Below are 72,089 nucleotides of genomic sequence, written 5' to 3'. Positions count from 1 at the left end.
CAACTGTATTAAAAAACGTCGTTCGATACACGTGCGGAAATGTCATTCTTCACTCGTCCCGAGTCTTGCCACTCGCCTACGGCTCGTAGCAAGATATCTCGGTACTCGTGAAGTAATGACATACGTTCCGCACTAGCATCGAAATGTACTATTAATAAATCAATTAAACTTCAATCTGTACTTTGTTTTCGTTGACCCTTTATCAACTCAATGATATCCTTAAAGGAGGAAGATAAGCATTTTCCATCTCATCTTTTAGGCATTCGCCAAATACTGAATGGGCGTTTTTAGGGTTCCGTACTCAAAGGGTAAAAACGGGACTCTATTACTAAGACTCCTTTGTCAGTCTGTCATCAGGCTGTATCTCATGAACCGTTATAAAGAATAAATTTTTACAGTTGCCGATATAACAACAAATACTAAAAATACGGAACCCTCGGTGGGCAAGTCCCACTCGCACTTGACCGGTTTTTTTATTTCTGTATCCAGAATGAGATATCTTAACATACTCGTAAATCGTTATTTTTACTAAGTAGCAACGGATTGCAGATTTCCTACTTTTTTTTATGAGGCATTCGAAAGATGATAATAATTCCTATTTTATTGCAGGAAGGTACATGTATCATACCATTTGGAATCTGCATAACATGCCATTGGGCTTGACGTTATTTGCTCATTACTTTTCTAGTTTTTTTTTTCACGACAGGTGGTCAAAATTGAAATTAATGTTTCGCTGTGAATTTAATTCAAGATTTAAAAAAGCACTTTTTTGCATTTTACAGTGTTTATCGATAAAATACTTTTTCTGTTATCTTAATTAACTATTCATGACGCCGTTCACGTAAAAAAACTAACTTCGAGACCTTTCCGAGTGCACTAAGAATGTTAGAAACGGTCAAAATTCATGAGAAACCTTAATTTAGCAATAACTTGAAAACCGTGCCACTTTTACTGGGATCATGTTAGGTTGGTTTGGATCCTCTTGGCCTGGTCTACCTCCAGTGTCACTGTGACGTGTCATTTATGGGACAGCCTGTATGTTATAATGTAATTTTTATACGTTTCTTTTGTTATATTGTGATTTCGTCTAAACTGTCATTGATAATATTAATACCTATTATAATATATTTTTTAAGTAGTATAATGACATCTTTTATAATGGATTTTGTTACATTATATTTTTGTATAACTTAATACTTTGTACAATTTTAACAAATATAAATTGTATAACATCTTTCGTCATTTTTAGTCATGTTTTATGCTATATTACGTTTTTGCTAGCTGTTTTATTCTAGGGAGGTCGCAGTTCTAACATAACCTAACCCATTTTTTCAAGGTTTTCCATTCTAGTTCGAGTTCTAACCATACCTAAAATTATTTTTTGCTAGGTGTTTTATTCTACGAGAGGTCGAAGTTCTAACCTAACCCATTTATCATATACAACTAATTATGGCACACAAATAATTATGTGATGTCACTTGTTAGAACAAATGTGCAATGTGTATGTAATAATTATGGCAATGTATATTAAGTAGACTAAGTGCAAATATACCTTTTGACCATTATACCAAGAATAACATTATTTATCCCGTTAATTAGGTATTACGGCAGTATGCCATTTATTACGTTATTCAAAATAACGATATATCAAACTATAATATATGAAAATTATAAAAAATATAGTGCACCCGGTAGGCAGCCCTATCACTTTTGCAGCGGGACCGCGTACATCAGCCCTCCTTTAATAAAACATCTCGATAATGAAAAGTCAGGCCATAGCGAGGGCGCGCCCCCGCCGTCGACCGAAACTCGCCTTTACGACCCCCGCCCAGCCGTTAAAATTAAACGGCGACTTGCATCGCCAATAAATATCTTAATGATATGGAATCAGAAAGTATCTCGGTGTTGTGGGGTCTAGAAAATGACGTATGTAGTGCGGTGCGGAGGGCAATGGGAAATGCGTTTTAGGGTTGTCACAGAAGGTCGCGAGTGAGCATGCGTTCGCGCGAGGTGGCGGGAGACGACATTTGACATTCATTGCGTTTTATTGGCGGCGACACGTGCGGGGCCACCTGTCGCGAGCCTCCGCTCGTGCGATTTAATGAACAAAATGCAAATAATTGCGACCTCCGAAGGAAATGTTAACGATGTTCAATTGTCAATGGATTAACAATTCATGACACTGAAACATGCGATCGACCCTGAGTTGTGGTCGTTTATTCTGATATATCCAGCTTGAAAGGCTTGTAAGCTCTTCGATATAACGTGTATCATTTTTCCAATTGCATTGTACCAATGAATAAACGTAATTGGTGTAGGTGATTCTGGTCGCGTTGTATGCAAATGCCGGCGCCGGATATCGGAACGGACCTCCCGTCAAGAGAGCCTTCGGCTTCGATTCAAAATGGCGCCTCGGGTTCTATTGACCACCACTGTTGCCATTGCGTTGCCCAATCAGTAAATGCTTCCCGTCACCTACGTGCGTACATTAGCATTGCTTTTAGGAGCGACTCGGGTTTATAGACCTAATGGTTCAATTGCGATAGGGGAAAAGACAGCGTTCAAGCCCAATGCCCAATCGACATGACATTTAACAGAATCTTGTATCTATCGAAAATCCAAAAACGCTTATCAGGTTGGCCTCTATCGGGCGGTGTGATTTATAGGCGCTCGCGAGTGAAAAGTATTATTTTTGATATCATAAATGAATTCGGCATACCCGATTTATACAAAAACGATACCTAACTTGGTCTAGTAGCTTAAATGATATAGTTATCAAGATAAAGTTTTTAACCCCTTTTTCACCACCTTGGGGGATGAATTTTAAAAACGTTGAAAGTAACTTTCTTGCTTTTTAATATAATACCTTATTGCAAAGTTTCAAGTTCCAAGCTTAAAATAAAATTTGCACCCCAAGACAAACTTTCATCCCCTTTTCAACCCCCTGAGGCGTTTAATTTCCAAAAACGAAATTACTTTTTTTGTAATCGTCTATTATACCTTCTTAGAAAGCACCTTTCTAAGAAGTTTCAAAGCATTTGTAATGGATTCAAACTTTCAACCCCCTTTTAACCCCGTTAGGGGACGAATTCTTGATAACGCTGAAATCACTTTTCTTGTATTATAATAATATGCCCATATACAAAGTTTCAAGTAACGCACTCGAAAAAAAATTTGATCTCCATACAAACTTTCAACCTCTTTTTCACCTCCTTAGGGGATGAATTTTCAAAAACGCTGAAATTAGTTTTCTTGTATTTCAATAATATATCTTTTTACGAAGTTTCAAATTGCTAGCTTAAAATAAATCTTGAACCCCATACAAACTTTCATCCCTTTTTTAACCCCCTGAGGGGTAAAATTTCTCAATTTTTTATAGCCTGGCCGTGGTTTTTTTCGACAGATTAATAAAGTTTGCATTAAAATCCGTTCAGCCGTTTTCATTTGATGCGTGGTCAAATAAACAGATAAACAGACAAAAATTCTTAAAACTATTGGAACGTGTTCTGTTATCGATTCTAAGTATCCCCAGCCAATTTTTTTTGAACATCTTCCATGTACAGACTTTCGACCCTCTTCCGCTTTATTATATGTATAGAATTATAGATTATCTACTACTGGCAGATGATAACATATATTTTCTGGCATCGATAATATCATAGTAATGAGCCAATTAAGTCCGTATACGATATATATGTAATGACAAGTGCTCAGATGGATCAACAAAATAATTGATGCGCTCTGACATCATGAGGCTTCTAGCAATAATGTCTGCGATACAGACGCCATGTGCCAATTAACGAGCCGGGTTAACGAATCGTCCAGCGTGACCGCGTCCGCACACCGACCTTCGCGATTTGGTGGTGATAAAACATTATTAGAATTCATTATTGCATGTGTTTATTGTTTATAATGTCAGCTATGCTTCCAAGAAAAGACCGTCTAATGCGGATTCCTAACTTGGTTACTAAATATAAACGAGATTAATTAACAAACAAGCCGATTATCAACAGATTTAAATTCATAATATTGTCTTCGGTTACCGCGATAGTTACTCATGAAATAAAACTATGAAAACGGATTATATCGCGTATATTGAATTTATAATACATCCCGACGTTTCGAACTCTTTACAGCGTTCGTGGTCAACGGGTGACTGAGGAAAAATTACAAAATGCAAAAATACCCACATACTAAAATAATGAACAATCATAGACTACAAACTTTAAGGCTGGTTGTACATGCAAAATCGGTTCATAAGGCTAGTTATACACTATAATTATTTTTCAAGTAAAGATATATATATATACGCGATAAAAATAAACTATGCCGGCTCCAACCCTACACCACGGACCCGAGAAGATTTAATTCCCTCCTAAATTGTAGGAGGGTATCCCAATATGGGACCGGCAACAAACTCGGCGGGACACATCTTTTCAAAACATCAGAATGTCCAGCATCATCCAACACTACGGTCTCACAGTCTATGTCTCGCTTGCTCCTTTATCAGGTGGACTACAGGATCCCAAGCTGGTGGTAGAGAAAAGCCATCTTCCCTATTAAAGTTTGGATATTTCTTAATCTCAATGGCCTCGCGCAGCATTCTGGGTATGTAACGCTTCTCCTTGGCAAGAACCAGAGGCTTATCAAACTTGATTGAGTGATTGGCTTTATCCATGACATGCTCACAGACAGCAGACCTAGGTCGACGGTGCTTGACATCAGCTATGTGTTCCTTCACCCGAGTGGAAATGCTCCGTTTCGTCTGCCCGACATATGATAGGCCACACTCACAGTCCAGCCTGTACACTCCTGCAGTCTGTAGAGGGGTATTGCATTTTACAGGCCTCAGGAATTGTGACATCTTCTTCATTGGCTTGAAATATGTTTTTATAGAAGCACGCTTCAAGATGTGGCTGATCCTGTCCGTGACCCCCCTGACAAAAGGCAGAATGGCAGGCCTGCGCTCGACTGTGGGGATCTTAATGTGGGACCTCTGGTTGACCCGCGGTATCCTGAGCTCGTTTGCCTGGAGCGCGCGCCTGGCATGCTGGAGCTCCGCGGCCAGATGCTGGTCATCACATATCCTCTGGGCTCTCTGAAACAAAGATTTGCCTACTGTAACAAGTTGACTGGGATGGTGATGCGATTTGCCATTTAAGTACCTATCAGTATGAGTAGGTTTCCTATACACAGTGCGACCTAGGGGGTAGGGTAGGGTAGGGAGATTTAAATTCATTTAGTTGATAAAATCCAAATCTATTCCCAAATAAATAGTGGATATATTAGGAAGTCCTGTCACAAAATCCGTGCAACAAAGGGCCATCAAGCCCCGTGTACTCCGCGCCACCGCGCCTCGGAATAGTCAATTAGATGAGTGGCGCACCTGTGTGGCCGACCGGGGAAAAAATGTGGGCGCACCCTGGACTAAACGAATTATAACCACTACCTGAGACGTCCTTACGTGAGTCAACGCGCCCCCGGCTAGTCCCTTCTCTTGTGCAACTTCCAATACACCTCTACCGCGGCATCCTCATGCCAATGCTCTTTCCTACTTGGCAATGTAGCCCGAACAAATGGGAATATTTGAAGGGTCGCGATTTGTAATAATCGACATATTAGTCAAGTGGTCCCGCCTTCATTCTCAGGTGCATTTTTATATTGAAGAAACGTCTGTTTTTTTGTTGTGTTTTAAAAGCATTCACAATGCTATGTAGTTAGTTTCCCAAGATTTGTTAATGAGGTGATTTTTGATTAGTCACTTGATGTCGTGTTAATTTTCTGGGTTGAGTCGGAATTTAAATTAACGTGAGATACAGTGGTCACATTTTTTCTTGGTCACGCTTGACTAGCTGTTAGTGCAGATGTAAAGATTTAGCTTTAGAACATTAGGCATTGTCTGTTTTCGGTTGGAGAAGGTCGAGATTCTTTAATAAACTCTGCTATATGCTGATGAGTGATGCCGAACATTTTTGTCCAAAAGTTTCAAAAGTCAATCTTAGATCCGATTTGTCATTTTTAAAGTCGTCACGAAATAACTAGAGACAAAACCGATTATAATTTACATCATCATGCCTTTTGTTCGTATATCTGACAAGCACGATTTTGTAACTAGAATCGAAAACATACAAAATGTTCGCGCAGCTGTGTAATTTACGCGGTGGCATAGAACAGTAAACATCTAAAATTACGGTGGGACCAGTATTACAGACGCTTATGTACTACCCACGATGATTCCTCCTACGTAACTGTTTAGAGCCACTTCTTAATTTAGGTATTATGTGGCAAGTTCTGGTTAGATTGGGAATGTGGTTGCAACTTGGAGTCTAATCATTTTCTTGGCAGTATATGTTTTCATTATCAAAAATTAGTAGGCGGCGACACTGTGCGGCGGTGGCGCCTGATGGGTTGGTAGACAATGGGTGCGGTATCAGAGGTTTGTCCCTCGCTGAGTAATGGTCGCAGTATGTGCGCCGGGAGCGCCGATAACGCGGCGCCCGATAACCTGCGCCACCGGGACCTCGTCTGAGAATGGGCTACATTCCGACACACGGACATTTGCCAATAAATAATGGAAATTAAGTTTAGGAGACGTGCACGTGTGCCGCAGGATGTGGTCGCGACCGCAGCCTCGGCTTATCTTGCGCAGTGAGATCTTACGAGTAAATAGATGAACAGCTAAACAATACAATGACGTAAAAACTGACACTCGGTATTGGTAGATGTGTATGCTTTTTATTTATACACGCAATAATTATCACGACTAAAATTACGGGTCCTAAGACTCCTAATTCAGTACTTACCAAAGACAAAAAGTTACTCTTACACACTACAAAAAGTTACCTTCAAATTGAAGCCAACCTACTTAGGTATAGAGAAAATCATTTACACACTTAGCGCCACTTGCGCCATTCCACTAACCCTGTTTCTCCAGGTTTAACCGGTTAACCCCGGGTTAGTGGAATGGTGCAAGTGGCGCTAATAATGATAAAACAATTAAGGGGCGTACTGATTACCAGTCCGCCGGACGATATCGGTCTGTCGGTCTGTCAGTTGTTCGGAACTGTCAAATTTTTGTTCTAATAGACAGGCTGATATCGCCCGGCGGACTGATAATCAGTGGGCCCCTTTAGAAAGAGTAGGTATAGACTGTTTAAGTTTGTACACCGATAGCTATGTTCAGTGTACCTTTTAATATAAAATAGTAATAAATGATGCTTTATTACTTATTTAAAATAAAAAATAAAAAAAATGTTAGGGGATATCTTACACAGATCAACCTAGCCACAAACTAAGCAAAGCTTGTACTATGGGTGCTAGGCGATGATAAGTATACATACTTATATAGATAAATACATAATTATATACATAGACAACACCCATGACTCAGGAACAAATATTCGTGTCCATCACACAAATAAATGCCCTTACCGAGATTCGAACCCAGGACCATCGGCTTCACAGGCAGGGTCACTACCCACTAGACCAGACCGGTCGTCGTATTTACACTAAGGTCGATGCTGCTGACTTTGCACGGTTGGCTTCATCAAAACAGGTTTAGTTTATGGATGGATATAACGTGGTACCTATATGAGATAAAAATTGCACTAATTGTAATCGAATACGTTCAAGGTATGTTAGTGGGAAAGACAGTGATTTCTTTCAATAACGAGATCGCCTGATAAGTGTAGACTTCGCTTGTTTAAGGCGAAGCAACTTTCCTTGCAGAGTTAGACACAAAAACTAAACGACGAGACTTGCAGCGAAGGAACTTCTTAAATGGACAACAGAATCGCATTAAGTTTAGTGATGTTGGGAAAATACTACCCGGCCATTTCTTGCTTGCAACACATACCGCAGTCCATACGGGGGGACAAGTTTTCCGGATGCCATTTGATATGCTGGATACCTAGTATGAAGTATCTAAATAAACTTAAATCTTATAGGAAAGATTTATTGATTGTAAAACTAATTCGCTTTGTATCGGTCTGACAAAAGTTGACGTTTGACTATTCAGTTACCACAAAACATACATGTGGCGCCTTACAGCACCTTATACTTCATCTGTCAAATTCGGGGGCACGATTGTTTTCTTATTCTTAAAACATGTCGTCTACGATCACACTCTCTTGACTATTTGCTTATATATTAGTAGTAGTAGTATCACAAAATTGAACGCAGAGCTCATTTACGGCAAAGCATATGGTCGCATCGTAAACAAGGATGAATCATTTAAGTTAATACACATATACATAAGTACCTATTTAATTTGTTGAACCTTCTTTAGTCTTTGTATATGCATTTACATGATGTTCCTAATGGCTTCGTTATGTTTGAGTTGCCAATATTAGTCGACAAGAGTCTTTGAAAACAAGCGAGTTCTTATTGCGTCCGTAATTCTTAAGACTCATTATGGTTAAAATAAGGTAAATGTCCCAGTGTTCCACATGCTAATGCCCAATATAATGCCTCAAATTTAAAGATGACATTACTGGGGCAGTGGCGTGCACTCGGATGTCTATAGACATCCGAGTGCTCGTATACCTTAGTGAAATTAAAAAATTGTATGATCCTCCAAACTATAGGTATACTTAGTGTGGCAAGAAAGTGTCTGCACTTATAAAATAAAGTACTCAACACCGATAACAGCGTCTAAATGTATAATGAAGTGGAACATTGATTATGTATATAGTAAGTAAGCGTTAGATATATCCGCCATGCGCCGGCGCCGCGTCGCGCCGTACAAGGCACGCGGAGGCATTGCTCGCTGGTGGTGACGTCACGAGCTAGGCCGCAGCCTCTGCTCTGCACCACTGGGGAAATGAAAACTTATGAATACGTCCAATATGCGGCAATGTTATGAGATTTCTCAAGGGTATTGTCCTATTAGCTATTTTTTTAAACTAGGTTTTGAGTTAGTACTAGAGTTCGTAGAGTAGAGTAGAGTTAGGTGCTAGGCTAGGTTTCATGGTTTGTGCGTATTCTTTACTAGCTGTGCCCGCGGCTTCGCCTGCGTGGAAATCGGTCTGTGTCAGTAAGCGGCTAATTCACCCCTATTTTATCTCCCTCTCCCCTGGAGGCGGAACTTGAAGTAAAGTTGACAGATGGATACGCTAGAGGACTGTAGTCCAGATAAAATATTTTACAATTAGGTAAAATATTATAAATAAAACTACACTAAATCTAAAACCAATATTTTTTTGCCCTTATTCAAATTTTTGACGTGATTTAAACGACATAGGTGTATATCGAACTTAGTAGGTGTATATCGAACGATACAGTACCATTTTTGTATTTTTACGTCCTTGACTTGACTGTACCTATCCAAATCATGTCCATGGCAAATATCATCCAAATCGGTCCTCCAGTCAAATCAGTCTAAGCATAACGCCGGCGGCGCGCAGCGTCTGCCCCTACGACTTGTTGATGGTCATGGCGAAGCAGACGCTCACGGGAACCTGTAGGCGCTTGAAGCGGAACGGGAAGTTGCTCGGGATGAGGGGGATGCGCGGGATTAACACGGCTTCTCCGGCGCCACACTCCGTCAGAATCTGCGCCTATGTATTGCGTACGATGTCTTTGGGATCACAATCGAGACTCGCGCTGGCTTGCAGTTTCAGCCGAAAGCGAAGCGACCTGCCTGGCTAGAGCGCCACTGAGTCTCTCACCGTGGTCTTTTTTCAGACTCCTGAGACCGTGCCCCTTGTAGCCTGAATGCGTTGCAAGACTTTCGCGAAAGATAAGATTTTTTTCGGGAAGGCATGGTAACGCGTATAAGTCTCAAATCGTTTGACAATTACTCCGCAAATGACATAGAAAAATGATTTTTTTTAAAGTAGTACCTTCGTGGCCATTATTGAGAGGAAAGGGCACGGCCGCTTCTCCATACAAACGCAGTCTCCATTTTCCTCTATCATTATGAAAATATTTTTAGGTACATAATTTGAAGCTCAATGCTACGTTTTCTACGTTTGACTTTTTTAGATGTTTTGATTATTGTAAAAATTAGGAGCGAAAAACTGATTTCAGGCAATTTTTTTAATGCTTCTAACTTTTATAATAAGTAATTAAAAATTCCAAAACACAAACGTACACGGGACATAGCTGTGGTTGATACACATTTAATTGTGTCGAAATATTTTGAATAATGTTAATAATGTTAATAATGTGAATAATGTTAATATCAAGAGAGGAAAATGAGGAAAAGGAAAAGGTGATTTCGCGCGGGTCCTTCCTCCGCCTCATTTGTAATGGATTCAAACTTTCAACCCCCTTTTAACCCCGTTAGGGGACGAATTCTTGATAACGCTGAAATCACTTTTCCTGTATTATAATAATATGCCCATATACAAAGTTTCAAGTAACGCACTGGAAAAAAAATTTGATCTCCACACAAACTTTCAACCTCTTTTTCACGACGACGCCACGTCGACGTTGAGTTTTTCCTTTTTAGGGTTCCGTACCCAAAGGGTAAAAACGGGACCCTATTACTAAGACTCCGTTGTCCGTCCGTGTGTCTGTCTGTCTGTCTGTCCGTCTGTCACCAGGCTGTATGCTGTATCTCATGAACCGCGATAGCTAGACTGTAGATTTTTTAGAAAAACAGAATAAAATAAATATTTGTGGCGTTCTCAATCAAAAGGTACCACTTTGCCAGCAACCGCTCGGTGTAAGGTGTAAGTGTCAAAAGGGACTCTACATGTTGGCTTCGGCTCCACGCAAGCCTCCTAAGTGTCCAGCCAGAGCCATTGTTCCGCGATGGGTGAAAGCATAATTTTAATTACGGTTATCCTGAAAAAAAAAAACTGTTACAGCGGAATAGAAGTGACGTTTTTAGACGAGAAGTTTTTTAATTACCTACGCTGATTTATGTATTACAAGACTTGAATCTCGCAAGATTCCATCTACCAACGTTGGTCGTGAGGTCGTGACCCGTCGCTGCGCCCGCGCCGCCGACACGACACCTGCGCGAGTCGACGCTCTAGTCTAGTGGCCACGTGTGTGGCTGAGATTAACTCGACGACGACGCATTGTATTACTTCGACTTCGGATTCGTCATCATTACAACTGACGGATACGAGTTTTTATATTTTGGTATATAAGTACATAATTATGATATAATTAATAAAAAAAAGTGTAAAACCGACTTCAAAAAGGATGAAATAAAATATTATCTCATTTTATATGCGCTAGTTTGAAGTCGGTGCCAAGCCAAATCTTAAAAGCGCCAAGGCCGTCGAACCGAATGCAAACCCTGGTATAGTTCGATAAGAACAAAAGAAACAGTATTGTAAATATTTGGCTTGGCACCGACTTCAAACCTATAATCTTTAGTGCTCCGCATACAAAACTTTGTTCACGGAACAGTTCTTTTATTTATATTATCGAGTCATAATAAAACAATGTAAGTAGTTTAGCACCTTTATTTACACAATAAAATATCTTTGTCTTTATCTTTATTGTATAGGTAAGCAATAGGTAAAAGTTGTTGTGCAGGTACTTGAATGAACAAAGAAATTATGCACGTTTTGTTTCAGTTTGAATTTTGAATAGTTTAATAGAACAGGTAGATCCCTGTCTACTCAAACTTTGTGACACCATCTACAACTCAAGCTCAAGCCTTTGTTTAAAATGAATTGCATTGTTTGCGCTCGGATTTAGGGATAAAATAGTTTTATTTGTTTAGTAACTTAAGATAGCTCTACAAATAAGATTTTTAATTCATGCAGAATATTTGATATTGACTTGATTTAAAGTCCTATGTCCCCTAGGTGGGGCAGAAAGCGTCTACAGTGCGCCGCCATCTCGTTCTGTCTTGGGCTGCGTGCTTCGCCTCAGGCCATGATAGCCCGATTGCCGTCAACTCGGATGCCACTGAGCGCCGCCAGGATTGTATGGGACGGCCTGCTCCTCTCTTGCCTTGCGGGGTCCATTCTAGGGCTTGCCTAGGTATGTGGTCGCTTGGTCGGGATCCCTTCTAAGTGTGACCGATCAACATTTGATATTATTACGGGATTTACTATGTGAGTGGAAAAAGGGTGACATCGACAAGACAGCGTTGCCAAGACGGGCCAATCAAACCAAAAAGTAACCTATTCAGAAGAATTTATGATGCGTCGACCTGATCAGAGGCAAACTGATCGTGATATTAAATCCGTCTTGGCCAGGCTCGTAAAATCGTCCAATAGGGGATATTACTGCAATGTTCTGCCACCAGAGTGCAGGACTAGCTTTTTTAGTAAACCACAGAGTAACTATACATACTGCACCTTTAACAGGTGTTTGACAAGTTTTCAGAGATAATAAAATATGACATTGATGCATCAAGGCGGTTTGCTTACAGAGGATCTACCGGGAAATGCGAATCCGAAAATTCGCTGTCTGCCTCTTTATAGCCCTGCGCTCGAATATGCAAGAGTGACAGAGATGTTAGATAAATAAATTTTCTTGTTTCTCGATAGACCCTCAGATACGCCCTGGCGCCCCCTACGCAGTTTCGCGTAATATTCCCTATTCTTGGGGGTAGTTGGCATAAAAATGTATAACAGCCTGAGCCGTGAAATTAATAAAAGAGGCGGTTAGCTTCTGTATTTTCATTGCATTTTTCATTATTTTCCGCACAGCACTTCTAACTACCGTTCACTTCGACGACACGACACGAATACAACATAAGTTAAGCGCGTATCCTCAACAGCTTCGTGGATTTTGGTATAGCGTACTCTTATCGGATGCGTGCTCTTAGACCAGCTTACCCTATGGGTAAGGTACCGTAAAACCTTCCAACTATAGTCCAATACTGCAACTATGGTGACTATGGTCCACAAGTTCAAAAGGAAATTAAGTATCAATACCAATGTTCCTTTAGGTTTAATCTGAAGTTTTTCTTCTATTTATAAACATACCTTGCCTTAGAACTACAAAAAATACAGTAAAGGACACACCTGAACGAAAAAAATACTGTTAATTTTGGACTATAGTTGGGAGTTTTGTACTATATTTGGGAGGTTTTACAGTACCGTACAGTTTTAGTACATGTTTTCCGAATATTCAGCCGCCGAATGTTAGGCGCTTCTGTCGACAGTGTGGCCGAATATTCGGTATTCGACCAAAACCACTGTTCGTATTCATCTCTAGTATAGATAAAGATTGACTATATATTTGCTTTATATAAAAGTCTTTAGGTTTTATGCTTAGGGTTGGTACAGAGGAACTGCAACTTGTATAGGAACTACACGCCGACGTTGTAGTTGGCGTGCAGTCGGCGTGCAGTTCCCATACAAATTGCAGTCGGGTAGCAGTGCCGGACTGACTGGTCTATCGGCCCTTACGCTTGTAGGTGAAAAAGCAAATTAAATTTATCTTGATACTAACTAAGATTAAAACGACAGTCTCAGAAGACTGATAAGTGATAACCAACCATAATTATTAAAAGAAAACGATGCTTTGAAACACAATATTACCGGTTTTCTTGTAAATATCAAACGTTGCATAAGAACGTAATTAGACTAAAAGCAATTAGGCGTGATGAATAGTAGAGCGATTTCATTGTGACAATGAGGAATAGATGGATCAGATAATGGTATTTATCTCGTGGTTACGGTACCGTCGTCGTGAGCCATGAGAGCCGGCGGCGGCGGCGGGCACAGCGCAGCGGTAACGCAACAAACGGTCTGATTGATGGCGTTTGCTGTGGTTTGCCAATGAAGTTTATCAACCCCATATTCTTCTCATCATTCTTTTTTATTCTTGTCATGTATTCTATGTCATGTAGTCCACAGTGGCTCACACCGACGACGGTGTAAAAATATTGGCCAATTGTGTAATTTTCGCGCCATCTCTTATTATGAATTTACTTGTTCGCAATTAAAATCTAAACATAATTTGTTATATACTATATATATAATATATAGTCGTGTACCTATAGAACAAACGAAATAATCTCTCGCAAGAAACCATAGACTAGGTACAAAAAGTATAATCAATAAAATTAATGGGCAAAATTAATTCAAGTCTGCTTTTATGAACGATATGTGCTGTGCATCCCAGAAGTAGTTGGTATGCGTAGTAAGTATTTGAATAGACACAACGTTAGAATAGTGGCGTCGCCTATGTCGGGTGGGCTGAATAGTGAATCGGCCGTCGGCTGCGCCGGCGCGGCCTTATGGCCCATTGTCTGCGAACAAACGCAGGAAACTGTAAAGTCGAAAGTCCGCTTGTTAGACGTTTCGCGGTACGGACAGGTAGGCCGCAGGTGTCACTTTTGTTATTGTGCTGTAGAGAGCTCCACTGGAGTTGCAAATACGAATATAAACAATGTCAAGCATCCATAAAGAACCTACAAAAGTGCTGTGCGGTTTCTGTTGAATGATAGTTATGAAAGGAGAGGAAGTTGTTTATTGAGAGTGCAGGGATTTGTAGAAGTGTTCTGTGGAGATGTGTCAATTGGTTCGGGGATTGTGGTATTGTTCCGCACACAGTGTGACGGTGTTGGCACAACATCTGAATCTATTGTTTGAACAATGCAAAATATTTTGTTGCTCACAACATTATCATCATTGAACATTTGGGAACTATCACCAGATTAAAATGAACTAGAAATCATTATTCAGAAAGCATAAATTTCTATACCAAGTATGTTCTACAGATAAGAACTACTTGAATATATTAACTAAGTATATCGCAATAACTTATTTTATAAAAGAAAATTTTCATTTTGCATGAATGAAGAGGGCGGAGGGTCCTTGCAAATATAGCGCGAGGCAGCCGTCGGCGATCGATAGGCGCCGCCATGTTGGATTTCCCGGCCAATGCGCGTCGCCATGGAAAGCCGTCGCCATAGCAACGCGTCTGAAGGGGAAAGTGACGGGGAGGCTTTATGAACTTGTAGTTCTCTGTCTGGCAGGCTATGTAGGCGACTGTACATACATGTTAGGTAGGTATATTGTGCGTACCTTACGCATCGCGTGCAACTAATAAACATTCAACTAAGTAAGGCTTTGAAATAAACTGACATTTAGTAATAGGGTAGTGTTTAAGTACTTTTTTATTTAATTATTACAGTTAAACAAGTAGGTACCTAGAAAGTAGGTAGATAAAAATGGATTCCGCAAAAACTGTAGTCAGGTGCATTTTAATAATTTTCTGCATTCTATTCAGTGTAAGTCCGTAATTTTGATTTTGTGAGCATATTACTAGCTACAGATTGAATAAGTACTTTTTTTATACCACGTCACTGGCAAACAAGCATACGGCCCGCCTGATACTCACCTTACATATATACAGGGTGTATATAAGTAGGTAGAATGGGACATTCACTGAAACAGCATAGTACTGACATTTTTAGCAGATTAATAGTTATTGTTTGTCTAGGAAAACTGCAAGTGGTGCAAAATAAATTTGTTGAAGATTGAAATTGAAAATATGATGTCCAGAAATTATACCGTTATTACAAGGTAAACTATAACCCTATGTAGGCACGCCACCATTGTCGGATGCCTTCAACCTTTTATTTTAGGCATCAGTGGTGACTTTCCTATACAGAAAACTAAGTGGTTGGTCTGTGTTTTCCTATAGAAGGTGCCAATGCCAAGTATTTTTCAGTGCCATTTGCCAATTATCACTTCATTACCATTAGGTACAGTTTATTCTAGTAGGTTTTTTGTTTTAAATTTGAAACGTAAGATGCAGCTCGCAGGTGTGCTCAAGTATTTCAGGCATGCGTAGCGGCGCCGGCGTCGCGACGGTAAGCTGTCTGAAGAGAGTGAAGAGTGACGGAGTGACGCGCAATAATACCGAATTACCGACGTCGCTATAGACAGCATAGCGTGCGTGGCGTTGCTTGCGATAGGAACGACTGTCATATTAGTATATGTAACCTTTAACAAATAATAAAAAGACTAATAATAAAATAAAATAAAATTAGTCGCTAGTTCTTAGAAACCAAAGTATCTTAGCTTTTTTGTTGAGGTTTAAAGTTGCATCAGGGTACCGTTAAGTTCATGGATATTTAAAGTTTGTTACTTAGTACTTAGCTATACCCCGCCACGATTAAAGAATCTCAACATTTAAAAAAACTTTGGTTTCTAAAAGACTTCGACTTCTAAAAGATAATTATTTTTTTTACTTTTAATAAAAAAAATACTAATAATAAAAACAACCCTTAGTTTTTATTATTAGTATTTTTTGTTTGCGTAGAGGCTTTTTAATTTAATAGTTATATCAAGTATTTTAAACTAATCTATGGCACTTACCTAATTGGCATGGGTATGTATCTATTTTAGGCCAAAAATGCCTTACATAATTTTGGAAAAGAGCTGATACTCTTCAAACTGCTAAATCCATTATTATCACAAATAGCTGAAAACTACCGCAAGGAAACTCGCTTTCACGTAAGAAAACCTGCACCCAAATCGGTCCATCCGTTTGAGAGCTACGATGGCACAGACAGACAGACCGCTCTTTTTGCGTCGGGGGTTCAAAATATGTAGTCTATAATGTCATTACTTTAGGGTCTACATCAGCAGTTTCATTTCATCAAATGTCGCTTTCTGCGAGAAACTGCAACAGCGAGATATTTGTAGTGTCCACGATTTCTCAAGGTTCCCATAAAAAAGAGCTCCCATCGACATCTACAAATATTTCGTGGTCATGTTACTTTCTTAGGGTTCCGTACCCAAAAGGTAAAAACGGGACCCTCTATCACTAAGACTCCTCTGTCCGTCTGTCTGTCTGTCACTAGGCTGTATCTCATGAACCGTGATAGCTAGACAGTTGAAATTTTCACATATGATGTATTTCTGTTGCCGCTATAACAACAAATACTAAAAAACCGGACAAGTGCGAGTCGGACTCGCCCACCGAGGGTTCCGTACTTTTTCCGGTCTTGGTCTTGTTTTACTTATTTAGTTGAAATCCCAGTGTTATTCAAACTATTTCAATCTTTTATAGCATTTTCAGGAGCTGTATGTACTATATATATATATATATACACATTAAAATACTGTTATATGAATTCCGTTTGCAGCACACGACGAGGAAGCGTTAGGAGGGAATGTATCAAACCGGAAGTTTTTCGCGGCGGAAGTCCCCTCGATTGTCTTTTTGTATCTTTTTTTAGCGAGGGGCATTTAGTTGTATCTCACTGTAGTATATGAATAAAAATAAGAACATGCATAGAATGACTTTTTCAAAGGTTGTTTATCGTTTTTGGCATGGCCACTAACGAAGTAAGTTAAACATTCTATCTTTTGCACAGTTTTGCCGAACAGCCACAGTTACAAAAGCGAATATCACCAATAAAGATTTTTTGTGTGCAATAACAATCAGTTTAACATATTTGAAAAGACAAAAGAAAAATACGATGCTAATAAAATCGTGCATATTTTAGGTGTAACAAGTACTGTTGGCTCGGATCCTCGTAGCGGTGCTACGAGGTGGTTACGAAATAAACGAACGGATTTTAGTATCGGCAGATCATCTGATGTGGTGTTTTATCTGGCGGGGGGCGTGGCTGCGAGACAATGATCTATTTTTACGTGGTCGCGTAAAGAGGGCCACGTGGCGGCCAGCTGCGCGAGCGCACGTGCCGCGTATTTATACGACGCCGACGCCGACGCCGCAACAACCCGCTACCTACCTATAACAGGAGTATAAGAGCATACTTCTAGCAGCGTCAAGTACTTAGACTGCACCGACGAGGTATCTATAGATTTATATTGTCACCGCCTTGCCTATTCTACATTGTATAAGGCCCTACTCATCATGCAAAATTGCAATGCAACGACTTCATGCAAGTAAATAGCAAAAAAATAGTAAGCAGACACCTGCACAGTCATCCACCGGAAAAAGAGAAAGCGTTACTGTGCAGATTTCAATCAGAATTATGAGGAAAACCTGTAATTTTGCAGTTTTGAAGAAAGACACGTCAAGAGCTCACAAATTTAGGTATTACAGGTCACACCAATGATACCATATATATCTACTGTAGTCAGATCAGAAATCGCGCTGTGGTCTTTCCAGTGCAATTTATGTATATTGTATAGTCAGTTATTTGCCCTTGCTATTTATTATTTTAGCTTGGAATAAATTTTAGGCGAAATTGTTTGATTTGAATCGGTTTGGTTGAAATAATAATTCGAACCGCCAACACTGACTAAGACGGTTTCGGAGAGTTTCTTGGATGATAATTATCTTTTCCCAGGAGCCGAATTTTCTTGTAGACGAGTGGGTGTGGGTGTGACAGGAGGAAGGAGGCGACAGGCGGACGGCGCGAAATATGAATACCCCAGAGGGTTATTAATCTGGTCAATTATTATGAAACCGGCGCGCAGTCGCACACGCAGCGCGGAGTGTCTTGTTTGTCACATCCGCGCTAGAAAGGGTTGTCACTAGCAGGTGACTAACTATTGGGATCTATGTATGTACTAGTACATTACGTAGATATAGTATTATCTATGTAGTACTCTTGTACGCTTTTAGTTTAATGAAATTACTCTTTTTTAATTTAAAATTTTGAACGGAAAAGGACACAAAAGATGAATACGAATCAGTATACGAGTATCTACTGATTCGATTCCGGTGTCTTATTTGCTCTTTTTTTTTATGATGAATAGGAAGGCGTTTGACCACGATCCCACCTGATGGTAAGTGATGATGCGGTCTACGGTAGACTACGCACGCTTACCTATGAGATACCTATTAACTCTTGTCTTGAAGAGCCCCAGATTGTACTCATGCGGAAACACAGACTCGGGCAGGGCGTTCCACTCCTTGGCTGTTCGCATAAGAAATGTGGAAGCAAAACGCTTCGTGCGTATTTTTGGAGTTCCTACCATGAAGCGATGCCGGAGTGCCGTTTGTCTTGTAGTCCGATGGTAAAAATGGGACGGAGGAATAAGGTTGTGCAGTTCCTCGGCACACTCTCCGAAATGCTCTATCTCTATAATTAGAAAAAAAAAATCATTTATTTCGAGTATCTGTGACTCATAAGTACATAATACATAATACAAACATTAAACAAAACACAAACATTAACACGATAACATTAAACAAAAGAAAAACTACAAAAATTACATTACATTAACACCCTTCATCTATTTCTCAATGTGTTTACCACAGTGCTGCCGGGCGTATGAAGTCCGGAGCAAAATGTGATATACGGACAAAACTTGTCCGCAATCATTTCTAGGACGCCGTTGAAGCTGGCGCGGACGCGTCGCACCATGACGCGGCTCGCAGGCGTATAGTAGCTTTAAAACACGCTACATGCGCCTCCGCAAACATCCCTGACGCGCTGCAATATCGCGGCAGCCCCATCAGCGCCCTAAACGCGTTATTATATTGTACTTGTAGGGCCTTATAATAATATAACACATGGACTTTAGGAAAACATGTTCAATGTTCAATTGAACCTCGACATCTGCATCGTCGGCAGAATGGAGGAGCGAAGGCCTCCTCTGTTATAGCTAAGTTAAGAAACCAATTATATATTACTTCCACAGTTAAATGTTTTTTAACCGGGTTAAAAATTCAGGAGGTTCTCCATTAATCGGAATCTTCTATTTAAAATTTGATAATAGGTAAATGGTGTTTATAATAACTGCATACTTATTGATCATGATGACTTGGAAACAGTATATCCTGCAGGCGATTGTGGAGTGTGGGTATATGAAGTTTGACAACCCTGCTGCTGCCGGCGTCCGCTCCAATGAGCGCGGACAGGTGTGGCCGGCTGCCGAGCTTTTCATACAAAACCAACGTTTCACATATAAAAGGCACCTCCTTTCATCCCACAACCTACCATTTCGAATGCCCATTAATTTGCCAACACAATATTTTTAGTGCGCGGCTGCGTGTAATATATCGTGCCCACGTGTCGCCGTATGTCGCTCCTCGAGCGGCTGCGTCAAATTATTTTCGTTCATGTCACAAGATACGGCGCTCATCTGGACGTTTTTCCTTTAAAAATCACGCCATTTGGTAGCTATATGTAGCCATTGTGGCGCTTCCGCTGAAAAGCGCGCGCGGGCGAGGAAAACGGACTCGCCGCGATACGCGCGCGCGCGCTTCTCTCTCGTGAAATAAACGAGTGCTGTATTCTGCCTAATTATATATAATGTGACGGTAAGCTCGGGTTCTCATTTGCACTACGTAGCTCTTTATTACATCCGTAGCTCGTGGTAATTATGACATTAAGGGCAGAAATGAATAATGATAAGAAGGTACATGATAATGAATAGGTTACTTACCTAATTTATTTAGTGTATTTCTATGGTTTTTTGCTAACTTAGAAAGCCATTGCGCGGAATACAAAGTTTCCCATGGTAAACAAATATGTATTGTTTAAACCTAGTAATTCATATTATAAAAATATACAATGGAATTAATCAGCCGAGTATTTTAGCTAGAGCTAGTGACGCCTCTTAACGCATTACCGCCGTTTCCGCCGACTTTTTAATGTTTTTCGCGCCAATGCTATTCATCATAACAATATAACATTTACACACACACAACACACACATATATACACACACATACATACACACACATACATACATTTAACATTTTTTTCTTTAATATATGACATCTATTATATACAGTTTACAATATAACATTTCTTTATATATAGCAACTTTATAATGTTTCATCAGTAGTTTATTTTAGGTACCTACCTTGTTAGTTCGCGGTCTAGATATACAATGCGCAATAAATCTTGAGATTGCGTCTGTTATTCTTGAAGACGAGCGAATAAAATATAAATAAACATAATCCCACCAAAAACATTTTCATGTAAAATGTTGCCAAGACGAAACCATAAGGCTCGCACTGTCAATAAGTTATCAGATCTCTTGTAGAGCCAAGCTTCTAACTCTACAAGTCCTAACTTCACAAACTCTACACCTTAGTCAAAATATGAGGCTTGGCCGTTTCGCTACCGTCACATATGGGAGTATATAAGGTGACAAATTTATTCAATATTTTTTTATTTTTTTTATTATACGATATAAGTACAATAGGTCTTGTAGTAACGAAACAGCTTGACTAAGGTGTACAGTTTGTGAAGTTAGGGCTTGTAGAGTTAGAAGCTTGGCTCTACAAGAGATCTAATAACTTTTTGACAGTGCGAGCCTTATGGTTTCGTCTTGGCAACATTTTACATGAAAATGTTTTTGGAATTTCAATTCTCTTTGTAAGTTGCTTATGACAATCGTCCATCTCCTAATTTTAGGGGTTGGGGGTAATTTACTATAAAAAAATCCTGAAATACGCATCTGGGGGTCATCTTTTATACAATCTGCTTTTTACTGATTCCACATACAAACTTCAACGCCTTTTCCACCCCCTTTCATGCTTACGGGGTGATTTTGGGGTTGAAAACTATTCTATATCCTTCCCCATAACAAAAACTATCTAGATACCAAATTTCAACTAAATCCGTTCAGCGGTTATCGATTCCCCATATAAAATTCCACCCCCCCTTTTCACCCCCTTAGGGGCTAAAAATTTGATTTTTTTTGTTGTTTGTGTACTAAGACTATCTTACATACCAAATTTCAGCTTCCTAGGACTTCAGGAAGTACCCTAAAGGTTTTGATGATCATCAGTGAGTGAGTGAGTGAGTGAGTGAGTCAGTGACGAAATCGTTTTTTTTTAAATATGAATAAAATCTAAAGTATAAGAGCTATACAATTTAATTTTTTTATGCTTAAGTAGTCCACTAGGTATTGACATCATATCCCGAGAATTTTGTTTATCTGGTAGGTATAATCCAAACCCAAGTTATGAGGGTTCAAAAGCCGCGAGAACAGGTAAGTGCCCTTGCGCTTCGCTTTGCTCGTCTTGGCGGGGGCACTAACGTGCCCCCAAATATTTTTATGGTTGACGTGAGTTTTTAATGGGTGATATCTCAACAGGAGATTATGATCAAAGGAGGCTTTAACAAGGTATCTTTAATTTTAAAGTATTAGTTATTGTTGATGTTAAATGAATGTCGAAGAGGTATATTTACGCGGGCGCATCAGCACTAAAAGAAAAGAGCGATTTTAATGGCCGGCAACGCACTTCCAACCCCTCCGGTGTTGCAGGTGTCCATGGGCGACGGCAGTTGCTTACCATCAGGCGATTCGTCTGCTCGTCTACTTACCTCCTATGTCATAAATTGCTACTATTGTTATTATTTGAATCTGCTGTTGGTGGTCGTTCTTAATAAAACAAAGGCGAGCGAGGATCGCAGGGGACGCTTGACCGCGCAGAGCGGCCGCCGCGCCGCGCAGGCGCCGCCACAGGACAGGACGAACTATTTGTGGAGTTCTAGCGTGGAGATAAATCCTGAGGCCGTCATGCTACAATAACACGAGCAAAATGATTACAACCAGCATAAACAATTATACGTGACAACTGGCAATGCGTGCCGTCAAAACAAGATAGACTCTTGTAATTATTGCATGTCATAAAATAATGTTCTGAATAGAAGTATCGCGGACCTGTCATGGCTGAGTGTTCCACGTGACTAACGCTCCGGACACTCCCGCCACGTCCATTCTATCTCACTCGATTTTCTGATTCTGTCCAATAGGTACCTAACACTAGAGAATGATTAACATATATTTCAATCCATCCGATAGTAACATATCCAGCACTCTTGTTGACGCCGCCGCTTGCCACGCCTCAGTGACAGTATCCGCCGCAGCTGCCGGACACTCCCGCGCGTCCATCAAGTGTGATGCCTGATTGCCTGGATATGACTAATGAACTGATCGACTAATTACTTTTTGACAAAACGATGTCTAACCCAGAATATATTACTTATATTAACGCGTGTCAATCATTTAAAGTACGTAGAGAATTTGCTAACTTTGGTAGGTGGGTAGGTTTCCATGGGTGACCTCTGCAGTTACGAAAAGCTTTTTAAGTGTGTATTTGTTCTAGTCTCGCTGCATACTTTCACGTTAAATGTGAATAATTACACGACGGTTGTTCTACTAACAAGAAAAAAACTATTCAATTAATCTGTGCGCGGTTCGATAGCAGCGCGTACGCAAGACAAACGCCGGCGACAACTGTTGTCTGCTCGTCGCGACAGCTGCGCTCCACTTGCCCAGGCAACCTCACGTTTCCACCAGTAAACACACTCTTCCAGCGAAAACCAATCTTATCTCCGCACCATACTTAATTTCTAACGCCCCTCGACACCGAGCCTATCTTTGTCAAGCTGTAATTGAAAGTCGCTGTCAAGAAACTGCTGTTCGATATTAGTCAGGAAAATTGCATAGCTTTGTGTGTTACGTCAAATTAATAGTCGTTGATAAATTGATTATCAATATATTTTTCTAAGATTACCTATGTCTTGCAAAAGGACGATTGCTTTAATGATCAGATAATAAGAAGATAGAGAGTATGCATTAGTTAGCTTGACAACACAGTATTAATTTAGGTACGGGGTTGGCGACCGGTCGTTTTTTTTGAAAAACTGAAAATTACAGCTAATGCTATACGTAAACAGGAGAAATGTGGTACTAAAATTATTATTATGACAAGCGTATCATAACGCCAAGGCTAGTTTGATAAGAGCCGCGGTATACGAGAGCCGACGTCGCTGGACATTCGCCGTTGATTTATGTTGTCGCGGCTGGGTTTTTATTCCCTTAGATTACCAAGCAGTCACCTCAGCGAGCCAACAATAAACATAAACTTACGAATAAGGCTTATGGATATCATGTCGATGGTTACCAATATAGTAAACGATAAACTGGAGTGGCAATCTTCTTCTGCTTAGAAATCGACAACCGTTTGAGTAAACCAGTTCAGAAATTAACTTGGAGACGGACTTCAAACAAGGGTGGGAAACCCTCGGGCTGACCTATTGGACGACCTTAGCAGACATAACTTCTTCTAAGATCATCCGTCAAGTCTGGCTTGACATGGAGTATTATTATAGCGCAACATAAAACTACGGCTACTTTCAGCAGTGAACGAATTGTCTGTTAATTGATTCATTATGAATCTCGTTTCGAAGTGACACTTGAGCTGTTATGTGGAGTCAAGTGTTCGGTAAGCATTCGTATTACACCTGAGGTGAGAGAGAGTGAGTGAGTCATTAGCCGGCCGTGCGTCTGTCAGCGGCGCGCACGCATCGCGGCGACGCCGCGCGACGCCTGCCCGTGATTTATCGACGCCAGCTTACCAGTACGGTTATACGGTAGCACATGCGCGCCGTTTTTTGATGTCAGACTTAAATGCTAACCGCAGCTGTAACTGTCCTCCATTTCATTTCAGTAGGTATTACCATACGAGTTATTTTCTACAAAAGATATATTAATCCTGAAAAACCTTTCCATGAAACGAGCACTGTAAGTGTTCGTAGGTGAAAGCTTTTGAATCCCTGAACTTCAAATAGACAAGTCAGACGACATGTGGCTTACTAGTGATCCATGCAACGCATGTGTAGCGTGTTCCGTGTAATGTGCGCGTGCGCTAGCGCGCATTAATCATGCACGATCATAATCTTGCGCGGCGTCGGCGCCGCCTCCTCTGTTTGTATAACCGCGTGGTACAAGATCCAAGTCACAACTACTGGAACATGATGTAACTAGTTAACTAAAATTTATAGTAAGATATCAATGTTACAATAAAATGAGTTCAAAACTACGATTTTTTTACAGATTTTACAACTAAGTACAAACTCAATATGTTTTAAATATGAAATACGAATTTGAATTAGGATAATGTTGCAAACTTAAATCGGAGGCTCTTTAGTTTCTTGGGATTAAATTAAAAGAATCTAAAAGCTATCTCTTGTTACTGAAATCGGTAAAAGTAATAGGGATTAATATTACAAACTGTACTTACTGTAAAAAATAATCTTGTACCAAACGTCCAAAGTGTGTATTTTCATCATGTCGAATTATTCGCCTCGTTTGCTACTAGTGAAGAGTTAATGTATATACTCTACGATGACGGGTTAAAAAGTTCCCGATGTTTATGTTACGATGGGAAGTGAGTAAAGCGGCGGATTGATGGCCTTTAGTTTAGCTCACGGGAAGTATCAAATATTTACGGCGGCAATCATCGCCGGCGCTTTTAGCACTTGACCTTATTCCTTAGAACTTCATCAATGCGAGTAGATATTCTTGTTTATGCAAGTTTGAAATATAAACGAGAGTAACGAGCATTTCATGCGCTTTCAATTTATGTCGAACAAACACGCCATGTTTTCTAATAAAAACATACACTATTTAATTACGAGGCTCTAATGCAATTGTCGTGATGGATCGCAGGGTGCGCCGCGGGGAGGAGTCTTTGATACAAATTGGCGGGCGCATGTCCGTAACTCAATCAGGGTAGCAGGGAGCGCGCCCGATAGCGCCCTTGGCTAGACTGGGGTTGAAGAAGCCTGCTATATTTTCTAAAAGTCAAAAGTCAAGTGACTTTTGCATATCGACCTGGACACGAAGCCTTCATGTCGAAAAGCTTCAGTAGGTATGGCATCCCGGAAAAGCGACAATGGGACGTAATTCGACGACGCCATTTAGTTTACATTAGTATCTCAACTATTATGTACCATTTTTTATCACTATCCAAAAAGAACTGGTTGGTATTGTGAATTTCTCAATGTCACCATATCATGTTATGTTACTTTGTGTTAGTTGTGTTAATTACTTACTTTAAATGTAATCATGTCGCAGCTTCGTACTGATTTGAGCTAAAGCTATACTGATTGCAGCAAACGTGCACGTGCGAGGGGAAGACGCTCAGGGTTCGACGAAACCTAGCGCGCTCTAATCTCTATGGGAAACCTTTTTATTAAATTGCACGGGGGCGACCAGCTGCCGACTTGTACGGGCTCGCTAGCCGCGTCAGTGGAATACAATAACATTCATTAACTAATAGATATTGATTCGTCGGGCGTTGAGCCACTACTATAAAACATGACATAGGTACAGTACCTGCAATAATATGTTACTCTTCGAAGGCCGCAAAAATATGTGACGCTCTTATGGCTCTACAAATAAAATCGTGTCAGATATTTTTGAGGCCTTCGTTGTGTAACATATTATTGCAGTTGACTTCATTGATGGTTTAATATCATAGCGGCCATAGCGCATAGCTTGTTACGCGAGCAAGCGATGCGGATGAATAAAAGTCATGTCACAAGACGGGTGTCTTGTGTGACGGGTGGCGAGTCTTGGAAAACTCCAAACGTCTGGGAAAAGCCACACGGCTCGCATTGCTAAACAAAGGGCTCCAAGTTCTTGCATGAAAATGAAACTTCTAGCCCTCGTTTAGTAGTACTGGAGGACCGAGCAATCAAAGTTCTACATATAGACTCGTCTGAAAAGGCATTCAAACTATGACGTTCAGTGTATTTAAAATGACTTTGGTTCAAGCTACGAAAAACCTCGGAAACCTTTTTCCGTCGCTTAGCGAATTCAATCCAACGCAGCCCTTCTGAATACTGAATGGCGAGTTCTAAATAAACGTTCAACATATATCTATGCTACAGCTCAAACAGGCTATAAATGTATTTGGTCGGTTTTGGGGGAAGGGAGCGGATATTTGTGCATGGCGAGCACGTTCCGAGTAATTTAGCCGCTGTCGGCGGAGTGCAGAACGCTGTAAGCTTCGCGGCTGCACTTAGCGATGCCAGCAAAATGTAACAATCTTTGCTTATCTGACGCTCAACACTATATTTTGTAGCCTAAAGGGTTTTCCGATACATTTTATTATATATTAGCAATGTTCAAAAAGTGATCGCTTTAGGGTAAATATCAATACATTGCCGTATACACATTCAGGGTAGTATGTAATCATTCTTAAGATTTATCTTTAAATTGCTTTTAGGAATTTAAAGTAGGAAGTAAATACCAAAAAACCGGCCAAGTGCTAGTCGGACTCGCGCACGAAGGGTTCCGTACCATTACGGAAGAAAACAGCAAAAAATCACGTTAGTTGTATGGGAGACCCATTTAAATATTTATATTATTCTGTTTTTAGTATTTGTTGTTATAGCAGCAATAGGAATACATCATCTGTGAAAATTTCAACTGTCTAGCTATCACGGTTCATGAGATACAGCCTGGTGACAGACAGACAGACGGACAGACGGACAGACGGACAGACGGACAGACAGACAGATGGACAGACGGACAGACGGTCAGACGGACAGACGGACAGACAGACGGACAGCGGAGTCTTAGTAATAGGGTCCTGTTTTTACCCTTTGGGTACGGAACCCTAAAAACGAATAATGTTTTTCTTAATAGCTTAGATAAGTAGGACATATCATATATTGTATTCGGTCGTGTTGTCGTGTACCTATTAGAGTTTGTGCAAAATGATGTAATACGGCCGGCGCGCCGTTGGCAAAAAGCGTCCAAGCAAAAAGATTTCCTATAGTTAAGAAAAATAAAGCTAAACACATAGGTATAGAGCATTATTATATATTGCATTGCATCGTAAGTATGAGAGTAGATATCCATACACGTTATCATGCCCAATAGATTGTGTGCAACCCTTAGGTTAGGGCCTCCCCAGGGGCCGCCCTCGCCATCGCAAGCACCATTGACTGCCATCAGATAGACAACTGCTCGACGAATTTAGACATCCACCTCATATGGCAGTATACATACAGGGCTCCGTACTTGGGGCGCCTAATGACGACGCCTTGCTGATGCCCATAAAAGAGTACACCAACTCCATAAACTACCGACAGATGCTCTGTCTTTGGTCTTAGGCATTTTAATTAAATAATTAAAATAATCTTGGACATGGAAAAAAATACATAGTAGGGGAAGTTAGTTACATAATTAGAATTAGTACCTACATACTTAATGATGAGTATGGATATTTATTTATCTATATGGTGGAGTAATTTTTTTTTACCACACCAACTGGTAAAGGCTCTCTTGATTGTTCAAAAACTGATCAGAAAGTTGCATTTTATTCACAGGTGAGGCAAAGTAATCAAATGCAAATTTTGAGTTGTTTTCTTTTGTTTGCTGGTAGAATTGACTTTTATATGATGATTTTGAATGATACATATTTTATAACATTAATTTTGAATCGATTTGCTTTGATTTTGTTTGATATTTTACAGTTATTATTTTTCATGTGTTGGTCTGGTGAAAAATTTTGTGTTTCACTCGGTGGCAAAATTTGTTTAACCCTCGTGCCTTGAAATCCTCGCAACGCTCAAGATTCAATTTTTCGAACCATTTCGGATTCTTTCGCTGGATCGGCTATCTAGCTAGCACGAGAGGTTAAACAACAACTTTGCCCCCTTGTAAAACAAATAACAGTTTCCCTCCACTACCTTAAAATGTTTAAATAGTTCAATATATTTAGGGAAACATTCCTATATTTCTCTTAAGAAAGCTAACTGCTGATTTTTTCATTACTTTTTGTTGTTTTAGTTTATAACTTTATACGCATAAAAAAAAGTCACATTTTTAGTCCCCCAAAATATGAAAGGAAAAATCAATGCTATTTTCCCACAGACTGGAGCAACGACAAGGAACGTTCCATTTCCGCTATAAGCGACCGGAAGCGCGACCACGCGCCGCGCCGGAAGTGCGTGTGAATTTCCGCTGAATTGTTATATAAGGAAATGGATTTGTACAATCAGCATTTTATATAACTAGAACAATGAATATGTAAATTATGCAAATATGAAACAAAACTATATACTTACTCATGAAATAAAACTATGAAAACGGATTATACTTATATTATTTTCAAGTAAAGATATATATATATACGCGATAAATAATTGTAGTGTATAACTAGCCTTATGAACCGATTTTGCATGTACAACCAGCCTTAAAGTTTATAGTCTATGATTGTTCATTATTTTAGTATGTGGGTACTTTTCCTCCGTCACCCGTTGACCACGAACGCTGTAAAGGGTTCGAAACGTCGGGATGTATTATAAATTCAATATACGCGATATAATCCGTTTTCATAGTTTTATTTCATGAGTAACTATCGCGGTAACCGAAGACAATATTATAATTATATACTTACTGTTTAAAATTGGTCTTTACAATTTTACATACCAAACTAATATGTAGTTAAGGCGCGTATTTATTTATTTTTAACAGATTAATTTCAAGATTTCAAAAAGAGGAGGTTCTTCACTCGGTTGTGTTTTTTTGTTTTTTGTTTTATTAACCGACTTTTTTTTGTTTCAGCGTCATTTCTCAACCGACTATTATTTTGTTTTGTTTGAAAGTATATATAGAGTTATTGTCATAGTAAATTTTGTAGTCACAATAAATTTACTGCCATCTTTCGACACAGGATTAAAACTAAAAATGAGAATTTAAATTTAAATTCTTAGTATCACTGTATATATATCTTTTATGTAAATAAAGCGTATTATATCAATGAAAAAAAAAAATGAATAAAAAAATATGATTTTGTATTATAAATTCAATATACGCGATATTATTCGTTTTCATAGTTTTATTTCACGAGTAACTATCGCGGTAACCGAAGACAATATTTATTTTTTATTTTTTATTTATTTAAACTACATTGCACGATATAAAATTGTACAAAAGGCGGACTTAATGCCTTAAGGCATTCTCTACCAGTCAACCATTGGGTCAAACAGAAACGTGTTAGTGCCGGATTGTAGAAAGCGAGAGGAAATATGAAACACAAATCAAATTATTCTAAACAATATATATTTTGTTTATACACTTACACATATAAGAATAATAACTATGTATTATGGATAATTGATTTTTTATTTTTTCATTTTATTTTTTATTATTTTTAGAACGCCATATGACTGGCGCCATCTATTAGAGCATATTTTTTTCTTGATTTGCCGAGGCACGTTTTTTACTTAGACTTATCTTCTCTTACTTAATCCGTATGGAGTTACATATAATTAACTTTGACACTGTAGAGGCTGTTAGTACTATAGTAATTCTGTTTTGCTAGGCAAGTACATTACAAATATACTATTATATCTTTAGTATCTTTATTTGCGTGATCGCTTCACAGTACATTTGTATAATGTATTTTCCCAAAGACACGATGGGCACGTGTCAGATACGGCGCCACGCGCCACTAATGGCTGGGCCGGGGGTGTTTACACGACTCTATCTAACGACACGACACACGACATACATTCTACATATATAATATTTATGACATGAATGCGTTATTGGTTTGCTTCACACCGACCACAGGTACCTGAGTTGATGGTTTGTATTTCAACAGGCCTGTTATCTGTGTTTTTCGTGCAGAGAGTTCCTATTGCGAGGTCACTTTTTTGTATTAGTTTTCGATATGTCCGCGAAAATGCGACCAGAATTCGATAAAAATCTATATCTTGATATACAGATACCTAGATCAAAGATAGATATAACTCCGTAATAGATGGATACAGTCGTAATAGAAGGAAAGAACGTGCCTCGAAAATCACGAAGATTTGATTTCAGATGGCGCCACTAGCTTGGGCCTACTTTCGTATAGAGGGTGTTGACGGTTTTGTTTGTTATTTATAATTTTAACGCATATCATTGAAAGAACATGGGTCAAAATCATATAAAAATAAAAAGTGCAAATAAAAAAATCATTTATCCATATTTAAATACATTTTAACGTATTATAAATTTTCATTTTTAGTTTTAAAGTAGATGGCAGTGAATTTACAGTGCTTACAAAATTTCTTATGACAGTCCCCTCTATCTTATATCCTCTTTGCCTAGATCTAGGATGGGTGTTTTCTTGAGTCGTGATATTCAATGTAACAGGAAATTGAAGACACTTAATGAAGTTCATCATAACTTATTTTGTAAGTACAGTTAGCAGCAAAGATCCTCTCTGCAAATAAATTTCTATGCAGGGGGCATTAGTTATCTCTGCAGCCTACTGTACCTACACTCTAAACGATCCTTGTCATATGACGACTTAAAGTGATGAGTGTAACCAAAGATAGATATAACTCCGTAATAGATGTTTACAGTCTAAGGAAAAAACGTGCCTCGAAAATCAAGAAAATTTGATTCTCGTTCAGAGGGCGCCACTAATTTTGGCCCACTGTCGTATAGATGGCGTTGACTGTTTCGTTTGTTATTTAACAATTTTAATGCATATCAGTGAAAGAACATGGGTCAAAATCATAAAAATAATTAATGCATATAAAAAAAATCATTTATCTATATTTAAATACAATTTATCGTATTTTTATAAATCTTAATTTTTAGTTTTAAAGTGTGTCGACAGATGGCAGTGAATTTACTGGGGTTACAAAATTTACTATGACAGTACCGCTCTAGTATAAGTATAAGTTACTCTATGGTGTAACGGATTTCTCGAACGGTCAAAAGTTAGAATGCATATTTTTATTCAAACTAAATTTATAAAAATGTACCTAAAATATAACATTAGTACAGTTAGCATCAAAAGATTATTCCCAGATTCCCCAGGATCAGACTACGTGTCAACAGTCTCTACCATTCTCTAAGAAGAAATATATCTCTCCATATATAAGTATGTAGAGCAATTAGTCTGTTACAACTAGGTTTTAACGCGAACCGCAGAGATATGATATCTCTAACTCTTATTTCGAAAAGTATTCCAGAGGGTGGCAGATACTTTTGGTGCGTTGTTTCATTCGCTAACTATTGATGCTGCAGCTGTAACTGACTGACTGATAGGACGATTTTTGTTTGAATTCAAGTGAAAGTCAATCTCTGAAGTAGAACTAATCTAATTTGGAATAGAAAATAGCTGTATAATGTGTTTGACACAACCCTGGTTTCAATTAAAATGGACTAAATTTATAGCTCGCAAGTAGGTTCGTGACCTACCTACCTTAACTCGGAATGCAATGCAATTTTAACCTACGGCAGTTCACGACTCATATTGTTCGACGATGTCTTACGCCTAGCCTGTACGTACTTAACTTAATGTATTGGCATTTTCTTATGATTGTAACAGTGAATGGCGTCCGATTCCGATTCAATCTCAGAATGAGGCACGGTCGTAAAACCAGTCACTGTAAAGATATTCGAATTTATGTACCGAGTTTTCACGGTTTTAGGCAGCACTGGCCATAATATGGAGACCCGTGTGTTCTAATATAGTGGTCATAAGTTGTGTATAATAATGTGCACAGAGGGAGCTCTTTTTAGGGCGGAGATGGGGTTTCATCCCTCGGCCGGCGAGCTTGATTGGGCGGGGAGAGCGAGGCTCAATCGTAATGAATAATAAAAGTATGGGGCTTTTAATGAAAAAGAAAATATGTATTTAGAGAAAAAATGCACTGAAATCTTTCATACCATTATTAGGTACACTAGGTACAGTCCAACATTTAGAAATCAGAAATATTTATTTTGTAAACTGTGTAGGTACAAGAAGTATAACTAGGTACATTTTTTGATGAGTATACCCAGCAACAACAGTTTTACCCTTTTCGGGCATACAATTTATTTTATCTCAAACTAAGTTTTAATATTTAATCTTGTGTTCGAATATATTGGGTGGACCAGCACTTTGGCCGTCACTGTCTACTTGATGCTGACTGTACCTAATTAAAATATAATAATGAGAAACAGTGGCAGAAGGTGATGTGACTAGCTATTATTGTGATGAGAGCGAAGTCACAGGAAAACCGTCATGCAGTTTAAAATGGCACGTCCCTAAATTTGACAGATCGGCCGTAGCCGTACGGTAACTTCGTCTCCTGTCACATTGATTACTTATCATTTTTGTAACATGACTTTTTTATTTAGCAACTTGCAGAACAACCGTGGGGTGAAGTGTAAATGAATGGTAATCGAATAGCGCACGCTTCGCAGCACTTGAAAGCGAAGCCCGTGGCTGCGCACACGGCGCGCGGCGATGTAGCACAATAATAAGGCATTTTAGGCGCTTAGCGATCGTTCGCCTAATGTTAACCTGTATTATGGCAACTCTGATTACGTATGGTGGTCAGGGATTTAATTTTATACCCAAGTACCTATAGAGTTAAACAATCGCGTGCACTTTGTAAGAAATTGGAATACAGCCCATTGCACGATTGACGTGATTATCTCTTTTACGTATCTATGTAAGTACTTACAAGTATTTGTGCTCCGACTCACGTTGAATTGAAGAGTTTCTTTTGAGGAGCTTAACTTTAAAGGTTAAGTATCGCGATCTTTCATTAACTCTCTCTGCTCGCGAGTACTATCTAATGTCAAGTAAATGGATGACATTGATAGGGGCTTTGCTCATGAGAACTTGTTGCTGTAATCAGGTAAGTACCTACTTTTACATTGAATCTTAATGTACACATAACAATAAATATCTAGTTGATATATTTTCGTGTAACCTCGAAATCATCATTTAATCATAAAAAGAAAATTATTCTCAGTCATCGTGTAATAACACATAAGCAGAGAACGGAATTATTGTGGCATTTTTGAACTGTCATAGACTTCCGATACACATATATCGATACAGTGTAGAACTAAAAATATTAAAAAGTTACAATAGGTAATGGATATTTGATTAGTGTACAATATTGTATAAGTATTGTATCGATAAAGTCGATAAATGAGAAGTCCCTAATGACAATTCAAACTGCCACGAGAATTCCGGCCACTGCATCAGAATACGCTAAAAACCCGAGGGGCCTTGTGGTGTGGGTATCATGTGACTATAACTGTTGAATGGTAGAACTCTTAAATTTTGCTACACGATATAGCATAAGGTTACATCAGTTACATGTTACTTCATTTGTATAATTTGACACAAATAGGCTCCCATTTTATCCTTGAAGATTGATTATGATTACGCTTAGAGAAGACATGTTTCTTTGGTAACGGTGATGGTGTTTAGGTACAAGGATTTTAATAAGGATTTTTTCTAAGTTGAATAGCATCGTTCGCAGATATTTCTGCTTGTTAAAAATTAAAGTTTAAGAAATATATTTCAAACTGTTGTAAGACACTAACATTAAATAATTTCACGGTTTAGACTCACTTGCGTACCCAATACACGGTCGTCGTTAACGCTGCTCGCACTATTAGTGCATGAGAAAGGAGACCTAGGCTCTCCGAAACATGTCGCGCGAATGACTAAAACAAGAGAGTCAAAACCGTGAAATTATTTAAAGTTTAAGAAATTGCTGTTTAGACTGCTTAAAAAAATTAGTATGTATTCCCTAGAAAAAACCATTAAAAGTATAATTCGACTGTTTCATGATTGTATTTAATGGTGGTGGTGTGTGAGATGAGGTGATGTGATTGTAAGCCGCGTTTAGCGCTCCTCCGCGATGTCCGGCGGCGCAGGCGCACATCGCATACGGCCAATATTTGACCAGACGGGATGTTTGCGAAGCGGATAACACAAATATTCACATCCACATCATCTTAAGGTAAACTCGCTGTAAAAACGCGTGACGGATTTATAAAATTAGGTACCTTTTCAAACAATTAAAGGAAACATATTTGTGTGATGGTACCTTATATTTAATATAGACGAAAAAGGACACATAACCCACCTTTGAGACCTCTGAGAGCCTATGAATGAATGAATGAATGAATTTTTATTTGTATCAAACAAGCGTACTTATACCTATATATACAGGTGTTGCATTTATGTTTTTGGACGATCCTTGTTTTGCCATGACTGGCGTACAAATATTGTTTTCCCCTCACTAGCTCGGAAAGTTGTCTTTTATCCTTCAATACAAGCGGGGAAAAACGCGTTTTATCCACTAGTGGGGAAAGTAATTTGACCTTGGATGGAGCGTGTTTAAGTAGCTTGACAGATAACAAAACGTAAATCGTTTATGATAATGATTCGTTCGATATTAATTATCATTAAATAAATGGTTTGAGAATCTAATGAAAAATACCAAATTTAGCTTTATTTAATGATTTTAAGTTATGACCTTAAAATTCCATAAGAAACGTTTGTTTTTTTATAATGATGTTAAATATAATTCTGAACGCACAAGTTGAGTCGATGCAATTTCAAAACGCATCGTTGACATTTCATACGTCAGAAATGTCAACATTGTCAACAATTTTTTTACTAAAAAACTTTTCTCACCGACTCGCGTAAAAATACACAACTTCCAGAGTTTTCTGTTATAATATCGTAAAGAAATGAGTGATTCCAGTGATGAAGATGATCTAACGCCTGTGGATGTTGAATTTTCCTCGCTATAGTGAGGTGAAAAGTTTTGTGTTATACACGGGCGCAAATGTATTTTACTTCTCGTGTGTTGAAACACTCGCTACGCCCAGGATTCTATTTTAGAACCACTCGCTTCGCTCGTGGTTCACCTATAGAATCCTTTCGCTTCCTTGTGTTTCAATTCTACACTCGCGGGTAAAATACAACTTTGCACCCTTGTATAACAAATAACTATTTTTATATTAACTAAATTGACTATGTGCAAGATACTAAACCTAAACTTACAGATTACGATTTCAATTTATAATTTCATGCAATTATATACATAATTTTCCAATTCGATTTTATATAACGTGGAGACCAAACATCGAAATTTCTTGTTATCGCTCGAATATGCAGATCACGAAATTCTGACAGAGACCCTCCACCAAGAGCCCTGAAATCGGTCTCCATTTTTAAACTACCTTACCTCTGCTTTAGATTGGCCAAGTGACGTGGCGTCTACCAAAAGCATACTCGACTGACCTTTTTACCTCCTGTGCCAATCAAAACGAGTTTTTAGGTAGGTATGTTAGGATATAGGAACACGGCGTCTACATAGTTTGTATCTTCGACTTTCATTAGTTTAGAACACATTCCAGTTAAAAAATATATTTTATTATCTTAGTATTCTAGACCCATTCTCCCGTTATCTTTACTGTCTTTACACAATTAGCATTTATCTTCACTTTGTTACGTGTGCTAACATTACTAACCTACTAAGTTCGCACGAACATTCCACAGACAGAGACGTGAGGACTTGTTTATCATGTCAGTAAACATTAACACAAAAACTCATTTATGGTCGCGATAAGGCGGTTTTTGTCGCGGTGCCGTAAATAACGCGGGATGTGGATGCTGCGCCCGCGATTTGGGCGATAACCGAGCGATAACGATATCGGCGGAAGGCGCGCTCTTGACCTGCGATAGCGGCTATAAATAGGACAGGATAACGTGGGTCACGTCCGGCAAGTCCACAATTTGGTATCATGGAGCTCATTTACGGCATTTTAGACTCCCACTGTATGTACGTTATGTTTTGTATAATATGGAGCATTACATGAATTAAAAAAAAAATATGTTTACCTATTGCGCATATTGCACATTGCGTTCCTAAGGTAGTTTTGACATATAAGATCTCATGGATGGATGGTATCTAGTTCCCAGATAGGTAATGCATAGGTTTCAGAAGAATCAAAGATATTCAGAATATTCTGGATCCTGATACGGTTGAATATTAATACTCATTAATTACATAAATATTTGGTGGTTGTTGTTTTTCAAGTACCTATAAGCTATTTATCTCAAAACGATAAACAAGCATGAAACATATGTGTGTGACATATTTTTTACCTCTTACAAAAAACAAGCCATCTCGTATCTGCAAGCGCTACTCCATCGTCCTGATAGAAGGATTCCCTAAATGTTTTGACACTTCACTTGAACCGATAAACTGTGTGACCGTAGTTTTTGTCGCTTTGGCAGCCTCTTAACAGTTTCTGCAGTGTTATATGTCATCGGTTACAAATATTTAAAAGAGCGTGAGATTGTTCGAGAGGTAGGTTGAAAGTGAACACTGAACAGTTCATTGTTTTTTATGACTTTCGTTAGCTAATAACACAATAATAAGAGTTAAGCTATAGTCGACGTAGACATAACACTAGCAAGGAGGAAACCATTACTATTCCAAGTATTGGTACATTCGGTTCTGAGTATTTTCACAAAAAACTCATTTGAATTTAATATGTAAAGTTGCTTTGCTAACTTATATCGATGTATTGTATACAATTTATATCTCCCTCTTATACTACTCTAGCACTCCAAAAGGGATGAGTGTATGTTGGGAATTTAAAGCTAATTTTGTTTGTAATTGTTTTTAACGAATAAGATTGGCTGACCGTGCTAAAAACTATTAAAGTAGAACTTGTCATTAATTGAATTGATTAAGTTGTCAACCGAGTCACGGTTGTCGATAAGTGTAATTGTAATAAGTCGTAAGAAAGCCAGCTGCAGTGATTAAAGAGAGCAAATGTGGAGTGTTGGGTGTTGGGTGTGGGCGTCGCGTCGGGTCGTCGCTCGAGCCTCTGCGATCAATAAGTCAGGCCTCGTGTATTTCAACAGCTTACAAAACACAGGCGGGTGGAATACACACATAGACTAGTATAATTGTAACCTTGAATCCGTAACAACTACATGCTTAACCGGATATCGTGCTAGAACTGGGTAACCTGAATGTTGCCGGGGCTCGGTCAGCAATGACACCCCGTTGTGTTGTGCCTACCTGTGTGCCTATTTTACTACCTATTCATATAATTTAAGTATTTATTTTATTCGTTTCATACATCACTTGGTTTGGTTCTGTTTGGCCCTATGGTTGACTGGTAGAGAATGCCATTTGGCATTAAGTCCGCCATTTGTACATTGTTGTATATATTTTGTGCAATAAAATTTAAATAAATAAATAAAATCACTTGTTGGCTTACGGGCGTATTTTATGATTAGAAGTGAATCTAACTTTTTTAATCCGTATATCGCATCGTTCGGGAAATTCTAGACTAAAAACTTTTATTTATCTTGGTTTCAAATAGCTTTGCGAGGCGTTAATTTAAACTGAATTTGATACGGTGTACTACCTAATTTAAGATCGCATTTAAACAAGTTGTTTATAGGAAATAAAATAATAAAATCCTTTGTAATAAGCGTAATAACTTAAATTAGTGCCAATAAAAGCGTAGTGAAAAGCATATTACACAGGCCAGGTGAAATTAATTGCCATAAAATACTATAATTGAAAGCTGATAGCTAATTTAAAAGGTTCGTTTTTATATTTTATATGAAGATAGGTATAGTGAAAATATACGAGCGTCGATGCAGTGGAGTTCGTCTAGCGTTATACACAAATATTTTGTTTATTCTAATAAATTTTACACATGTCGATAAAACGCTTCTGTAATGGGAATCATAATAGTAATATTTAATCTAGTTTATTTTGATCGTATAATAAAATTGCGTGAGACTAATTGTTGAAAAAATTAAACTGTAAAAAAAGTTGTCTTTGGACCACTTGCACCATTCACTAACCCTAAAAATTACCATGGTTACCAGTAAAATTTGACACTGGGTTACCGGATTAGTATGATGGTGCAACTGGCGCATAGATAATCATGTTATCATCTACATACAGCACACTTCTGCGGGCATGGGCTTGAAGCAAAATTGTCAGTACGTTGGCAGAGCCTTGTTGAGAGTTCTTGCTTTCTTTGGTAAAGTAGCCAGTACACCTTTTTTTAATTAAAAAAAATGATATTTTTTCTTTCAGTACAAATGGTGTTTCTTGTATTTGGATTTAGTTATCGTATATTTTCTTATAAAATTACATTAGTATTAGAATTAAACATTAGTGATTATTTATTTTACTAGTAATAAATACAAAAAAACAAAAAGTTTAATGTGCGACCCTGCCAGGATTCGAACCTGGAATCTTCTGATCCGTAGTCAGACGCGTTATCCGTTGCGCCACAGGGCCAATCGAGAAACGTGTCGAAATTATAGATTGGGTGCTGTATACACCTCCTTCCGAAGAAAAAAATTGTTTATGATGATCTGATATTTTATTATGATCAAAATAAATATATGTAATGTGCTGGTTACTAAAGTTTATATAAAAAATATTTTTAGTTAATTATAAATGCCTTCCAGTTCCAGTACACTATTTACCAACCTACACTTTGTTTATTGCTAATTATTATACAGTGTGTAAATTTAATTTATTAATCCAGATATATACACATTTTTAATCATAAATTACGAAGATTCTTTTAAGTTGCACTTATGACCCCGTTATTAATTTTTGAAAAATTACCGAGCAGCAATGTACTGTACTGCAAACATTACGAGACATGACATAAAATATTCGACTTCGTTTTGACATAAAATGACATGATATTACGAGATACAAGCTTTTTATACCTAGTATGTAACTGCCAACAAGCGTTGACACTTGACGTTACTTTAAAAAGCTCGTAAGTACCTCGTAACTTCTGTGTTGCTTTAGAGTTTAGATTGCGGGCCGAATTATTTTGTATTTGTATGGTTAATATTTGTATTTCTAAACAAAATTTATCTTAATATAGGTACTTGCTATGCTAACCACCGTTTAAATATTCGCCCGTATCAAGTTTACAGTTTACACACGTAGTGTAGATTAAGCAAGTAAGCTATGTATAGGTATTTTTAATTTTGACAATATTCAGTTCCATTAGTGTATCACGCTTTGAATAGTATCCTTAATGAAGATGTAAGATGTAAGTATCAATAGTTCCATGTAGGCGTGCATGTGGATACAAAAGGGTTGATTAGCGCCACGTGAGCGCGGTGCTAATTAGTGAACACAGAGGTCGCGTGCAGGCGCGTGGCCTCGTTAGTGCGCGTGCCGCCCGCCAACCGAGTGGCGCCACTGGACTTCGTATTTGTAATCGTAGAAGTTTTTGATCGTTACGAAGAATTCAATTCAGTTTGTGAGGAAAGCGAGATTGTTGTTGTGATATTACCTGGCTTTCTTTGATCTCGATCTACCAAAAATCGAAAATCTCTGTTATTCCATTACCTATTAGTCCTATTACCAATTTGATAGACATATTAGAGTAAACGTTCTTTGAATATCGATATTTGCCCCTTGAAAGAAAATGGAATTTAATAAGCAGGAATAATTATAATATAAGACTACAACCAGAGACGAGATAATAGTAAAGACTGTAAAATTAATAACGTTTTAAACTAACATGGTTATTTTATTATTTAACTTTGAAACTACAAATAAACGGATAGTTATAATCTTTCGTGTTGTGATTGTTGTGAATCTCTGCGTCGTCTGTTTTACTATCTAGTACTATCTACTATCTAAGGAAATTCTTCCTTTCGAAGCAAATGATATAACTTAGTAGGTATGACAACAATTTATTGTCATTAAAAATTAATAACTAACATACGTACTTTTTGGTTGTACATTACCTATTTTTAGTAGGCTGTTTCTTATCTATGATCAGATAAAATGAAGTTGGTAATAGGTAGTACAGTCGCCATCAGATATATCGGAGCTGCATAGGTGCTCAAAAATATCTGAACACACACTCTAACGCCTTGAAAATAGAGGCGTGTTCAGATATTTGTGAGCACCTTGGCCGCTCCGATCTGATGGTGACTGTAGGTATTCAAGTCTATTTTCATGACATAATATTACATAACTTTTGTTCCAGTCAAAAAATCATCCGAAATAAACTTTTCATAGTATTTCCACTTACAACAATATTTCATTTTTTACGATTTCCCTTGTCATATTAGCGGGATAGCGGCGGCGAGCTATTTTTCATACTATAAAACTTTTCACGCAGGTCATTAGCGGCATAAACGAGTGTGACAAGGTCCTAGGCCATCAACGCGTCGTCGCTTGCGCAGCGCCGGTGTCCGCTGGTCGTACTTCCTTCGTAAAAATATCATTTTATGATTCTTAATCAAGAATAACCCGCCACTTATGAGATGCTGACAGGAGGAATTTTCGCTGTCTGTTGCTTCAGAAGTGTTACGTTTTTTGTTTATTTTTTATAATTATGAGAAATTCTCAAGTTAGTTGTCAAGTTGTCAACAAGGTAACAGACATAACACGCTTACTCTAGGAATAAGCGAAGTGCGAACAGCTCCGACCACTTGGACGTGACGACGACGAGCGAGCGCTCGAGTGTTCACAGTAGGTACTTACTGTACCTTACCTACTCAGTGTTGGATGGGTTTCTATCGAAGGGGCTCAAACACCACTAATAATGACTGGGCTACTTGTAAAGTAAATTATCATTAATATTTAAGTACACTTCTTAAGGGCTTAGGTATATGTTATTCAGTTTTTTTTAAGTTACCGAATACGCCAGATTTGATTTTATAATGTTTCAAAAACAGAGTAGATATTATAATGGCAGGAGTCCATTTCTCGAATGGTATGTACTAGACTAGACTAATATTAAGTGTGTTGTTATATAAACCCATATCTAACACCGACTGAGAAATGGACCCCAAGTATTGGAGTAATTGTAATTAGTTACATCTACCGGTTGACTTTGATACCGAAATAGATTAGGTACATCGCCTACTTACCTATTCAACATCAACAATATACCCGACTCGTCCTATGTCAGTTTCGTAAATTACCCGTAAGTTAGAGGTAAAAATAAAATAAAAAACTGGCCAAGTACGAGTCGGACTCGCGCACGAAGGGTTGCGTACCATTACGTAAAAAACGGCAAAAAAATCACGTTTGTTGTATGGGAGCCCCACTTAAATATTTATTTTATTCTGTTTTTAGTATTTGTTAGCGGCATCAGCAACAGAAATACATCATCTGTGTAATTTCAACTGTCCAGCTGTCACGGTTTATGAGATACAGCCTGGTGACAGACACAGACAGACGGACAGAGGGAGTCTTAGTAATAGGGTCCCGTTTTTACCCTTTGGGTACGGAACCCTAAAAAGAAGTTCAAGCTACAGTTTTTTAGAAGAGGCAAATAGGTGCGAGATGCGTGGGCCGCCTGCCTGTGGGAACCACAAACATGACTCAAACCAAACAACCTTTATGAGAATACTAGTTCTAGTTCTCTTCTACAGTACTACAACCTATGGGTAAATATAGTGTGGAAAAAATTAATGGGCCCTGGAGGAAAAGTGCCTTAAAAGCTTAAGTAAAATGAGCTAACTTGAGGTACTTTCCCTCCAAGGACCATAAATATTTTCCACACTGTAAGTATATCTATGTACAATGACAAAAATTATTTGACTGAGTAAAAAGAATATACTAGAATAAATATAAATACGGCGGTCAATCTTGGGCAAAAGTTCAATGTTAACTAAATTAATAGGGATCCTTATTATGTTCCATATCTTTGTAATATATAAGTAATCCAAGCAAGATTCTATTTCCTTTCAGCTAGAGTTAACAGTATTTTTTTTTCATGTAAAGGTAGGTAACATTTTAAAATGCGTCTTGTCTTTCCCCGAATCCTAGTTATTATTTTAACCCAAAATTCATTGAAATAAGTAATTAAAAACTTAACAGTAAACCTGATTCGTGTGTTTATAGGATTCATCAAAAATAATAATTTTACCTACGTACGTCATTGCGTCATACTTATACCTACACGTTATTGCTTGAGAATCTAGTTCCGTTTATTGGTGTAATGTAACGGTATTGAGGTAAATACCTGGTATATATCAGGCTCGCATCGACTCGCAATAAGGAAGCATATTATATTATATTGTAGGTGGCCTGCTCGAGGCTCGAGCAGGTCATACTCGTACGTAAAGCCTCGCATTACCGCGGCGGTGTCAACTCACTGGCGCCGGAATGGCGGAATTCTTACAACATGATACTCGTCATACGAGAAATTTGTTGACATGGAAAGATCGTGTTTGTTATTCGACCGCTGTATAATTTAAGACTGATTAGCATTAGATATGATACCGTGTTAAATAAATGGAGCGTTCTAATTTAGCGCCCGTATTTATTAAGCTGGTGATGTCGGACTCATCATCCCTAATGCATGCATATGCCGTTGCTTCAGTGTTTCCGCCCTTAGTACTATGAATATTAATCCATTATATTTAGACATTCCTCCCCTCCCTTTTGTAAACTTTGAGGAGAGCTTGGCGAGGGGCGTCGGAGCATTGCGGAGTTCATATGTAAATGGTTATGTAGCTTGCACAATGTGTAGCGCCATATGGAGTATTAGATTGGGACACTAGGGACATGATGCGGGATTGGTTCCAACCGGCACAACTGGCTACATTTGCGTGCAAACGTTGTTTTAGCCATTTAGGAACAACTGTTTTTACTTTGAGCTTATGGCAGCTGAACAAATGTTGTGTTTGAATGCAGTGTAACGCTGACCAGTGAGTTTATCTCAAGCTTGACATAATTTGTATGTCCAACGAGGTTTGTGCAGCGTGCTTCTAACTTAGCGTCTATCTTTATTATTCTTTTACTTTAACTTTACTGGACATACCAATCTAACGAACAGTCGAAGAAACCAAAGATTGTAGTCATTATCTTACATTAAATATTTTATTTGAATATTTTCTCAAAGTACAACAGACCTGTGGTATTCCGATTGTACATTGCAATAACACAACATATGAATACATAGGCGTAGCGATGGTGTAGCTAGAGAATATAGGTAAATATTCAGATTATCTGCTCAACTCCCTACCCTGGCTATATTTTAAAATGCTCTATGCTCAAGGTCATCTGCATACTGTACGATATTTAGATATCATAAAACATGTAAAATATACAGATAATTCAACAACAGACTACATTGGCAATAAAAAGAAAGTATGTACCAACATGAAAGTAATCCCGCAAGAAAATCCCATAAAAACATAGTTTCATCACCGAACACTCTTCTTCCATTACGTCGTCCATCCATTCATATCGGGTGACTTAATCAAAACGTGCACTTGTCGAGCTGAGGGGCGAATATATTCATTTCGTCCGCAATATTTGTACATTAGAGGTCTCGGCTCGCTTCGCTCCCTCCGCCTGCTCCCCTCGCTTGACTCCGAAGCCTAAACTATTCAGATTCACGATGTATTGTCGCGACTGGCAACTCATCCCTCTAGCATAACTATACCTTCAGATTTTAAACAATTATGCGTAATCAAAGGTCAGATGTATACTGGTCTGTCTATGGCGAAGTAGCTGGTAAAAGCAATGAATATTCGTAACAACCAAGCTCATCCACCCTCTACCAAGGCTAGTGAATGCGATCAAGAATCAAGATTACATCGAGATATCTCAGTAACGCATATGAGTAAGAATTTTAGTGCACCAAATTAATGTGAAGCCACATTCTTCGATGTCTTTTACCAGAGTATGCTCGTTACGTCCACATAAAATTAAATTAGTCACGATATTAAACTTAATCGAACATTTCCGTATAACTTAAATATACATAATTATAATTATTATTAATTATATTATTATTAGTATTATATATAATTTAATGGAAAAGGTGGGTCGAACGTATTAAAATAGATATTTAGGAATAAGACTAATAAGTAAAACGTTTTATTACATACACAAATTCCCTTCAGGCTTTAGCCTTCAATCTGCGCCTTGTTTTATATTATGCAAATATATTCCTGAATAGTTACTAAGTAATAAAAAGCGTAGGTATTTATTGCCTGGACAGGTCGGTTTAATAATCACCCGGTTAGACTGCTTCGAACGAAATCTCATAGTAGGGGTCTGAGAGTCCAAAGAAAATCAGGGGGCGGCACGAAAGCAATGAAACCTTAAATCCCTGGTACAGAGTTGTAATCCGGCGAGAAGTTACAGGGGTGCCAGTTGGCCGAGGCTAATGCGGTTTAGTGTTTCATTTCAAGCCGATATTGTGTTTTTATACACTTATAGTGTGTTGTCTTTGCATTTAATCCCATTATAATAGTTGGGTTAAGCAGATTTTATGTGATAATTTGTTCTTTATGTCCCCGAAGGACATAATACGTAAAGGATACGCAACGGAAGTACCTTAGGATGGTATTCCACCTATTACATTTCTTTGTTCAATGTGTATCGCGTCTCAAATCTTGTTTAATGAGAGAGTGAGACGCAATGACATTGGACAGGTGGATAGTTGGATACCAACACATATTTGTCAACAAAATTTTAAAATGTATAGGTTATTTATGTCGTAAAGAAAATGTTTATTTTGTTTTTTTATGTCGTTATATTATTTATTATACATATTTATGTCCTTAACTGCGTTGCCGTTACTATTTATATTCACAACCAGCAAGTTATGCTCCTTGAAACATTCAGATTCAGGCACAAAATCCTGTTGTATGTTACAGATTGCTGTGAATCTGTCCCACTAAAAATACATAATAAGAGTCGTGACGAATGCAAACTTCTTTTGATGTCGCAATTTATGAACATGAATTGTCCATTTATAGAACATGATTGGCGAATACTCGTTAGTCGTCGGCGACCTCAGCCGTAGGCGGCGCACGTGCACTCCTTAATGAGACCCTGCCCTCAGCCCTGTCTGTGCCGATGCCGGGCCCGGCCATCTCCGCGATCAATACGTTGTTTATGTTGCACCACGAAACTGAGATCGGGACCTGCGTAAGTAATTTATTGGGATACTGTTTGAATAAATATGAATAAAAATAGATAGGTAATACATTGATGAAGTTCCTCGGACGCGGAGGCCTCCATACCAACACCAACTCTCTGATTGTATTAGATTATAATGTAGTATAAAAAACTTTTACAAAAAATATCTAGTTTTAAACACAATTGAAAAAAAAAACATTTCAGAAATAAAAGCAAAAAGTTCGCAGTCGGTAGGATTCGAACCTACGCTCCCAGAGGGAATCTGATTTCTAGTCAGACGCCTTAACCGCTCGGCCACGACTGCTGATGACGGTGTGGACGAAAATATTATTTACGTTATACATGATGTAATCATATGTCTTATCAAGTCTTATGTCAATTATTTTTAATAAAAACAAAAGATTTCAAGACAAGGCAACTGACAATAATAATTATGTAAATACTTACCCCCTTATTTATAAAATTTTACGGGTCTGATATAGTTAAATTATGTTTTATCCCTTTCATACAAATACATAAGTCAGAATGACAGATAAAGACAAACGATTCATACTATTTATAGCTAATTCAGGCCAGTAACGCGATTTTAAATAACGCCAAGTAAAATCTATAAATTTAATATGAGTACAGTCAGCAGCAGAAGTTGCTAAGCGGGCGAGGTGTTCAAAATGATCTTGACGCGACTTTATTGTTAAGAGAATAAGAGCGTGTCAAGGTCAATTTGAACACCTCGCCCGCATAGCTGTTTCTGCTGCTGACTGTACCTACGTGATGCGTACAATTTCAACGTCATATTTTATTGACCTAGTAAATATTTTGCTGTAAAACAAATTTAATGGCGCATGAAATCTTCGTTTGGTGTGAAGTGCGGTTTTATTATTATGAACATGGCATATGGAGGTTAACATGTTTATCTGCTAAATTAATCTTCGGTCGTGACAACGCGGATATGGTTTTACCTAATGTTTAACTGAGCGAGATACCTACAGACAGAGTTTGCCGATCAAACTACTTACACATTTGACGCAATAAACCTTACTTAATTTAAAGGATAAGCCAACAATGTTGCTGTTTTCCAATTTACTTAAGTTATTGGCCGCGTTAAATATTGACGTCCAAGTCTCATAAACGAAACCATTCAAAAATTACGCATACAGGACCTTCTTCTTATAGATTTTTTATTTTACATACTTATGTGTAAAATGATATGTCATTTACTATCCTTTAAATGCAATAAACTTATATATGCGTAGATACACTATTTTTTACTGCGCATAACACCTAATTAACTGGTACGTAGGTTAGGTTACCCACCCAGTTGTAGATATAGGTAATTAAAGAGGGATTATTTGAACGGATGAATAATGATGATAAGATTTGAGACTGGCTGGGCATATCTACCAGCCATTAATTAAATTGATTGGATAATAGGTATATTTAGTGATTCATAAATATATTCAGTAGGTACATATTTGGAAGGAAGATGGTTGTAATCTTATAATGTTCAGTGCAGAAGTACCTAATGACGTGGCTTAGATTAGTAAGTAGTTATAGGTACCCACTTTAATAAGTCAATAGTCGAATTGCATAGGTAATACCTACTAATTCGCTTCGAATGACATAGTTTTTACTTTACCCAGTTGTTGTTTAACCCCTCATGCTAATATTTACTCAAGCAAACGAAAGATCCCAAAATTGAACCATGAACGTAGCGAGTGGTTCGAAAAGTGGTATCTTCAATGTTGCGAGGGGTTTCAATACTTTCAATCCACGAGGTTTAAACAAATTTTGCTACCTAGTGAAACATAAAAAAATTACCACTTAATACTACGAAAATACTGGTAACTTAACGTAAATGCAATTAAATATTTACCACTCAAAATCATCACTTAAAAGTCAATTAATTAATCTACCAGCCATCATGAGAAAACTTGCCACTCGTGAAAAATGAAACTTTCTCATTAGTTATTGAAGAATAAAGAGAGACTTTACGAGCTGGTGTGGTGAAAATAATTTTTATTTTATTTTATTTTATTTGGAAATATGTTTACATGCCCTTACAGATAGATTCAGTGCGATATGAAACTTAAAATTAACATATACAATAATAGCATATACAATAATAATGTTATTGTTATCTACTGTAATATATTTTCCTTCCTCTGGAATTCTTTGGTCAAACTTTTGTTCAGCAGAGGACGAGTTTATGCTCATTTGATAATTATGACTGCAATATCGAGCTCAAACAAAGAAATTATGCACGTAGTTATTTAAAAAACAAGGCGAATATATACCTGCACATAAGTTTACATGTGTACAAAGACAGGTGCAGCATTACATGCAAATTAATGTTGACGAAAATTTAAGAATACCTAGTGCTGTGTCCCTCACACGTCGCATGAAGTAAGCGCTCTATATTCGGAGCATTGTGAGGTAATTTACATTTCATTTGCTCCAAGTCGTGTCGTGGGCTTCACAAATGTGCCGTACGCGTCATTACAGGCAGTCCACTATAAGGCTAAATAATTTAGTTTACGCATAGTTCTTACGAATTCTAGAGGTCAGCTTAAACTGGATTTACGTTCCATTCACGTATAAGTTGAAATAATGAGCGTAGTGTCACGGCGGGTGAGTACGACTTACGAGTATAAATTCTCGCCAGTTATCCGTTTATCCGTTTTATAGCTCCGTTTGAAACGACGGACTGCGTTTATGCTTCCAGGTATTTAGATCTATAATGCATATACATACATTTAAGGAATGCATAAAAACTAAATGAAGGTTTAAAAGGTCTCACAAATAAAGGGACCCATGAGGGCCGATTTTTGAATTTCGAGCGCTCGATTTCGTGTGGTTCCCTTCAATATACCTACATCCACTACTAGGCATTTAAATTTTACTCATAGAATTGAAAACGAGTGCTCAATACCATTAGATTCCCAATTTCTATTGCTCGTATTTCAAAAGTATCAACTCGCCGTTTTCTACGGATTTTCGAGTGATGAAATCGAGCGCTCGACATTCAAAAATCGCCCCCCTGATAGATCCTACAGGTAAAATGTTGTTTTGGATGTCGAAACGTGTACATCTTCCTAACAAACATGGTTTTATAAGTGACAAACTTTCTACCTATTCTAACCCTAACATTTAAAAAAAAACGCACTCAATTGTATACGGTATTTTTGCGCAATCAATTTCAAATCAAATGATTTTCCAACAACGCCTACGGATGTTATGCGTGGTAGGGCAAAACTTTATTATATATATTGTATACATAACATATAAGTATGTTAACTAACTTGTTATGTTACCACCGGGTTGATGATGAAAACTAATACTTGTACCAATATTTTAACTTTATTCGTTCGCTACCAACATAATAACAACCAATTTACAATAAATATTCCAAGACGTCGACACTGTAACTCGTCTGTCCACGAACTGCCCCTTGTCCCAGTGTACCCGCCTTTTAATAACAATTCAAGATGGCGGGAACCAGTGACAAGTAAGGGTCAACTGATACTCTTTTTTAAGCTAATGGTAAAAGTAAGAATGATCAAAATATAAGCTATTAATAAATAATGATCCTTACAAACAGTGTTGCTAACAAACTGTTTATGCATAATTATATTTGTACAACATTATACAATTTTTCCCTGTAGATACTCCACAATGAAGAGATCCACGACAGGTTTACAGCACTATCGGCATTGTTAGTAATAAACAATGGGTTTTCCGTCACACGGTACCGTGTCTTACATATCTACCAACTACTACAATACCTTATATGTACTAGTAATGAAGCACTGGTTCACAAAACTTAGCAACTCTGTGCCACGTTGTAACGAATTACAGGGTCTAGTATACAAGCTATGCATTCGCGCACATTCAATACAAACGTTTTACAAACTCAAGAGGTTTTCTTCGGATCACAAGATCCGAAGTAATCCGAATACATGCAACTGCAAATGCAAATGGATTTTTCAGGCTACGAAATATCAGAGAATTGTTATGTCTTTAAAGCAATAAATTAGCATAAGGCATTGAAATCTTTTATTTTTGGACACTAGAAATGTACCTAATTCATTTTTCAATTTGATATATTTTACCGAAACCGAACCGAACCGGCGCAAGAAACTGAGTAATTGACTTTTTCAGTGCCATTTCTTAATTCATACGGATTTCGAGATCCGTATCACATATCGCGTAACCAAGTGCCCGCTCTCGGTAAGCAGCAGTGATAAAAGGTCTGGTAGTAGGTATGGTGTATTTATAAAAGATAATGCGGTTCTGCACACAATGCCACAGTGACTGGGGCATCACTTCCGCTGCGCCTAACTGTATCGGAACGTGCATGAGCTCATAAATATACGCAACTAGCTGTTGCCCGCGACTTCGTACGCGTGGATTAACCCTTTTAGGGGATGAATATTTAAAAACGCTTATATTACTTTTCTTGTATTCTAATAATATGCCTTTATACAAGGATTCAAGTCCGGCACTAAAAAAAAAATTTGATCTCCATACAAACTTTCAACCCCATTTTTACCACCTTGGTGGATGAATTTTCAATTGCTGAAATAAGTTTTTTTCTCTTTTAATTATATATCTTTCTATGAAGTTGTAAGTACCTAGCTTAAAATAAAATTAGGACCACGACAAACTTTCAACTTCTTTTTAACCACTTTAGGGGATGAATTTTTAAAAAACGCGTAAATCACTTTTCTTGTATTCTAATAACATGCCTTTATGCAAAGATTCAAGTCGCGCACTTAAAAAAATGTTTGACCTCCATTCAAACTTTCTACCCCTTTTTCACCACCTTAAGGGATGCATTTTCAAAAACGCTAAAATTAGCTTTCTTCTCTTTTAATGAAATACCTTTTTACGAAGTTTCACTCTTAGCTTAAAATATAATTTGGACCCTATACAAACTTTCAACCCCTTTTAACCCTTTTAAGGAATGAATTTTTAAAAACGCTGAAATTACTTTTCTTGTATTCTAATAATATGCCTTTATACAAAGATTCAAGTCCCACACTCACAAAAATATTTGATCTCCATACAAACTTTCAACCCCTTTTTCACCACCTTGGGGGATGAACTTTTAAAAACGCTGAAATAAGTTTTCTTGTTGTCTTATTATAATTAATAAACATTTATATTATAAAATTTGTACCCCAAGACAAACTTTCATCCCCTTTTTAACCCCCTTAGGGGTTGAATTTCCAAACACGTCAATATTACTTATTTTTGTAATCGGCTATTATGCCTTTCTAGGAAGTTTCAAAGTATTTAGTAATGGATTCAAACTTTCAACCCTTTTTTAACCCATTTAGGGGATAAATTTTTAAAAACGCTGAAATCACTTTTCTTGTATTTTAATAATATGCCTTTATACGAAGTTTCAAGTCCCGCACTAAAAAAAATGTATGATCTCCATACAAACTTTCAACCCCTTTTTCACCACCTTAGGGGATGAATTTTGAAAAACCCCTTCTTAGTGGATACTAACGTCATAAAAGCTACCTATTGTGAAAAATTCAGCTCTCTAGGTCCAACGGTTTGGGCTGGGCGTTGATTTAAGTGAGTCAGTCAGTCAGTTAGTCAGGACTTTTACGTTTATATATATAGATAAGGTAAAACTAACAACCCTAATAAAATATTTATGTTTTATTTGTTTTCTAAAATTCTATAAGTTCTGTAGACTAGATTATAATAGAGACAAGGAGGCTTATGAGAAACGTATCGTTTTAAAGTTTCATAATACCTACATACTTGACCTTTGATTAAATAAAATTGTTATTAACAATTATTGAATCGATCAGCACTTAAGCCCCGACTGAGTTACGTTTTCATAACAACAGCACAATGTTAACTCAAAGCACTAAAATAAAGCTTTAGCATAGCTCGTAGCAAAGCTGGGTAAACATAGGCCTCCAGGGAAATATGCGCGATGCCCTTTACACTCGTTCAATATTAATGCGGGCGGGTTACTCGCGAGTCGTCGCGACGGGCACTTTACTGACTTTAAATATTCATTACACTTTCCAAATTACTACCAGTGTCTGTGTGTGTTAATAAAGTTTATACATATAACTTTTACTTAATATTCTAGCATCACCCGTAACATGGGTATGCTAAATTTAAGTAAACTTAAGGTTACCTGGGTATACCTAGTATTACCCAAGCCTTTTGGGTAAAGCCCGAAAATTAAATCAACTTTTACACCATTATCCAGCCAGTGTTGGGTATACCTAGGTGTGTAGGGGTAAACCCCGAATACAGATTAATGTTTTTTAAATTTTCGGACTTTACCCAAAAGGCTTGGGTAATACTAGTTATACTCGGGTAAACTTAAGTTTAATCAAACTTCTAACATTACCCGTAACATATATAGCATATAATATGATCATTTACATTATTTTGGTTTCATAAGTAATAGATACTAGTTTTTTTTAAAGTTTTTCAATAAAAAGACACGTCAAGATTGTTTACCTTTTTTATTTCATGCTAACAAAAACGAGGTATAATATACAACTATTTAAGTAAACGGATTATATCGCGTAAGTATAATAAATAAATAAAAAAACACCCCGTAGTTACGAACCCTTTACAGCGCTCGTGGTCAGCGGGAGACTGACGAAAAATGGATTCACCTGTGTCAAAATTACAATGTGCAAAACTACCCATATACAAAAAATTATAGACACAAATAAATTTTAGGCTGGTAAAATTAAAATGTAGGTAAGCGGTAAAATTAAAATGTAAGTAATTGAAAGATAAAAATATTTTGTTAAGTAGATATACACAAATTGTAACTTAGCAAAGTTAGTCCACTAAAGTCATATTGTAGTAGTTATGAATAATATATAAGTTGGTAGCGTGAAAGGTTAACGAGAGGCGAGTGACGTGCCCCAGCGCTATTACCTTCATTGCCGTTCTTGTGACGGAGAACTGTTTGGAAATAGGCTATTAATGGTACAAAGTACAAAGCATAAATATTGTAATATCTTCGTATCGTAGTCGTAGCAATACCCACAATAAGTATCTGGTATTGTCTGTGTACCGACTGAGTGATAAGAACTGGGGCCCTAATTGCCACGCGATCTCAATGGATGTCTGTTAGTTCTGGAGTCCCACAGGGTTCTCACTTGGGTCCCTTGCTTTTTACTCGTTATGCGAATGACTTGACTAATCACATCCAGAACTCTAAAGTATTTACTTTACGCAGGTAAAATGTTATTAATTACTCCTACACTTTATCCGGTAAAACATTAAACCAGGCCTCCTTCACTCGCTCAAGGCCACGCGCTATATGCCTACCGCTCGGCGTATCGTCGACGATTCAACCGATAGAGGGCCGCCGAACGCCCGCCTGAGCGCTCGCACCGCGCGTTTCCCGCGCCTATGCTTCGAAATGCCGAAACCACAAAATTATTGTGCAGTAGATGGGTGTAAAAGTCAAAAAACAAAGGAAAATTTGTCGTATTTACCGAGTAGTATTTTAAATCTATCTTTATGAATTTTGTCACCATTTATTTCTTTGAACATAAGTAGGTAAATCGTAAATGAAGGAGTTTTTTGAGTCAGGTAATATAATTGTTGTTTTTAAATATTTGATTGAGTAATAAAAAATATGGTTGATTCGCAACATTTGTTTTATTACAATAATAGCATAAGTAACAGTACAACCCTAGCGCATTCTTACGATGACGCGTTGGCACGTGACTCGCACGGCGAGCAAGGCAGTCTCGACTCTTTGTTCGCGTACTTATGGTACATTTCTTCTCGTCCTGAGCAGCAGGTATTATTATTAAGATTTTGTAGGCTATTATAGCGTAGGTATTTTCGCTTTTGTATGGGAATGATGTATCTGTTACGTAGTAACTATTTATTAATCTGTGATTAAACAGAGTAACCGAAATTAGAGATCTTGGTGTGATTATGGATAGGAAACTCACTTTTATCCCACACATTAATAAAATGCTGGCAAAATCATATAAACAGTTAAGATTCATTATGCGCACAGTATGCGTGTTGGTAAACCTCCTAACATATAATTTTTTTAATACAATAGTTTTGTTCGAAGTCACCTTGAATTTTGTTGTTCAGTATGGAAACCGTTTTACAAAGTACACATCGACAGAAATGAGCGACTTCAAAAACGATTTATTATATCACTGTGGCCTTCAGGACTGGACTAGCCTATACTTCTGACTATACCGATACTTTTAAACGTCTAAATATTCAAACTCTTAGTGACCGTCTGTATTCCACTGCAGGACTGGTTACGGTGGGAATGTATTCATCAAACGCGCATTAAACTATTTAATGAGTATGCGTGCTTGGGTGGTTATTTGTTTGTTCCACTCGCGGTGGAGATGGAGACCATTGGGTGTTGGTGCTCGGAGGCACGGTCCTTCTTTAGGGAGCTCGGGAGTCGCTTGCGTGAGAGGGGTCTTGATCCCCGCTCCGGGTCATTCCTGGTGCAAAGATTATCTATTGCGATTCAACGCGGAAACGCAGCGAACATGTTGGGAACTTTTGCGCCTGAAATGACTCGTGGTGGGTTATTTGATTAGTTGTTATTGGTTTGGTTATTTGTCTGTTTTTTTATGATGACTGTGTTTTTTTTTCTTTAATATTTCTTTAGTACTTATTTAATGTATGATTTTGTGGTGTAGTAATAGTTTTGTGTTAAGTGATGGAAGTGAATGTATGAAGTAGTTTTGGTTTTTAATTATTTTTGGACATGTTTGAATCATAGATGTATTTATTCAATAAAGTTATCATAAAAAAAACTGTAATAGATGTCATATATATGACATCTATTACAGTTTTTAATTTATATATAGTAGTGTGACTACTTAAAAAAAAAACAAAACAAATCAAAATATTTAATAAAATAATTTGATTTGTTCCCAAACTTGTTCAAAGTTATCATACTTATATTATTCAATGAGAACCTTGAACTTAATGATATAGACATTTTTAACTGTTCACTAACACAACTTAAGAATGCATTTATTTAAATGCATTCTTATTGAATATAACTAAATATAATAAGTTATATTCAATAAATATTGAATATAACTAAATTTATAACTTGCTTAGACGCACTTACAATGTATTTTTGATAGAGATATCAAATCGTTGATTTACATATTTTAAGTATATAGTAATTGTACAATACAAATTAAGTCTTTCTCTTATGTATAGTTAATAGCCACTGACCCATTTATATGTAAGTACATATGTTATTTTGTTATGAAACTCTATAGTTTCTACCGTCTATACAGTCATACATAGTTTATGAACATATTTTAAAGACAAGAAGAATAGACCTATGTCTATTCTAACCAATAGTCATACATAGTTATGTAGGTATAACTGTTTGTTTCTGAATAAAAAAAAAAAGTGACGGAACCTAAAAATGGCTGCAATAGAGCTAGCTACCACAAGGTTACTTTTGTGAAGAAAGGCATTGTCGCGACCTGAAAGATCATATAGCGACATATTTGTTAGGAATGCGAAGTATTAGAAAATTAAACACATAATTTAATATAACCCCGTTGTGCTACTTTCTATGCACATATATAAATGGCGATGCCTACTGTGTGGGCTAATCGGTGTCGTTGTACGCGCACTTGAAGTGTTTTTTGCGATTACTCGTATGAATTTACTCAGCCACCTGCTCGCACTTTTGGCACCGTTAGGTATAGATGGTATCGAGGAAAACAATAAACGCAACACTAATCAATCTAATCCTTTGGAATTTTATATTAGGGACACTATACGTACACCGTCACATACCTACGTATATAGATTATACGTAATCTATTGTATATGCGTAATACTTATATTTCGCGTTGTGATTAATTTAAAGTATCACATACGTTCAGAACGACCAGTCGGCATATATTATTTTGCAAGCATATTTTTTTTCGGTTCCGAGACTTCCGAGTCTTAAATAAGATATAAAGTTCATATAACATTGATCGGAGCTGCACTGCATTTAAATAAAAAATGCTATCTTGATGATCGTGCATTGCATAAGAAAGTTGAATATTGTTTAGTCCACGAATTGCGTGGCTATTGTTCGCCGCGGTTGCGTGCGGTCATCTTACAGCGGGCATTGTTATGCTTACAACCGCGGCGCCAAGTTACGCGCGTCGTTTATATTGCTGTGCATGGCCTTAGCAAACTGAAGTTACTTCTACCCAGTGGTTTGGTAGATTTCATAATTCCATGGAATATATGGGAAACAACTGCAAACTATCCTATTTGTAACTGAGCGTTGAAAGTGTATTGTAAATTTATATAATACCCATGTAATACTCTAATTTGGGTCTCTATTGTTTAACATAATTATTGAAAGTCATAATGTAATGATTGTCATATTATCATTAGTCATAATTTGGTTTTTCTCAGAAATGCGTAACTTTTCAGCATTGCCATAAAACAAACCTAACCTAACCTATCTATAGGATAACCCGAAGAAAACCCTGAAAACTTAACGGTTTCAGAATTATGACTAATGATAATATGACAATCATTACATTATGACTTTCAATAACTATGTCAAACAAAGGGACCCCCTCTTATTTATGTAATACTCTAGGACAAGTAACATTACTATAGGTATCACTGATATCTTCGTAATATAACAAACTCTCATTATGAGCGTTGAGCATTATGAGTGTTGTATGTAGGTTATCATTAAAGTGACACCACTTTCAATCAGACGGGCCAGTACAGGCCAAACGCTTGTATATTACTATTTTTTTTATGGCGGCGTGCGTGACGTAGGTACTACGCAGGTTGAAGGATTCTATTACCTTCATTCGTATATTATAAGGAAGCAAAAACTGAACCCAAAAAGTATGAGGGTACGAGTAAGGTCCATTATCGTCTTCCCAAACGAAGAATAACAGATTGGACATTATTGATATGCAACAGTAAGCGATATTGACGTTTCAAGGTATGAATACAGCAAGATTGATTATTTCACCATATGACTAAGTAAACATCAATAGATCGTTTATTAATGGATTAACTAGAACCGTTAGTGATATCGTAGTGCTTCTAAGATAGCGGTCTGGGGTGTCAGGTGCCGCAGGTGTTTGCACTTGCCGGTGTGAGCGCACTAAGCTGATAGCGCTGATAGTGATAGCCGATACGATACCGATAGCTACGCTTAGCTGACCCATAAACATTTACATCACCGTGTTATCATACAACTTACAAATTAGATAGATTTATTACCTACTTGGGTTCTTTACGAAAATCAACCACCATATAGGTTACGTAAATATATAACTTTGTGTTTTCCCCCGGCCATGTGTTAGTGGTCGATGATTCCAAACTTTCACAAAACGAATGGTACCTTATGTACCTATGTTTCTGTTTATCTGGAAGTCGCAAAATGTAGGGTTAGTAACTGAAATTTACATTTTTTAGTTTATATTTGTAGCACAACTTGCTGTCCAAGCGGCTTGGCGAATTCTGAAGTTGTTAGATTTGTCATAGATAGCGACTTTTAACATTACTTGTTGGCTCCACATAGAAGGTAAACACGGAACTAACAAAGTAAAATAAACACAAACGCTTGAGTGGATGCCGAGTAAACATGACTAGGTACATAACGTCGCATCAGGTAACACGAACGTGCACGAAATCGCAATTGGGATTAAAGTAACTGTCCTCTGGAAAGCAGCACAAAATGACATTATTAAAGAACGGTATTTTGAAAACAAGTAGGTAATGTCGTTATAGAGAACTGTAAAGTTATCGATTCGAAATACATGAAGTAATATTCTTTTTAGGGTTCCGTACCTCAAAAGGAAAAAACGGAACCCTTATAGGATCACTCGTGCGTCTGTCTGTCTGTCTGTCCGTCTGTCACAGCCTATTTTCTTTGAAGCTAATGGGCCAATTAAGTTGACATTTGGTATACATATGTAAGTTTGTGACCCAAAGACGAACATGTAACGTAAACAAATGAATTTTAAACACGAGGGCCACTTTTGGGGGGTAAATGAGAAAATTAATAAATAAAGTTTTTCAAACTATATCGTGTTACATATCAAATGAAAGAGCTCATTATGAGAATCTCAAATATATATATTTTATAATTTTAGAATAAACAGTTTAGAAGTTATTCAAGAAAATAGGCAAAAAATGACCATTCCCCCTTTATCTCCGAAACTACTGGGTCAAAAATTTCGAAAAAAATACACAAAATAGATCTTTACCTATAGATCACTGGAAAACCTATTAGAAATGTGCAGTCAAGCGTGAGTCGGACTTAATTACTTAGTTTTGATCCGACCCCTACGGGTTTTTAAAGACATTTCACTCACGTTTCACATAAAAAATACATTGTTTAAATTGTGTAATGTACGGAACCCTTGGAACGCGAGTCCGACTCGCACTTGGCCCGTTTTTTTTATAAATACATATGTATTATGTATTATTTTTGTGTTTCACGCAATAATTACAAGTAAGTGTTACTACTACGGAACTGCAGGTGACTGCACACTGCACAGCTTGCTTTATCTAGTGATGCAACAAATACGAATATTCGTATTCGCCGAGTATAAAAAGGTGTTTTTTCGTGGTACTTTTGAAATGTCTAACTAACCTACCCGACTTACACGGTAAATAATAGCATCAAAAGGAAAGTTTAAATGTAAAATATTACAAATGTATAATTATTGCTTATATTCATGCTTTTAAGTATGTATCAGCAGCACGAAAAAGTCCAACCTACGCTGGTTGGTAGCATGGAAAAACTCAATATGTATTTGTGTAGTATTACTTGTGTAGAGGATAAAATAAAATAGATTCAAAGAATAAAGACAAGTTTTTCCAGTGGGTGTAGTAAAAGTATTTTTCCAGAACGCATGAAGATATAAAGTTAATATCATACCTACCCTTAAAGCTGTGAAAAAAACAAATTTCTAAGACGCATCACATACGACTTACGAGCAATTTTTTTAAATTTCACAGCCTGAATCTCTATGTTCACTTAATATATTTTACCGTTTACATTAAAAATTAAATTAGGAAACAATGAGTAGGTTTCTTATAGCACAGGTAAAGGAAAAAAAAAGTTCAATTGTATACATTATTAGATGATAATGTTATATTTTTCAGTTGGTATTCATGTCGGTGTATGGGACATCTGCAAGGTTATTTTTTTCCTTAATCACAGAACAGCACAGAAGGCTTCATCAGTCAGTTACATAAACCAGGCAAATTAAAATTTAAATCAGGCAACAAGGCCATATCTTACAGACTAACATATATGTATATGCATTTTATAAACTTAAAAACTAAACACTATTTAGGCGACAAAACGGCGTTGCTCCGTTAAATCGTCGTTGTCGTCGTTATAAAACCTTTGTGGTGTTTAAGTTTAAAGAGTTTTAGACGTATGTATCAATTTCTAGAAATATTTTTACACATACCGACTAACAATGTAAACAGTATTTAATACATTAGTGCTAGTATTATAATTTCTGATTAACTGCTGAATAGAGGGAAATTAGCATTGGAATGCTAGCAGTACAGGCCCTTCAGCGTAGTCACGCGTTTCCCGTGTCGCGATTCGCCGCGGTTTCAGTGCGACGCGATAAGAACACCTGCCACCTGTGCCGTTATCACGCGGTAAGCCGGTACTTCGATACTCCGGGATGCCATGGTTCAGGACAATGGCATCCGGTAAACTAATGAAACGAGCAAATAATAACTAATCACTTTTATGGTATAACCTAATTAGCATGCACGTGTGGCTTGCCAAATATTTCAACTGACCTTAGTAGAATCATCCACTTAGGTACTTATTCCATAGATTTTTGATCATGCTCTTTTTTCTTTTATTTAAGCGATATATTTATATGGTTTGAGCGTTATCGTTTAATATAATATATAAACTGTAATTGTGATATCTTTAACTCAAATACATGTACAAAGCTAAAGTGCAAGTGTACCGAAAAGTAAGAAAAGAACGCAGTTAGGCCGGTACGGCTTGAGGCACACCTGTTTGATGGCGTTATCACTATCAGGAGATACGCTATCGTTCATCAAACAACGACATTCTTACTTCGCAGTACGAGAAGCCGCTTCATTCTAAAGCAAGTTAAGGTACATTCATAAATACTGTCCAAAAAAAGAGGTGACATCTCCACTTTTTGTGAAAACCTGTAGTAGCCTGTAGCCTGCCTTAACTGTAGTCATCAATAAAACCGATGCCTTCAATGTAAAATTATAGTTGAGCTGATATGATATTATCAGGTGAACAATTTTCACTCCACCATCCCATGCAAGCCGATGATTTTAACTGACATTAGCTCTAGGTACTATCATAGTACCTAGGGCTAATGACTACTATGTATATCTATCACTTTTAGAAATCGCCTATTGTATATTGAACCGGTTTGTATATTGAATACTATAAATTTTTTGAAAAAAAAAAAACTATACTCATGGGCAAATTTAGAGTAACGCAGAAAAAAGGTTTAATTACTTGGATAACAGCACCTTTCTGTTCCGGATGTAAAACTTGTGGTCTATGCGGATGACACCAACGCTATAGTATCGGCGGAGAACATGATACAGCTGAGCTACAATGTCAACTTTACTCTGCAAGCTCTAAATACCTGGTTCAGCACAAACAACCTCAAACTCAATTGTGCCAAGACCAATGCTTTACTGTTTAAAACCACTTCGAGAAATAAAGACAGTCTGCAGGTTTCATCAAATGGAGTTGAAATTCAACAAGTGAATTGTGTTAAATTTCTCGGAGTCAGGATTGATTCGAGTTTGTGTTGGAAAGAAGAACTATCGTCACTAGTCAACTCTATAAGTTCGGCCTGTTATGCACTAAGAAGCCTTAGAGAAGAAGCAAATACGGCTCAACTAATAATGGTATATCGCGCGTTGGTCGAATCTAAAATTAGGTACAGCGTTAAATTCTGGGGTAACAGCTACCTTTACAACATTCAGTCTGCCTTTGTGGCCCAGAAGAGAGCTATCAGAACAATAGCCAGAATTTCTCAGATGACATCATGTAAAACTTATTTTAATAAGTTTGAAATTCTCACAGTACCTAGTGTCTATATTCTTGTGATTCTTAGCGTCCTTAGCGACCTTATAAAGTACCTTAACTGCATTGAAACGGAAGAAAGACAAAAGCGATTGGAAACCAGAAGGAAGGACTTACCACAAATAATAACCACTAAACTGCAAGTGGTCAAACACTCTTCAGCTTACCAGGCAGTTACTCTATTCAATAGATTGCCATCCGATTTGAAGACAGTCACTAAATTAAATTTGTTTAAAAATTGTCTCAAAACTTATTTGTTAAAGAAGTGCTTTTATTCGGTTGATGAGTTTTTGTCAGCTCAGAGTACAATATAGTATCAATGAATCGTTTTTTTTTCTCTTTTTTTATGACATAATCAATAGTAACGAATAATTAATTTAGATGAATTGACATTGACTTGGGAATTATTATTTATTATTTTATTATAAGCCAAATTGTTATTATGTTAGATAGTTGTAATACTTTAATTTTTAATTGTTATTTATAAAATTGTAATTGTGATATAATGTGAAATTCAAACGCAATGTATATTGTTATATGAATAAATATGACTATGACTATGACCTAAAATTATCCTCCTATCCTCCTTAAATTATTATTTAAGAATATTTGTACGCCATGTATTATGGTAAATCAAGGACTGGAAACAATATTATGTAACAACAATTTATACCCTTTTTGCACAAATAAACTATTCTATTCTATTCTAAAGTAATTTCAAAATTAGTAATTAAACTTTTTTTTTGCGTTCCTCCAAATTGGTCCATGAGTATATATGATATTCAGTTAGACCAGCTTAGTTTATTATCCGCCATGCAATTAGGGATTCCCTTTCTCCACTCTGTCTTTCATTCTTAAACATGTATGGATAAGAAAAATACGGATACCTATAACCCAGAGTAATTTAAAATGTATCTTTTGGCGAGTCCAAAGGTTTGTAGGAGTTTAGTAGAATTTATTAGGTTGTGTTTTATGTGTCATGAACCCATCAAATAGAACCAAATACCAATTTGGTTCATCGGAATATTTTTAGAATTGGTAAGAATAAGTTGACCTAGTGAGCCGTTCGGAAACCAACTTACATAATTTAAAGCTCTCCTCACCTGGCCCTGTGGCGCAATGGATAACGCGTCTGACTACGGATCAGAAGATTCCAGGTTCGAATCCTGGCAGGGTCGCGGAAATTCTTTTTATTTATAGAATTTTCCACGGTGTTTTTTTACCTGTCTTCAACAATTAGTGGTTTTGTTTACTCATCTACGAGTGTGATGCGTAAATGTTTGGCGAACAAGAGTTTCATTTAATAAAGTTATAAGGTAGAGCATAATAAAATGTACTTTATGGCTTAAGCGACAGAGTTTAAAATGATATTGGTGTGAATTCCAATGAGTGTTTCGACAAAAAACGTCTTTATTATTGATGGCGGAGAGATGAGTTTAGCGTACACTTGATAAATTATGATTATAAACACGCAGCTGACCAAATATTGTAGTTTGTAGTTGCGATAATTGGCCGTGATGCAATCGCGTGATCTCTCGTCTCCATGAGCATGACCCATGTCAGTTTCTTACCGGCTTTTTAAACAAATAATAAGTCAAATATATAGTTTGGAGACCGTCATTTCAATATAGGTATAAATAGTCCTCCTAGGCTAACTTTGCACAGACTTAAATAAACAAAGTGAGAGAGATTCACTATAAACGGCATATTTTTTTACAAAAAAATTGACATGAATAATGACATTGCCTTACTTTGTCATTTGCAAATGGCATTACGGAGTTGCATGATCCGACTCTAGCCGATAATTTTCGGGCGTGTTCATGTAATTTCTATTTGAGAGATGGTAATGTTTTATGAGTATCTTAGCAGGTTTTGTATTATAAATCAATTTATTTTTCACCGCACCAGCTGATAAAGGCCCTGTTGATTGTTCAAAAACTGATAAGAAAGTTGCACTTTATTCACATGTGAGGCAAAGTAAGCAAATGCAAATTTTGAGTTATTTTCTTATGTTTGCTAATAGAATTGACTTTTAAATGGTAAATATTTTATAACATTCATTTTAAATCGATTTGCTTTGATTTTGTTTGATATTTTAGAGTTTTTCCTTGTGAAAAATTTTGTGTTTCACTCGGTGGCAAAATTTGTTTAATTCTCGTGCCTTGACAGTCTTGACACCCTTATAACGCTCAAGACTCCATTCTTCGCCTGCTCGGGTATCAATATTAGCACGAGAGGTTAAACAACAACTTTGCCCGCTTGTAAAACAAATAACTATTGTAAAATATGCGGTACTAATACAGCCCAAACTGTTTGATGGATTTTAAAGGTCCAAGCAAGCTTGGTTCTCCATACAAACGTAGTTCCGCTCTCATTTGAAAACAACTAGCTACATTGCTCTAAAACTTTGTACTTAGAATAACATAAGGTATATAATATGGCTATATAGCTATGGCTGTAATTAGTTTCTGTAGCTTCAGATACCATAGTTAAAACTACAGCGAATTTAAGTTACTCATACAAAACTTGTTTTTGCTCCATTTCATTTGTTTTATAAACTGGAGCTTGTATATAAATTAATGACAGACCCAGATATTCCTCATGTCATTGTATGTACAAAGTTCCATTACAATCTAACACGTAGTTTTAAAATGAGAGCGGAACTACGTTTGTATGGGAAGGGGCAATTCGGCCGAGCTTGCCGGGGACTCTTAAGATTACATCATTTGTATTCGTTGAAAGAATTTATTAACCTCTCGAATTTTACGGCCGCGATAAGCCGATCGTAAGCCGGAACGTGGATCCATGTTAGTAGGTATTGACTGTACACTTGTGCCTACTAACGAATTTGCTTGTGATGGCTTCTCTACACGATGGCCTAGCGCTGGACCAGCGAGATGGCCATGCGATGGTTGAGAGCAGTGAGCACGCACTTTGGACTGGGCCACGTGTAGATGCGTACGCACTACGCACCATCGCTGGCCCACTACCTTTGATGTACGGACGAAAAACCGACACGCCGTGCCATCCATCCGACACGCCGCTCTACACGCTGGCCCATCTTAGTGGTCCAGTATGATGGCCCATCGTATAGAGGAGCCATGAGAGAATAAACACTTAGGTATTTACCATTATTTTTATTGAATTTATATTTCAAATAAAATAACGAGATTATTCTACTGAAGTAAACTCTTACTAGGCTGTGCTTGCATATTTGCCCGCATTACTCCCGTACAAAATATTACCCCCTTGGAGTATAGTTTCCTGGATAAAAAGAACTAAAATATCCTTTGCTTAAGATTGTCCCATAATATTATTTGTTTATTTATCCTGGTCATAAGCTATCTGTAATGCTAAATTTTGGCCAAATCTGTGTACCTAGGAATTTAACGTGATTGGGTAGTACCTCGACCACAAACATCAGTCTATTCAATCAAAAATACTTATATTATTAGTACCTTTATAATATTAATAAATTAATTTTATTGTGGTAATTACCCAAAATTTCTAAGAAAATGACAACTTATGTCTTTTCTGAAAATACGTACCTACTTGTTCTTGTCAAGGCAGCATTTTATTAAACCGTTCCGCCGCTAAATCATGCGACATTTATTAATAAAATTGAGAAAAAATGTGTTTTTACAGCACATTCTTTTCAAACCAGCGTACGATATAACAGAGGTGATATTCGACATTGCTTTTTCGACAGTTCGTGATATTTCCGCGCTTTGTTATAGTATTTTTCAAATTTGATGGGTAGGGTGACAGGTGTTATCTTCATATAATTTATAACCTAAAAACGCCAAATCTCGCAAAATTCTATTGAAATAACACCTGTCAGCGTACCCATCGAGTTTGAAAAATACTATAGAAATCCGAAACATTGTAATAAGTGTCACGCATGTATCACGAAAATAATGTCGTGTTGAACTTATACATTTGTAGTAGCAAATTGATATCGCTACTTGTATGTATAAAGTTGGATATATATATAGTCGCCATGTAACAGAATGATTGCACCCTTATGAAAATGAATGTAGAATTGAAATTGAACCCTTGATCTTGGTGTTGTGCATGGCCTTGGTTATAGAGAAGTAAGTAAGCTTAGTTCTCACTCCATATTTAATACTAAATAATAAGTTATATGGAAGGTATGGTACCTAAAACCTATTTTTAGTAAATTAAATTCACTTAAAAATGATTTTTTATGGAGTATGAGCACTCTAAGCTTTCTTATTTCTCTATACCTTGGTGTAATGACACTAATGACATATTATTATATTCTCTGGTAAGGAAGGGCACAAAGGAAACATTAAAAATAGGTTGTATTTCTTCAAAACTTTTTTATTCCAGTTTTCATTGATTCTTTTTATGTTAAATAATCAGTGCAGAGTTAATCAATTACATTATAAATGACAGTATGAAAAAAATTGTGAAAATAGTTTAGAAACTATACAGTAGTAGTAATTTGTGACCTATTTATTGATTTCGGACTGCATGGAACATTGTTAGGTGCGGCGTTAAATGCACGGTTGGTTATATCTGTGCCGGCAGCGGGCCGGCGACCGGCGCCGGCGACGCTGCCGGCCGCAGCAGGAGGCCGCTTCAACCATTGCACACGTCCGCAACCATCAATAAACTATTTGTACCAAAAGGCGGGCACCCCGCCGTTAACTCATCCCTCAATAACTAAATCTATAACAGTCTATTTAAAATTATAATACATCATAATAAGAATTATATAAGATAATTAAAGCATTTTCACCTTATATTCAAAATAAAATCATAAAGGTATCAATTTGATAATTTTTCGCTAAAATTTAATATTTTTACATTTATTACATACACTATTTACATATAGGGCGTGCTCGACACAATTTATAAATTAAATGATAACGTTTGCGCCGAGCACTTACTCGAACACAATACCTATTCCGTATCCTAATAGCAACAAAATCGCCATGCAAAATCACACTCATGAAAATTTAAATTAATAAAATTATTTAGATAAACCAACTTTCAATCGGTTTACATCTTTGATATTAATGGAAGCATCGTTTAAGAACTAAGAATCTAGGACTGAAAAGTAAACAGAAATACAAGCATTATTTTACAAATGAAAACATATTTATACTCGTCGATTCCGTGTAGGAATCACAATATCAAGATCGTAGCATTAATTCTAACTGGCAGTCCTGACTGGGTTTTAAGTGTTCCGCAAACCATTCAACACATAACATTCATAGGACTAACAACTAGTAAAGCTTTTTACATGAAATTAACAAAACAATCGGTCAGAGGTCGTCACCAACGATTGATTGCATTGCAATGCTGTCTCCTCCCGTAATGCCACAAATTACATTAAATTAACGTAGTACTTATATTGATCATAACGAGATCGTACTTAGGATGTCTTCGCGAGAGGCTCGCCCGCGCGGTGGCGTCGTCGCCGTGCGCGGCCTCCTTCACGAGGTATATTTAATTTTACCATATAATATTTATCTCCTCAATCTAGCACAGTGGCCTGTCCTGCTGGCTTTGCTTTTCTACTGCCTGTAACAATAAGAAAAACATAGGTAAGTATAGGTATAAGAAATAACTAACCTTCTATTAAATGAAGGGTTCAGAATGACAGAAGGCAAGCCCTTGCCACCCAATTCAAGGCGGACGAGGGTGCAGTTACCAATCGTTGCACAGATGCGCGCGCACATGTTCGCTTAAAAATTCTTCGCTTATAAACAACTGTGATGTAATTGAAGAAGGCAGTGAAAATGGTTCGGATCGATTAATATTTCGTGATAAAGCTAATCACAATTACTCGGTAGCCAGTAATTGCGACAAATAGCGTATCGAGTGTCGCACGCATCCCGGCCCGCGTCCGGCCATCTGTCACCGCATGTGTGCTCTATATCAACACTTTTTAATTCATTAGCGTTTTGACAATGGGTCCATTATTTTCCTGTCCTAAATTACTTGATGCGTGTAAAGTCAGAAGTGGGGGATAATAATCTGTAGAATAAAACTCTGGCTAGATGAGTACTGTAGGAAATCAACAGTTACGCGAACTCAGCAGGATGTTTTGGTTAAAGGAGTAGTTGTTCGCTTGCAGTTTCAGCATAACTTTTTCGGTGCTAAGTGTTAGATTACTGCTTCCCGTCCGCACATCCGCGCCGCAGCTGAGCGGGCGCACGTGGCCACACCCTATTTACGGACACATACCAAAGGGAGAACACACATGTTCCGACAGATCGGGACTTTGCAAGCACACGTGAAATCCCTTTATGTGACGAGCATTGTCGACTGGATAATAAAAAGGTAGGTATGAGCGTCGCATTTATTTAGCTATCCGGCTACCGGTGGCGGCCGTCACGTGTGCTCTGTGCGCAGCTGTGAGCAACCGTTAGCTGCACAATGCCCTTGATCGATCCGTCGGCGATGGAATTGATCGGCGAAATCGTTGCACGTGCAAAGTTTTGCGGAGACATTTCGCGGTGGACTGCATTGTCTACTCGCCGCCGCCGCAGTTTATTAGTTCGGAGAAGCGTAAAGGTGATCGTAAAACTTTCACGTGCAATTTATGCGTGGCGAGGTGCGCGGAGACTGAGATACTCAGAGGAGCAGAGAGCGTGGGCGTGGACACCTGGCCGCTCGTTAGTGTCGCCTGTCGCCTGGCGGTCGCGACTCGAGCAAACCGTGTAGGCGCTAAGCTGCCATCCTTTTGTGTCTGACGCAGCACCAACACAACCTAAATTAAGCCGATCAACGAACATGTGGTGGTAGCCATCTGATAGATTCGTTTATTGGGAAGCTGTTTAAAGTTCCTACATTAATTTTGAGGGGAATCATGCGGGTATACTAAATGAATGACTAACTGATACGACATTTATATTTTTGTTAAGATTGACAACCGAATAATGCAACCTCTGATGAAAATAACAATTATTTACACGTGATGACCTTAAAGGGGTACTTTATTTTACTATAGGTAGGTTGGTAATGGTAGTGTTTCCTGCTGTGCCTACTGTAGCCACGGTTGTTTCGGGCGATGTTATACAAATACGGACAATAATATTGGGTTCAAGCTGCAAAGGACAAAAACGTGAGTGAGAGCGGAGGAATCAAGTGGTAATGTCGGCGAAAGGTCCCACGGCCCCGCGAGTTCAGGCAGCTGCGAGCAACAATTACCGTCGCTGAGATAGCGGCGTGGCGTATGCTCGTATTGCTCGTGACCGGAGTTTGTGGCACACGGCGATGCCCCGCCAGATACCACCGTGAAATGCCGCCTCACGATGCCTCGGATTCCGGCACGATCGCCTCGAGCCTTCTTTTTGTATGTTTTATACAAGAGCTTATTTAGATTACTTATATGAACTACAGTCATATGAGATTTTATATTTCATGTTATTCCTCGTCTGTTTCGAAGAATGCGGTCCGATTAATCGGCATTCCGATACTGTATTGTAGTAGGCGGTACATTAGTATATCGTGCGATGTCGCCGGCGCCCGGAGCTCATTAAATCAGTGGTGCTTGTTTATTGGATACCTGAGTAATATGATCTATGTTTGTGGGTGTATTGTGATATAGTATTCTGAATTCTTTTTATATTATATATCTTGAGAATGAATTTTAATTAGCAATCCGAAACCACCAGTAAAACTATTTTATTTATATCTTCTAGACTTCTTAGTTGACACTGGAATGCGGGTATGGTTAAATGGTAACTGGTTTTTAAAATATCTTTGAAATAATGTAGTAGGTATGGCAATACTTTTTCTTTTGTATTTGTAACAGACGCATGCAATGGATTTGTGAACGGGATTATTGTTAAAGTTGTCGTCTGTTTGGTCAGTTGCGCTGCTGTAAATTCTGAGTAGCGCATCGTGTCCCCTAAATCAAGTTGTCGTGGGCATTTCTCTCGGCTCCAACAGCGGCAGATATTAAAATTTACGTGCTCGGGCAAGTATTAACGAGCAGCGCCTGGGGCAGTAATCGCAAGGCGCTCGAATAAATCCTGCGCGATGCACCTGCCGCTCTGGCGGTGCAGCAAATCTTAGTGCAATTTTAGACGATTTCGCTCTGTATCGGAATCTCCGCGTATCTCGGGGGCAATTTGAAACAAGACGCAAGGGTTAGCTCGCGCAGGTGTTAGGCGGAATGTTAAACGAGCAGTATACATAAATATGTGTTGAATATTCAAATAGTGTGTCAGTACACGGCCGTTTACGCGGCGCCGGCGCAGGTGGCCGCGCTTCAAGGCTGAAAATCAAAACAGTCGTCACGCACGCGTGAACAGCGGTTTAGATTGTGGCTGTTGTTTATCGACCTAAGCACTATTCAAATACTTCTTAGAATGAATGTACAGCGGTTGGAATAGTTCGCTAAAATGTTTGATTGGGACATTCTGTTACAATACGACTGACATCTCAAATCATGGGAACCTTTAGCATGTTTTGATGCTTAAGTTTGCGACTCTATGCATGCGATACAGTGACGTCTCGCGGTCGCTTGTGAAACTCGGCATCTCCGCTTTTACCTTCCCGCGCTTGCGAAACGCGCAGGTGCGCGCGCGCCGCAAAAACAACGACGCGCCCGATTTCATTTACTTTTTATGGAATACTGTCTAGCTAGGCGAACAAGATGTTTATTGGCGCTCTGCATCGCCAATTGTAACAATTCAGTTTAAATTTAAAAAATTTAGCGAGTTTATTTTCAACATGGCTAGTGCGTGTGCTTCTGTACATATGTTTCTAAGGTTTACGTAGACGTTAAACATGGGAACATTGGAAATATGCTAACAGAATTTAATACTTTAAAAATATATTATTCCGTTAATTTAGTTCAGCTATTTAGCTAAACAAAAGAAAACACTCTTAGCGTCAATGTTTTCATCCAGCTTGACGCTGGTTTTCCGTGAAAACTGATAAAAGTAAGTAAACAAAGTTTAACGTTTTTGTTTTGTTATAGGAAAAAAAATTAAACTAACCGTTTGATTGTGGTGTTGATGAAGTGCAGGTGTTCTGCGGAGGATGGTGTTGGGCTGCGGGCGCGGGCCGAGCGGGCGGCGCTGCTGCGGCGGCCGGCGGACCGTGCATGGGGCGCCGGCCAGCGCACCCTCTGCGTCGAACTGATCCATGGCGGGATGGTTCTCCAGCGCCGACTGTAGGTCGCAGATGTAATCAATGACGTGCTGGATCACCTCCAACTTTGAGATCTTTCGGTTTTTGGGCATGAACGGCACCAAGTCCTGCAGCTTCGAGAGATACATCTGGATCTCTGCGTTTTCGCCTTCCCGGTGCCGCTGCACGCGCCCACCGGCAATCGCCGGCACGGAAGCGCCGGTTGCGCACACTGCTGTTATCGCTTTCATTGTTATTTGTGAGTTGCACTGAACACGAGCACTGGAAGTAACGTTAACGCGGACGCGTGTGGCGAGTGCGGACTGCGAGCGAGGAATGAGGAGATGCGCGACGGCGCCTAGTATTTATGGTCGCGGGCGGGGCGCGGGGCGGGGCCGGTCGGGCCAATGGGCTCGCGAGGCGAAGCCTGATTTTCCCATGGCGGCGGTGGGCGCCGCGTCTGCCTGCGCTGGGCGCTGGGCGCTGGGCGGCCCTGACTAAGGCCGTTGCGCTCGTGACATGCACTTTGTCCTGCATTGTTGACTTTTTGATAAAATAATTAATTTATACAATAATAATTAGGGAACTATAGTTGCAGTTAATTTGTGGAATAGACATTCTAAAATTAGGTACCTATGCATATATATGTATATGGTAAACTGACTCTATTTGATTGTAAAGTTTTATTTTATTTCTTCTTGTTACGAATATCTTATTTTCCATTTAAAAATTAAGATATTTTTAATGGAGACGAAATGTCTGTAATTTTTCTTTTTTACTTTTTTGCTAGCTAACCTGATGGGGCTCACAACATTCCCATAAAAGTTTATCACGCAGCTCCCAACCATTGACCACAAATAAAATTTAGAAGATAAGTCTGTATTTAATTCCATATAATGGGAATTGATATTATGTGTGTGTAAACGTAATATGGCTTAGGTAACTAAATTAGTATAAAATGTAATATCTATCGCTAAATGAAATAATAGCCGCATGTAGAGCAGATAATTTTTTAATGCAGATATGTTATGCTTTTTTTAAAGGTTCTTATATATGTATTCATTTATGGATACACGCGTTGTATAGATTACATAAGTAAGAAGTAAAAAAAAAAATGTAGAGTCAATGTTTCATTCTCACATCTGTCGTTGTCTTTCAACTCAATTGCCAACATTGTCGCAAGCTTTACAGTTTTCCGTAAGTTACTTGATATGAGATAAGTATTTAATTTGCGTATAGAAACAAGTCTGGGTTCTTCTAAGTTCCTCCAAGAGGAGAGCCACCCTCTACCCGACCTAAAAATTCAAGTCACCCTCTGCATCGATTATTAAGGGTAAATATTAAGGCAATAGCATATTACCTAGCTACGCCTGAACAGGCTGCAGCGAGCGAGGGAGGTGGGGGTAGGGGGGAGTGGAACAATGGCCGTAAGTACGTGACGGCATCCACTTGTCGCGGTCCCACGGGGACAGGTCCTCTGAAAGGCACCGGGCTCGGCTACTACCTGTAAAAACTACAAACGTACCCGAATGCGAATTAAATTATCAAGCTATTTGTGGACTCGATAAGTCAATAATTTTTCGAGTAATCTTACTCCTTTATTGCAATAAACATAGTCTACATGGTTTAACTAACGTATCTAATTTATTGTACCTAAGTAAGGTAGAGCCGTGAATCGTTTATTAAGTACTTATAATTTCTAATAGTTTAACAATTCAATTCAATACGTTTATTTCAGACACAAATGATTTTGAAATAGAAGCGAAAAGTTTTCAAGCCTTGTTGGGATAAAAAAAGGCCGAACTAAAATCCATCAAATATTTTACTGTTCCTTTTGGATAAGTCCTTCTGCTGCCGAGGTGAATTCATACTCTAAAGCAAAACAAACCATACATGCGAGTACGCAAGTCCTGGGCTATCTGAGTGATAAGTATTTTTGTAATCGCTTTATTAATCGCTCTGATAATCAGTGTTGACAGTGTTAAACGGATATGTAACTAGTTCCGGCCCAGGTTTAATAACAATATAAACATGCCTACGTAATGATGTTTCAAACTCCCTTATATGTATATAAATAACACCTGATTGAACTATAATAAGCGACAACGCGACTACGACAACAATAGTAGGTAAATAACCACTTAAAGGACACTGAGACAAATTGTATCATCTGTCACCATAGCATTTGTCGCATTACCTATCGCGGTGTCCTTTATTTTGTTACATTTAGTAAGGAAGGGGCTAACACCATTTTAGAATACTTGCCTAACCCAATAAAATGAGCAGTTTCTTACTTTCTATTGGTAGCTAATAGTCTGTTAGACGTGTTCCATCCGTAGCGACAACCAAACCTCACGTACCTAAGTCGTTCGTTACAGGCTCCTATGCGACCACACAAAGAGGTCCGAATCGTAACAACTACAGTCCAATGACCATAAAAAACGAGCGCGGCAAAAAGTCGAGTCACCTTGGAGGCGGGAGTAAAGAACTCAGGTAGTGAATTGCTTCATTTGGTGTTAT

The 72,089-nt window shown here is 37.9% G+C and overlaps 1 protein-coding gene and 3 non-coding genes across 4 annotated transcripts; 1 reads left to right on the top strand and 3 right to left on the bottom strand.

Annotated features, from left to right (window-relative positions):
- Positions 1–38,634: 38,634 nt before the first annotated feature.
- Trnar-acg (transfer RNA arginine (anticodon ACG)) lies at positions 38,635–38,707 on the bottom strand. The gene has a single exon. It is a non-coding gene; the product is annotated as a tRNA-Arg (tRNA).
- Positions 38,708–45,562: 6,855 nt separating this feature from the next.
- Trnas-aga (transfer RNA serine (anticodon AGA)) lies at positions 45,563–45,644 on the bottom strand. The gene has a single exon. It is a non-coding gene; the product is annotated as a tRNA-Ser (tRNA).
- A 15,913-nt stretch (positions 45,645–61,557) lies between these two features.
- Positions 61,558–61,630, top strand: Trnar-acg (transfer RNA arginine (anticodon ACG)). The gene has a single exon. It is a non-coding gene; the product is annotated as a tRNA-Arg (tRNA).
- A 3,157-nt stretch (positions 61,631–64,787) lies between these two features.
- Positions 64,788–69,908, bottom strand: LOC134745460 (protein extra-macrochaetae). The gene is made up of 2 exons (XM_063679505.1): positions 69,437–69,908; positions 64,788–66,005 (listed from the first exon to the last, which is right to left on the bottom strand). Exons 1-2 carry the CDS (start codon positions 69,818–69,820, stop codon positions 65,964–65,966), a joined length of 426 nt encoding a protein of 141 aa, XP_063535575.1. The 5' UTR covers positions 69,821–69,908; the 3' UTR covers positions 64,788–65,963.
- Positions 69,909–72,089: the final 2,181 nt, after the last annotated feature.

The sequence above is a fragment of the Cydia strobilella genome, chromosome 11 (assembly GCF_947568885.1).
Source record: "Cydia strobilella chromosome 11, ilCydStro3.1, whole genome shotgun sequence".
Taxonomy (NCBI): domain Eukaryota; kingdom Metazoa; phylum Arthropoda; class Insecta; order Lepidoptera; family Tortricidae; genus Cydia; species Cydia strobilella.
Note: the sequence above shows the minus strand (reverse complement) of the source record. Positions and strands in the feature narration are given on the sequence as shown.

Coding starts and splice junctions, on each gene's coding strand:
- LOC134745460 (XM_063679505.1), bottom strand. CDS start 69,820: ATGAAAGCGATAACAGCAGTGTGCGCAACCGGCGCTTCCGTGCCGGCG. Junction 66,006..69,436: donor ATCAACACCACAATCAAACG/GTTAGTTTAATT, acceptor TTATTGTTACAG/GCAGTAGAAAAGCAAAGCCA.